General features: G+C 41.7%; 2 protein-coding genes across 2 annotated transcripts; both read left to right on the plus strand.

Annotated features, from left to right (window-relative positions):
* The first annotated feature begins 21,405 nt into the window (after positions 1-21,405).
* Positions 21,406-24,050, plus strand: LOC103420604 (G-type lectin S-receptor-like serine/threonine-protein kinase LECRK3). The gene has a single exon (XM_008358661.3). The coding sequence runs from the start codon at positions 21,491-21,493 to the stop codon at positions 23,891-23,893; it is 2,403 nt and encodes an 800-aa protein (XP_008356883.2). The 5' UTR covers positions 21,406-21,490; the 3' UTR covers positions 23,894-24,050.
* An 8,848-nt stretch (positions 24,051-32,898) lies between these two features.
* On the plus strand, positions 32,899-44,735 carry LOC108174629 (DEAD-box ATP-dependent RNA helicase 20-like). The gene is made up of 14 exons (XM_029087893.2): positions 32,899-32,966; positions 33,071-33,363; positions 33,469-33,648; positions 33,765-33,917; positions 34,150-34,328; positions 34,501-34,593; positions 34,792-34,877; positions 34,958-35,190; positions 35,533-35,751; positions 43,418-43,470; positions 43,711-43,803; positions 43,940-44,183; positions 44,287-44,359; positions 44,510-44,735. The coding sequence occupies exons 1-14, from the start codon at positions 32,914-32,916 to the stop codon at positions 44,550-44,552; spliced, it is 1,995 nt and encodes a 664-aa protein (XP_028943726.1). The 5' UTR covers positions 32,899-32,913; the 3' UTR covers positions 44,553-44,735.
* Positions 44,736-72,089: the final 27,354 nt, after the last annotated feature.

The following is a 72,089-nucleotide window of genomic DNA, read 5'->3' on the forward strand; positions in this document are numbered from 1 at the left end:
ACCTACAACAGGGGGAACATGAAGCCTTCCTCTTCTACTGGTATAACAAATTTATTTGTTGTACCAAGTCCAACAAATGCTTGGTCAAGAACATGTCGGTGGCCGAAGCTCTAGCTAGTGGTCACACCCTGGCACTCAGTCCAACCATTCTTACCCATCTCCTGCGCTGTTTCGCTGAGATGGCCCTTCACAAGATTGACCCACACCAGAGTGGTTCCCTCTGGGTATTCCAGCTCTAGCTGCAGGTCTATTTTGTCACCCTTCGGCCAGAGCTTACCAGCTTCTCACTTACTGAAACGCTCGGTCTTCAGGTGGCCCCTCAACCAGTACCTCCTCACCAAGCTAAAGACGTGTTCATATACTTCTTTAGCCTTGATGCTCTTTCCGACGACGAATTCTTGATATGCCGTCGTTAAGAATATCCTTTATCGATCAAACTCGCCACATCAGCATGGAGTGCGGATGCTGATGCTAATCTTCGTCAATCCTGATGGTCGTTTGTGTTTACCCGCGACCTTCCTCTTGGGTGTGACATGCACTGAGCAAGTTGGGAAGTATATCACCCATAATTCACTGCTCGGCAACTCGGCTATTTTCAGGGTTACCCGGTGCCTCTTCTTACCTCTCGCTCCCTGCTGAGTCGAGAACTCCTATATGGCTCTTCAGACAATGAGTGCAAGGATGCCAAGAAGGAGTTTCAAGAACGGTGCCAAAAATTCCGCCTTCAACCAATCGTTCCGGAATCTCTTAGTACTGACACTTTCGGTGATTGGTGGGAAGAGTATACCCAAAGCTTTTTTGGTACTCCGGTCGAAGACGTTCTGAACAAGATCTTCGGCGGTCGACCCAATAAGACTTCTACCCCTCAATCTCAAGGTAACGGTCTATTTCTACCTTCTTCCTTCGACTTTAAACTCTACTAATTTGCTCTTGCTTTCTCAGGTGGTCGGTCGCTAAAAAAAACAGAAGTGGTCGTTGCGGCTGCGGCCGAGAAAAAATTGACCATTTCCAAAAGGGCTAAAACTACCGCACAGGCCTTACTGAGCAAACGGTATTCGACCCTTCTCACCCTGTAAAACGGGTCAAGAAGCTGGCGAGGAAAGGAGAACGAGGGATTCATATTATCTCCAATCAAACTACGGGAGCGATGACTTCTAGTGTTTCCCTTTCTACCCATGTCGTCCAAGATTCGACAGAAAAAAGGCCAATTCCGGCAAAAGAAACAGCCCATGTACGGTCGTTTCCTCATGTCGCTGGACCAGTTGTTGCTCCACTGGTCGAGGTGCCTGCAACCTCGGAGCCAGCTGCTGCGCTTGTCTTGGAAGGGGCGGTCATCTCGGTCGAAAAAATATTTCCTGAAAATCCAAAACCCAAGGTAGTCGTTCTAGAATATAGCGCTTGTCCAAGTGGGCCCTTCTGCGACCGATCGTGGCAAACGACCTGCCGTAGAGCCAAAAGCGACGGGGGAAACACTCGTTCATCTGCAGGATCAGGACCTCAACATTCCTTCCCAAGAAGCCACTTCAACCTTCGTAAGTACCCCTACTGCCTTTCTTTGGTTAATTTTCTGCCTTAAATCTCTAAACCAGGAAGATATTGAATGTCAGGTGCCTACCCATTCTTTTCATCCTACATTCTACGCGTCGAAGGGTGTTATCTATATTTCTTGGCCGCCTCCGTGGCCATCAAACGTAGATAACCTCTATCGGCCGCGTGAACTAAAAAGCAGTCTAAGGCACTGGGCTCGGCCATTAAATTCTTTAGGTTCGAGCAACGAACCCGAAGATATGGCTAAAGTCTCCTCTTGGCAGGTTTAAAACAAAAAATTTATTGCTATATTCTTTCATAATTTCCTTGTACTTAACATGATTTTTGTGTGCAGCCTTCATGGGAAGTCGAATTTAATGCTCTCTTATCGAGCACTTCTGGAGCGGTTGGTCATTCGGCCGCTACGACTGCACCTGTCGATTCAGCTGATCTGGTTCAGCTACAAGAAGTTTTATCTCTCTCGGCGTCATAAGTCCTTGAGCGCAAAGGGCTCGATTCGTTAGGTGCATGCCTAAATGATCTCGGAGCAGATGGTCAAATGAGCGCCGAGGCTGTCGTTCAGGCGTCGTCCGCCTTGGAGCGAGTTCGGGAATCCTTCAATATTTTCGAGAACGCTCTTCGAGCTGATGATGACTTGAAAATTGCACTGGCCGTTCTGGAAACTCTTCATCTGAAGATCGATGCCTTAAAGACGAAAGGGGAGGCCTTGGTCGACCTCGACCGTCAAATGGCCGAACTGGCAAAACGAAGGTCGGCCCTTGTTTCTGAGCTTGCGACTTTGAGTCAGGCGGGAAATCTTGTCTAACTAAATTTGCGGTGAACGCAAGGCGAGTCGAACAACTGAAGTTGGATAAGAAAAACAGGCAGGCCGAGGTCATAATGGGCGAGGTGAGGTGGCTGGAGCTGAAGGCACTTATTGGAACTCTTCTTCCTTCATTGCCTTAGAATAATTTGATTGTAAACCATCTTATTAATGAAATGAAACAAGCTTTTACTCTTGCATCTCCCATGTGATTGGGTAGTATTTTTTTAAGAACTTTCCATTAATTGGTAATTTATGAATAATACCGGTTCGATCTCTAAGATGGTATGCCCCCTTACCGAGAACTTTATAGACGACAAATGGTCTTTCCCAATTCGGCGACCATTTGCCGAACCTGGGGTCTTTAAGTCCCATGAGTAACATAGTTTGCCAAACTAACTCTCCTTCGCCGAATGTTTTTTGTTTGACTATTTGATTATAAGCTTGCTCGGTAATTTTCTTTTGTGCCACTAGAAGATTGTAAGCGTCAAGCCAATCTTCTTCCAAATCTTCTAACTCTTGTAACATGGCCTGATTATATTCGGCATTGGACAAACTACTTTGCTCGATCGCACGTAAAGAATTTACACTTAGCTCGACTGGTAACATCGCGTCATGTCCATAGGTTAACGCATATGGGGTGGTCCTCGTTGCCGACCGGGGTGAAGTTCGGTATGCCTATAAGGCTTCATTCAATTTTAAATGCCACATGCTAGGTCTTTCTTTTATCATTTTCTCGAGAATACCGATCAAAACCTTATTACTTGTTTCGGCTTGTCTATTCGCTTGTGGATAGTATGGTGTGGACTGCTCGAGTTGAATTCTTAAGCTCGCCGTATACTCTTTGAACATTTTGGCTGTGAAGACTGTGCCATTATCAGTTATGATCGTTTCTGGCATGCCGAACCTGGTCACAATATGTTCCCCCACAAAATCGCAAACCTCCTTGGATGTTAATTCGGCGTATGATTTTGCTTCGACCCACTTAGTGAAATAATCTGTTGCCACGAGTATCCATGCATGTTTCGCTGCTCCAGAAGATGGTGTGATTTTGCTGATCACGTCCATTGCCCATCTTTTGAACGGCCAAGGTTTGGTGACCGAATGAAATAATTTGGCCGGGGACCTTTGGTGACTGATCACGTCCATTGCCCATCCTTTGACACTGGAAGCATCTTCGTGCATACTCGATATAATCTTTCAATATGCTTGGCCAAAAGTAACCATGTCGATGAAATAGCTAACGCATCTTGCGTCCTGATTGATGGGCTCCACAAATTCCTTCGTGTACCTCTGTGATTGCTTGGGCGACTTCTTGTGGACCGAGGCATAATAGTAATAAACCGTCCTCACCTTTTGGATACACTCGTTCTGGTACGAGACGTAGTTTGTGGTGTGGACCCTTGTCTTTCGGTTGTGTTTGCCTCTGGGATCATCAAGGTATTGCATAATTAGCCTTTTCCAGTCGTTTGGTAGCGTCTTGACCGTGCAAACATCTATAGGATCCTCCTGTTCCAATAACGAAGGTAAGGACATTACCCGTGTATGGATGACTTGGTCGCGCTGAAGGACTTGTTGATTAACCAAAGCTAGATATGATTGCCGTAAAACGGGTATCATCGGTCCACTCTTGCCCCCCATGAGTTGTGCTCCGAATGCTATCTGAGCGAGTTCGTCTGCGACGATGTTTTGTCCATGGGAAATATGTTTGAACGTGATACCGTCGAACGACTCGGCCAAGTAATTGGCCACCATGTGATAGGGTGCCAGAGTGCAACTTATACATTGAAAAGTGCCATTGAGTTGGTTGATCACAAGCTCTGAATCGCCAAAAATGAGGACACGAGCAGCGCACAAATTATGAAGCACGCTTAGGCCGATAACAAGGGCTTCGTACTCGACTTGATTGTTGATACAATCGAAATCCAACTTAAGGGAAAAGAACCAACGGTGTTGATGTGGAGACTGGAGGACGATTCCCACGCCGGCCGATGTCGACGTGCTGGAACCATTGAAATACATCGTCCAATAATTGTCACGTGCTTCTATCATTCCAATTTCAACATCATTGCCCCCGAACCCATAAAGAGAAGGGTGATGGGCTAAGAAATCAGCAAGCACTTGTCCTTTGACGGCTTTTGTGGGACGTACTGCAAACTAAACTCTGATAGTGCCAGTATCCATTTCCCGATTCGGCCTTTGACTATTGGCTGAGTAAGTATATATCGCATGACATCTGTTTGGGCGATGACCTGCGTAACTGATAGGAGCATGTAGTGTCGGAGTTTGGAGGCGGCGAAGAACAAAGCCAAGCAAAGCTTCTCGACGGGTGAATAATTGATCTCTAGAGTAGTGAGGTTTCGGCTGAGATAGAAAATAGCTTGTTCTCGCCCAGTATCGGTATCTTGCGCGATGAAGTAACTGATGGATTCATCGGCTGCAGAAATGTAAAGCTTAAGGGGTTTATCACGTCGGGGCAGTACGAGAACAGGTGGAGTTGCGAGAGCAACCTTGATTTGTGTGAAAGCCGCTCGATGTTCTTCACACCACTCAAACTTGTCTGAGTCATTGAGTTTCAATAGTGTAGAGAATGCCGTTATTTTGCCAGTGGAATTAGCCATGAATCTACGAAGAAAATTTATTTTCCCGAGCAAGGACTGGAGTTGTTTTTTGGTCATCGATGATGGGGCGTTAATAATCGCGCGAGCTTTGTTCGCGTCGACCTCAATGCCACGATGGTGGACAAGAAAACCTAAGAAATTACCGGTCGACTCACCAAAGACGCATTTGGCCGTGTTCATCTTAAGGTTGTGTCGTCGCATGCGAAGGAAAGCTTACCGAAGATCATCAATATGCATTCGGTAACTTTTCGATTTGACCACGACGTCATCAATATACACTTCTATGGTAGTGCTGATTAGGTCATGAAAAATGGTATTCATCGCGCGTGGGTAAGTGGCACCAGCGTTCTTTGGACCTAATGGCATGACGACCCACTCGTAGGTTCTGAGTGCCCCCTTGCAGCGGAAATCAGTTTTATGAACATCGGCCTCGGTAATAAATATCTAGTTATAATCGGTATGTCCATCCATGAATGACAGCATGTCATGATTAGCCGCGATGTCGATAAGCAAATCTGAAATTGGCATGGGATATGCATCATTGGGTGTTGCCAGATTCAAATTTCAAAAATCAATGCAAATGCGTAAGGCCCCATTTTTCTTGAGTACGGGTACGATATTCGCCAACCACTCGACGTATCGAGTGGTTCGGATAAACCCGACATTTAATAGTTGAACAATTTCATCTTTTATGCCGAGTTGTACTTCGGTAGAGAATCGGCGAAGAGGTTGTCGAACAGGCTTGCAACTAGGTTTGATACGTAATTCATGTTCGACAAGGGTCCGTTTGAGACCCGGCATTTCATGATAACTCCAAGCAAAACAATCTTTAAACTTGTGAAGCAATTGATGGAGTTCAACTTTCATGGCATGGGGCAATAACGCACTAATAAAAAGCGGCCGAGGATCATCAGCCGTTCCAACATTTATTTCCTCTAGAGGATCCTTTACTTGGGGTCGACTGTCGTCGAGCTCGGTTGGTGCAACCTAAACTTTATCCAATGATAATATCGGGCCATTACCGTCTTCGACCAAAAATTTGATTAAGTTGATGCCCGAATGCAGGTGCTTAGAAATAGCATACCAATGGGCCAGCAGGCGTTCCATCATGGATGAAACTGCGGCCCGACGCCTCTCGTTTTTTATGTCAATCATCAATGGTGGGGAGTAAATTGGCCAAACCGAGTCTCGCCGAATCCTGGTGAACAATCTCGGCACCTACCTCGATGGCTTTTTGGATTGTTCCCTACCGAGCAAAACATTATATTCGGTTTTGGAGTGGACAATAAAAAATTTGATCATGTGATTGCAACATGCGATGTTTACCTCTAAAGGGAATACCCCTTTTGTCTAAGACTTGTCACCAACAAAGTTACTCATGGTTATTTCTGAAGTAATGAGTTCGTCGGTGGATCGTCGTAATGTTTTCATGACGGATACAAGCATGATGTTGACCGTTGCTCCGCAATCAACAAAAATTTTGGAGATTGGGTAGCCTTCAATATGGGCCGTGACATACAACGGTTTTAAATGCTGAAGATTAGTCGAGGAAGAACGGGGAAACAAGATATCTAAGGCTGTTTTAAGTTTATCGTCGTCGTTTGGTGACTCATCCTCTGTCGTAGTGATGAAATCAACTTGTGTTGCTTCCTCGGCGACCACATCGCCATTCAAGGAAATTGGTTGGTGTGTAGTCAGCTGAAATTCGGCCGGTAGAACATGGACCATGTTGATTTCCATATTTTTAAGAACTGAAGGGCCCATTGAATCCTGATCGTCATCTTCCAGAGTTGTGAGGACTATATCATTATGTGTCGGAGCATTCGCGGCCAGCTCGCTGTGTATCTCAACATATTTAGGCGTTTACGCCATACAATCTGGCGATGTATCCTGTTGACTGTCGTCTTCGGGCTTGCATGCATCTGGTGTCGGACTCTGCTCCTACCGTATTTTGTGAGCTTGTTCTTCATAGGCGATCCAGGCATTCCTGGTGTCCAGGTAAGCGTCCAGTCGTGCCACACGCTCTGTCTCATCGACCGTTAAGCCGAACAAGGAGACGACCAAAAAAACTTCGAAATGATACCGAAGGTGTTGAAGGTCTTCAAGAGAAAAATGAAGTTCGGCTGTGTCAATATCCGTGTATGGGTCGACCTCGAAACCGAGAACCTTAGCTTCTCGAATGTGCTGGAATCTGGCTTTCACTGCTGGATCAGTGGTTTTTTGGATAATCTGCTCTGCATCAGGGCAAGTTAATGCGAGGTCAAGAGCTTCTTGGCAAGCCTTCGGCAACCCATATAAGTCGTTAGCGGAATATTTCTTGTGAAATTCTTTTATATATTCCAATGATTCATCGAGGAATGGAGGGTGCAGATTCCGTCGAACTTTGATTAGAGGTTTTTTCAACGGTAACGGAGGCAGTTGGCTTTTGGCCTTTTTCTTAAATTGCTCAAAACGAGCTTTCATTTCCCTGGGTCGAAGAAGAAGTTTGATGCGCTTCTCGGCTACTTCAATGGTAGTTTCGAAGTCCCGATTGGTTCCCTTCTGCCCTTGTAATTCAGCCATGATTGTTGGGGTTGGACGATCATCTCCGCTTCCTACCGTCTCTTTCGGCTGCCATTTAGTGGTCGAGACAGGCTGGGCAGCTTGTCGTCGAGCCAAGCAATCTATACGCTCGCATCAACATTTCTGAGATTTGGATACCGCGGTATACATGTCGGTAGGAGAATTGTAGCTGTACCAATGTTGGTCACGTGGTTCAGGTGGCCTTAAGGTTTTTTGATTTGCTGATGAGCTCGAACTACTAGAATTGCGGGAATAATAGTCCTCGTTGTAAAACGGTGTGTCGAAATCAAGGCGTCGTCTGACTGATGTAGGTCCATCTGTCTGTTTCCTTGGGCCGAGCCTGTCGAATACTTTCTGGCGCTGACCTTCACTAGGTTCCTTTGAAGGTTTTTCTGTAGTTGCCGATTGATGTTGTGATGTCGGCATCTGCATCGGAGACAGTTTCCCCTTGGGCTCGGTTAATACAACGCGTGCCTTACAATTGTTACACAGAACTATCGGCCCGCCATTTCCATCTTCGCTAGAGTCTAACATGAACTCGACTATGGTAGGTCCTGAGAGTTCGGTGGGTGGTGCATTAGAAAGCAAGTCGATCTTGAGTCGAGGTTGGGAACCTTTCTTTAGGATCTGTGGTACTATTGGCCCGCCATTTTCTTCGTCGTTATAGTTCGACATTGGTTCAATTATGGCCGGTCCTAATAGCTCGGTAGGTGGTGCGTTGGAAATAGATCGATCTTGAGTCGAGGCTGGGAGCTTTGCTTTCGAATGTGTTGTACTAGGGTAAATTCAACCTTCTCTTTTCCTTTGTTCTTGGGCAAACGGGCGTCTACCATGCCGACTGTCGCTGAAGGGAATGGATCTGTATCAACCGTCATGCGTTTTTTAGGAAACTTTAGCTTGCCTTTGTCAATCCAGCTCTGGATATCATCATGAAATATGACACAATTGTTTGTTGCATGCTTTGTCGAGTTATGGTATTTGCAATATGTCTTTCCTTTAAGTTTTTCGGCCTTGGGAATATTATGCCCTAGCCGAAGTTTAATGATTTTCGCTTATAGAAATTGATCAAAAATTGCTTCGGCCTTTGTGATATCAAAGGTATAAACTTTTGATGTTTTTACTGTTTCTTCAGTGGGCGAGCAGGTTTTGACTTCTTTGGAATTAATTTAAGTCAATGCCTTACACATGTATGGTTTATCTATTACTATCTCGGCCACGTCCACGCTGACGTACTGAGATTCCTTGCCTTCGGTCGACGCGTAATTGACCGTAGGTTTTTTGTAAATCGTCCCTCGAGATGGGGGTTTCGACATCTTTTCTTCTCGGAGCAAATAGTCATATTGCTCGACATTCTGGGCAAATTCATACATATCCCGAAAGTTTGCCCCCAGAAATTTCTTTTTGTATTCTACATTGAGTCCGTTCAAAGCAAGTCTAACGAACTCAACTTCAGGGAGAGGTACTCGGCACCAATTCCTGGCCGATTTAAATCTGGTAAGATAATCCATTGGTGACTCATCAGATGCTTGAGCCATCCTTGCCAACGAAGAAATTGACATTTCCATCCTTGGCCGATAAAACTGCTCGTGAAATCTCTCGACCAATTCCTCCCAGCTTTGGATGGAATTGGGTGGAAGGTTGATATACCAGGAAAATGCTGAACCTGTTAATGAAAAATTGAACAGTCGCAGCTTGTGAAAATCACTGTTGACATCTCCGCATTGCGCGGTGAAACGGGCCACATGTTCTAACGAGGATAAAGACGATTCTCCAACGAAAAGACTAAAATCTGGAATTTTGAAACCTTTAGGATATTCGAACCGTTCCACGTAAGCTGGATATGGATGGATGAATTTAGGGAACTTCGACCCCTTTTTCATGGCCGAATCAATCATCTCCTGGACCTCAGTTATATTGACGGACGTTACTTCTACTTTCTAGTCAGGTCCATCTGTCCTGCTACTCAATCCTCAATTTTTTTCTAAGTCAATTGGCTTGAGCAGAGTAGGAATTGGCTCGGCCTGTATTACTGGCAACAGATTATTCCTTGGTGGCAAGTGCCGGAAAGATCGAATGACCTGTCGTCTCAGACCTTGCTAACCAGTATTTCAAGCAATCTGTTTTGTACCTCACTGTTACTGCGTATCACATCGTGCAGTTTATCGATTCCTCGACTAAACGTCTGTTCAACCGCCCTAGACTGTTCATCAAGTCGTCTTTGAAGAAACGATCTTGTTGGTGGATCAGAGCCTTCACCACCATCCTCATCACAGTCCTCCACTATCCCTTCATTGAGGACACATGTGTTCTTGTTAGGGATTTCTAGACTGCAAAGCTGACCACTGAGACCAATTTCCTTTTCTCGGCGAGTCGCGCTTGTGGACTCAGGTGTCACGGCACTAAGGGGATTTTGTACCTGTGATACACTTTGTTCTATGTTTTGAATTGGCAATTCGGTTGTTGATTTTCCCATAGTTGTTTTCTTTTTAATCGATCGTGTTTCAATTGGCATAAACTTTGTAGTTTAGCACTGGGTCCCACTGGGCGTGCCAAAATGTTGTCCCTAAAAACTACCAAGCCTACGTGGCACGCAGGCCGAGTACGTCCTTCGGTTGGATGCGGGGCGTGCCAACTCGTCGGCCGAGCTCGGCCAAGGAGTAAAATTTGTTAATGTTGCGTTGGGTGATCGGCTGACTTTTGCGTCTTGCGATAACGACCGAGGAAGGAACACGTCTCGGCCTCTTGGGTTCTCGAACCTGAAGACAATGCTACTATTTTTACAAAGTTCACAAATCATCACCGTCGGATTCGGTCACAGTGATGGTATTCGTCAGAGTAAACTCACGCCGAATCGACACCAAAGTGTAAGGGCACAAATACTCAAAACGGATATATGTCTTAACAATAAACGTGGTTCAGCTGTCGGAATGCTGAACTCTAAATCCTATTTGAGAGTATCCAATCATAAACTAACTCGGCATGCAATGTGCAAAGCCTAATAAACTGTAACACCTTACTTCGTCGAGAAGGCTAATGAGATGACCTCGATCAATAAGGATTCGGAAACCCTTCTCGACCGAGACTTGGATAGATAACCAGTCACCCTCGCCGCAATGTTATCTATACCAACTGAAAATGCTGCAAGACCGGCTGGTTCTACGATGACAGTGTTATCTATGCCAACTGAAGATATCACCAATTGCCTTCACAGTGTTGTTTATCCAAACTAAAGGTGTGTCGGCGAAAAAGAAAAGGAAAAAAAGTCTTAAGGTTGTTGAGAGAATTTGCGCAGGGCAATTGTGTGTTGAATTGGAAGGGGTTTGAATGATGCACAACCTCTTCTATTTATAGCACCAGGCACTTTCTAGACCGAGTTAAAACCCTACTCGGATTAGGATTTCTTCTTCTCATCAAACACCATCTCGACCAGTCCTATTTTCACTATGACTTTGAACCTAGTCCTTTATCAAACCAGATTCACTTCTTATTCATATCTTGCCGAGACTCCTTATTGCGCCAGGATTCAATTACTCGTCTCGTAGCATGACTTGACCGACCTAGATTAGGAAGCCCATGAACTAAATGATCCACAGTAACCTTTTTGTACGACCTTCCGGGCTGAGAATACATCTTGGCCCAAACCAATATTTTGGGCCCAAACAGTTACATAAATTAATTTGAGAGCATTTGGTTTTCTTTTTCTTGGTCGAATTTTCTAGAATTTGTAAGCAATATTTGTTGATGTGTTAGGTTGTGGGTGAGCGAGGTGACCTAACTGATAATGGATAAAGGAGGCAGATTCTTTGCCCTCCTATTTTCCGTGCCCTCCTGTTTTGTATGGTCACGGTTAAGCCATATCAACATTTTATATTATTTTTTATAGAGATAATAAGACAAAAATGAATAGTAATATAAAATATTGACGTGGCTTAACCGTGATCACACAAACAGGAGGCACATGAAATGAAAGGACAGAAAATCTGCCTCCATAAATGCCTTGACAAACCACAAACGCCATTATTATATCACCCCACAAAAATGGGTCCGCTTTGGAAAAAAGTATGACACGTTATCAAATTATTAAATGTTGGTTGAAGGTAATGTGACACGTTATCAAATTATTAAATGGTTGTTGAAGGTGAGTGATATTGACAGAGGACGATCACTAATATGAGCTGGTTTTCGGGGTAAAAGAGAAAAAATCCAAAAAATTAAAGAATAATTTATATGGAACAAATTTATCATCACGTAACATTTTAAATGTAATAATGCAATGTTATATAAAGAAAAATTTACGCATAATTTATATAATTAGACCGAAACATTATGGTAGCGATAAACTTGTTCTTTCTCAAAAAGTTGAGGTGAGGGCCAAGTCCCTCCTTTTATTCTTGACTAAAGAAAGAGAATTTATTATGGCTGGTGGTGGAGGGCTCATTTGAATGGCAGTTGGAGTTTGGGCATCTGTCAGTAAGGAGAAATTTTTATTTGTGATGGGAACACTCGTGGTATACCAAGTGTTTTTATGTAAGTGGTGAAATTTTTTATTTTTTAAGGTATTAACATTTTAACACACATATTCCACCATTTATATAACGACACGTAATGTACCATTTTGTGTGACGATCACACTGAAAGATACTCCCTCATATAGTGTTGTGTCCGACAAATTATCCAATATTTCGGTAATTATCACTCTCAACAGGAAGATCCTACCAAATTGTGGTGCATTTTATTTTGGAATGTGCTATTCAAAACACCCACTTTTCACGAGTAAATTATAGTAATAGTCTTTTAATTTTAATTAAATTGGAATAATAGTTTATTAAACTCCGCCTATGTCTTACATGGCCGGTCCCAAGCCCGGATAAAGGAGGAGGGGGAGGGCGTCAGGTAGTCGACAGCCGGCACTCCATGATCACGTCGAATCCTTATGAAAATGAATCCAGAACAAAATAGCGCTAAAGCTAGGGCGTCACCCGTAAGTGGCGCGCTGTGCGGCCCGAGCACAGTGATAAGTGAGCAAGGGTCGCTGTATCTCCATCGGCACCCGGATGCAGTGTTAAATGAGCAAGGGGGCCATAGAAACTTCTTTTCGAACGACTCCACTCAAAGTTGTTTGGGAGCATATGCTCCTATCAACTTTACCCGGGACACACAAAAGAAGTACTTTGATCCTATTAGACGGGGGAGGGTGAAGAAGCTAGGACAGAAGGGTAGAGTTCAAGAGAGCAAAATGCGTTTAGGAACGTGGAATATAGGAACCTTAACGGGAAAATCTATGGAAGTAGTGGAAGTTATGGTGAGGAGAAGGATAAATATTATGTGCCTACAAGAAACTAAGTGGGTTGGTAGTAAGGCAAAGGATCTAGAAAACTCAGGGTTTAAACTTTGGTATTCGGGCACACATAGAACGAGAAACGGTGTTGGCATCATCGTGGACAAGACCTTGGTACAAGATGTTGTAGATGTCAAGAGGGTAGGAGATAGAATCATGGCAATCAAGATTGTAATAGGACAAGAACTTATCAATGTGATTAGTGCGTACGCACCTCAAGTAGGGTTGGATACGAGGTCGAAGGAGAAATTTTGGGAAGATCTTGGAGACTTGGTGCAAGGAATTGCTCAGACGGAGAAGTTATTTATAGGAGGAGATTTAAATGGACACGTGGGCAGGGAGACAGGCAACTATGGAGGTTTTCATGGTGGCCATGGTTTTGGGGAGAGAAACGAGGATGGGGAAGCTATCTTGGATTTTGCAATGGCATTTGATCTCTTCTTAGCCAACACCTTCTTTAAGAAGAGAGAAGAACATGTGATCACCTACAAGAGTGGGTTGTCAAAAACACAAATAGATTTTCTTCTAATGAGGAAAGGGGATCGTATAACTTGTAAGGATTGCAAAGTTATACCAGGAGAGAGCGTGGCTAATCAACATCGCTTGTTGGTGATGGATGTACATATCAAAAGAGTGAGACAAAAGAACAAGACTTGGAAGTGCCCAAGGACTAGATGGTGGAATCTAAAAAAAGAAAAACAAGCCATTTTCAAAGAGAAAGTAATCACCCAGTGTGTGTGGGATAGAGAGGGGGAAGCTAGCCAAATGTGGGATTCCATGGCTAGTTGTATCCGAAAAGTAGCAAAAGAGGTATTAGGAGAGTCCAAGGGCTTTGCCCCACACCAAAAGGAATCTTGGTGGTGGAATGAGGAGGTACAAACAAAGGTGAAGGCTAAGAAGGAATGTTGTAAAGCCTTATACAAGGATAGGACTGATGAAAATGGTGAAAGGTATAGAAAAGCGAAGCAAGAGGCGAAGAAAGCTGTGAGAGAAGCTAAGTTAGCGGCTTACGACGATATGTATAAACGACTAGATACCAAAGAAGGAGAGTTGGATATCTATAAACTAGCTAGAGCAAGGGAAAAGAAGACAAGGGACCTAAACCAAGTGAGGTGCATCAAGGATGAGGATGGAAAAGTTCTTGCTACAGAGAATGCGGTTAAAGACAGATGGAGAGGTTATTTTCATAATCTTTTCAATGAAGGACATGAAAGGAGTGCTTCTTTAGGGGAGTTGAGTAACTCAGAAGAGTGTAGAAACTACTCTTTTTATCGTCGAATCCGGAAGGAAGAAGTGGTTGTAGCTTTGAAGAAGATGAAGCAAAGAAAAGCAATAGGCCCAGACGAGATACCAATCGAAGTGTGGAAAGTTTTGGGAGAGACAGGTATAACATGGCTCACTGACCTTTTCAATAGGATTTTGAAAACGAAGAAGATGCCAAATGAGTGGCGAACAAGCACTTTAGTGCCTATCTACAAGAATAAGGGCGACGTACAAAATTGCATGAACTATAGGGGTATTAAGCTAATGAGTCATACAATGAAGCTTTGGGAGAGAGTCATTGAGCATAGATTGAGGCAAGAGACACGGGTTTCGGACAACCAATTCGGGTTCATGCCAGGGCGCTCAACCATGGAGGCAATCTATCTCTTACGAAGATTGATGGAAAGATATAGAGATGGGAAAAAGGATTTACACATGGTCTTTATAGATTTGGAGAAAGCGTACGATAGGGTCCCAAGAGACATTCTTTGGAGGATTTTAGAGAAGAAAGGAGTACGAGTAGCATATATCCAAGCTATAAAGGATATGTATGAAGGAGCAAAGACTGCCGTAAGAACTCATGAAGGACAAACTGAAAGCTTTCCCATAACTGTAGGATTACATCAAGGCTCATCCTTAAGTCCTTACCTTTTTGCGTTGGTAATGGATGAGTTAACAGGACATATTCAAGATGATATTCCTTGGTGTATGCTTTTCGCAGACGATATAGTGTTGATAGATGAAACTCAGGAAGGGGTAAATGCAAAGCTTAACCTTTGGAAAGAAGTGTTGGAATCTAAAGGTCTTCGCCTAAGCCGATCAAAGACAGAATATATGGAGTGCAAGTTCAGTGCAAATGGAGGCCAAAACGAGTTAGGGGTGAGGATCGGTGATCAAGAAATACCAAAGAGCGATCGTTTTCGTTACCTAGGATCTATCTTGCAAAAGAACGGAGAATTAGATGGAGATCTCAACCATAGAATACAAGCTGGATGGATGAAGTGGAAGAGTGCATCCGGCGTGTTGTGTGACCGCCGTATGCCACTGAAGCTCAAGGGAAAATTTTATAGGACGGCAATAAGGCCGGCGATGCTGTATGGCACAGAATGTTGGGCGGTGAAGCATCAACACGTACACAAAATGGGTGTAGCGGAGATGAGGATGCTTCGTTGGATGTGTGGGCACACGAGAAAGGATAAGATTAGGAATGAGGATATCCGGGGTAAAGTAGGAGTAGCCGAAATTGAAGGAAAGATGAGAGAAAATCGGTTACGGTGGTTTGGACACGTGCAAAGAAGGCCTACTGACGCTCCGATTAGAAGATGCGACTATGGGACAGAGGTTCAGGGCCGAAGGGGTAGAGGAAGACCTAAGAAAACTTTGGAAGAGACTCTAAGAAAAGACTTACAGTACTTGGATCTAATGAAGGACATGACACAGGACCGAGCACAATGGCGTTCTAAGATTCATGTAGCCGATCCCACTCAGTGACTTGGATTTTCCAAGTCTCCAACCGAGAAGTTTTCCTCACTCAGGAAATTAAGGGAACACTACCTCAACCTACATGCTCCACTCACAAAGCTCCAACAAAAGAAAATTCAAAGAACTTAGAGAAGAAGGCTTTGGTGTATTTAACACAATACGTTGAAATGAAGGAAAGCTTATTTATTGATATCCCCGATAAGCTACAAATATGTACATATACATGAGTCAAAATAAACAAACAAGAGAGAGCCTTCACAAAGGTTGCTTAGGAGAAGTCGCAGCAGTCGGTAGAGCCCCAGAAAGAGAAGGCACCGGAGGGGGATCATTCGGAGCCTCAGTACTGGACAGAACCCTAGAAGGAGGAGGCATCAGAGGTTGATCATTTGGAGCTTCATTACGCGGTACAGCCCCAGAAGACGAAGGCAATAAATGCCTTTGGAACAAACCCACAAATCTTTGATGATCGAGTAAAACCTGACCATCAGATTCCTTCATCTGGTCCAGCTTCCTCTTCATGTTTGTAGCATAGTCATGTGCGAGACGGTGCAACTGTTTATTCTCATGCTTGAGCCCTCTAATCTCCTGTTTGAGACTCATCACTTCAGCCGCCAATGATTCAACTTGGCGGGTTCGAGCAAATAGGCGTTGGGCCATATTAGACACAGAACCTGCACACTGAACACTGAGAGCCAGAGAATCCTTAACAGCTAACTCATCAGATCGTTTGGAAAGTAGTCTGTTATCTTTGGGAGTGAGAAGGTTCCTGGCCACCACCGCAGCGGTCATATCATTCTTCATAACGGAATCCCCAACGGTAAGAGGACCAGTAGGGGAGACGAAGGATGGGCGCCATATGTTGTCTGGAGAAGGCGGGGCTGCCTCTTCAACAAGGTTCAAGTCAAAACGACGGTCGGAGGGGCCAGACATTTTCAAAGGTGTTGAAGAGAGAAGAGGTCGAACAAATCAAGATCTTAGAAGTGTAAGAATGGAGCTTCTACTGGTGGAGATTCAAGTGTGCTTTGGAACTTAATGCCAGCCCGTATAAAAATCTGCACTCGACGGAGCTTCAGAAATCGAAGAGGCGCCTGCTCAGAAATCGAAGAGGCGTTTGCTTTCTCAAAAGCTGGGCTGCTCAGAGACCACGAGGGTCGATCTCAGAAATCGAAGAGGCGTCTGCTTTCTCAAAAGTTGGGCTGCTCAAAGACCACGAAGGCCGATCTCAGAAATCGAAGAGGCGCTTGCTTTCTCAAAAGTTGGGCTGCTCAGAGACCACGAGGGCCGATCTCAGAAATCGAAGAGGCACCTACTTTTCCAGCCTTGGCAGCACCTGTCACACGCACACTCAGCTTTGCGGAAATTATGGGCATTCTGTCGAAGACTTCTGGTGAAGTAGAAAGCACATGAGTCTTACTGTTCAATCACCCACTTCCCACACGCAATAGTAGCTCATGTGTATCACAGATAACTTTGCCAAAGTTCTCTGCCAAAGTTGAGCACGTGAAGCTTGCAGCTTCCACTACATCGCTCTGACCAAGACGGGTAAAAGAATAGCAAAGAAACAGCACTAACAAAGTTTAGACACATAAATTTTGAAGGTCTAGCTACCCCATATTATTACCCACAAGGGTAAAGGAACAGTATCACTGCTGGATAATTGGAAAGTCCCTGTGTGTCAACCTCTGTGCTTTGTGGCAAGGTAGACTAGCAAACATGCCCAACCTTTACTCACATTCGAGAAAACACTCCCAACAAGATTGCTTGCTCCAAAATCGAAGAGGCACCGTCCTCCGAATCTCGAGAGCCAGACTCCCAACATGACTACTTTCTCAAAAATCGAAGAGAGGGTAAAGGAACAGTACCATTGCTGGATAATTGGAAAGTCCCTGTGTGTCAACCTCTGTGCTTCGTGGCAAGGTAGACTAGCAAACATGCCCAACCTTTACTCACATTCGAGAAAACACTCCCAACAAGATTGTTTGCTCCAAAATCGAAGAGGCACCGCCCTCCGAATCTCGAGAGCCAGACTCCCAACATGATTACCTTCTCAAAAATCGAAGAGACACCGCTCTCCGAATCTCGAGAGCCAGACCCCCAGCAGGATTGCTTTCTCAAAAATCGAAGAGACATCGTTCTCCGAATCTCGAGAGCCAGATCCCTGATAGGATTGCTTGTTCGAAAACCGAAGAGGCAACACTTTCCCAACTACAAGAGCCGGATCTCCTTGGATAAAGCTGTCTGTAATCTTCACACGCAACATCAGCTTTCCACATACCACAGACCACTTTTTCAAAGTGCTCTGACAGGGTAAAGGAATAGCATTACTACTTGTTGTTAAGGAGACTCCTATATATGTCAACCTCCATCCCCAACGGACAGACAGACCTGCAAAAATGCTCAACCCTTCCTCATATATGAGAGGGCACTCTCAACGAAGCCTTTCGAAATATTCAGCTTTCTTTCCCCCCGATAATACCTCTGCAAACAAGTTATACTAGAGCAAGAATATCTCATATCATCAGGGTTAAAAGCAAGAGTATCCCATATCATGCTTTTTCCCTGTCTTTTCCTTTGGCCTTGTTCTTACCTGCAAGACAAGGAGAAAGAGAGCAATCAGTCAGCACTTGGAATCAAGCTTCCAGCCAGGAACTGACTGCCTGGAACTTACTTACCTGGCATTGCTCTCGAGTACTCATCTTCAACATCTTATGCTTCCAGGGAAGATACCGCATCTGCCTGAGGAACAGATAGGGCAAGTGAGAAGGATACAAGGAAGCATGTGGAGACAAGCGTAACAGCACACGTGCCGATACATCCATTACTCTGTCAAAGCAAAAGTATCCCATATCAGTAGGGTCGAACGTACTCTAGATTTGATGGACTTGTTTTGACCCTCAAATTCTTCAGTCGGCCTTATACTCTGGAGGAAACCAGAAAACCCTCCAGCTCAGTTCAAGAATAAGCCTGTGGAAAGTTACTTCTTCAAAAGCAAAAGTATCCCATATCATCTCTTCTCATTTTTCTTCTCTTTATCCTTCATGCTGCCTGCAAGATAGGGATAATGTGAACAATCAGCCGGAGCTCTGATTGCTTACCTTGTCTGTCACCTCTTTCAGCAAATCCCCTAGCTCGGCAACTTGAGGGACTCCTACTACATGGTTTGTATCGCGCTTGACCAAGCCTGAAACTACAAGTAAGCTTCAAGTGAAATTGATACATTACCTTGTGCATCTCCACCAGTTAAAGATACCACCCCTGGATGGAGGAAGAGTACTTCCAGAGAAGATGCCACATCTACCTGTGAGACAGATAAGGCAAGTCAAGACGATACCACATTCCGATACTTAGAAGTTTCGTGATTACGAGATCATTATCCCACAATATTTCCTAATGTCATTTGTACTAAATCATTCACCTGTACTCACTAAAGGAAAGCTTGAACCTATGTACTTGTGTAAACCCTTCACAATTAATGAGAACTCCTCTATTCCGTGGACGTAGCCAATCTGGGTGAACCACGTACATCTTGTGTTTGCTTTCCTATCTATATCCATTTATATACTTATCCACACTAATGATCGGAGCAATCTAGCGAAGATCACAAAAAGCGACCGTTTTCGCTACCTAGGATATATCGTGCAAGAGAACGAAGAATTAGAGAGATCTCAACCATAGAATAGAAGTTGGATAGATGAAGTGTAAGAGTGCATCCGGCGGGTTGTGTAACCGTCGTAGGCCACTGAAGCTCAAGGGAAAATTTTATAGGACGGCAATAAGGCCAGCGATGTTGTATGGCACAGAATGTTGGGCGGTGAAGCATCAACACGTACACAAAATGGGTGTGGCGGAGACGAGGATGCTTCGTGGGATGTGTGGGCACACAAGAAATGATAAGATTGGAAATGAGGATATTCGAGGTAAAGTAGGAGTGGCCGAAATTGAAGGAAAGATGAGAGAAAATCGGTTCCGGTGATTTGGACATGTGCAAAGAAGGCCTACTGACGCTCCGGTTCGAAGATGTGACTATGGGACAGAGGTTCAGGGCCAAAGGGGTAGAGGAAGACCTAGGAAAACTTTGGAAGAGACTCTAAGAAAAGACTTAGAGTACTTGGTTCTAACGGAGGACATGACACAAAACCGAGCGCAATGGCGTTCTAGGATTCATATAGCCGACCCCACTTAGTGGGAAAAGGCTTTGTTGTTGTTGTTGTTGTTGTTGGAATAATAGTTTATTAACTAAAAATCTATTATAATTGATCCCTCAATTTTAATCTAACTAGAGAAATGACCTCTCAATTTTAACGGGACACTTACAATCGATGGTGAGTTTATGCTCAATGGCAAGCGAATGCGGTACACTGAATCTGCTGGTACTGGAGTTTATACTCGATTACTCCATCTCCCGCAGTAGGCTAAATCGAAACATTGGAACGGATTGGGAGAAAGGAGAGGGAGAAGGGAGAGACAAGAGAGAATTGAATTGAGAGAGATTTTTTATTTTTTTTAATATCTAATTAATTTTTTTATTCAGTTGGGCAAGAGAGTATATCATGTATCTTCCACATCGCAGTTAACAGATAAATTGACAGAATTTTTAATGGATGTTTGACATTACAATAAATTCGTAAATTAAGGTATGATATTGTAATGTTTAAAACATGATGTATGAAATTGTTAGACGACACATAATTAAAGTAGTTTTGTGCAATTTATCACTATTAATTAATTTGTTTTATAGTGTCACAGTGTGGAAGGCCAACTTTTTTCAAATCCATAACATACTATTCATTCAAAAAAAATTTAATAGTGTCTTGAACTTTCAACCATGCATCTCGCGGAATATTCAGAGTAAAAGAATAATTTTACATGCCATGCAGAAATTGTGATATTCACACCTCATTTTACTTCTCACATATTTTTTCAATTTTCAACCGTCGGATCAGATGAATTGAAGAAAATCAACAGACATAAATTAGCAAGAGGTGTGTAAAAAGTAAAATGGAGTGTGTGGATAGCGCACCTCATTGAACAAAGTACATGAAGCTTGACTGAGCCAAAGAAGACAGTTTCCAAGTAATGCCAGCGAAATTGAATCATTCACGAAATGAGCTCATTGTTGACCTTGTTGTGGTTTGATCCTCTTATTTAATCCGAAGAAATAATACAATTAATACATTGCAACTTGCACTGTGCAAGTAATAATACAACTAATACAAGAAGATGTGCACGAAAATTGTAAATGTTTGAGAATGATTTGCACATACAACTAATACAAGAAGATGTGCACGAAAATTGTAAATGTTTGAGAATGATTTGCACATTGATAGGAAGGAGAAAATTTTCAATGTACATCAAGTGTCATAATACAAATGGTCAAAAAAAAAAAATTCAAGTATCTAACCACTTGTATTTTGACACTTGATGTATTGGGTCGTGTTCCTGGCACAATGAAAAATCTTTCGATGGGAAAAGAAACCTTACATGGGCTTAAAAATAAGTTGGTCTTTCCCCATATTATCAATTGATTTTATGATGAAATTTCAATATTTCTCAATAAATTTTACCAATCTTTCAGTCCTTGTACCTTGATGTATAAGTCATTTTTTTACCATTATTTCACGCCACAACTTTCCATTTTCCCAAAAAATCGAAAACAGAAGTAAACGATTGTGGGACAAATCTAGAGGTAGGTTACTTACCTACACTTTGGTGAAAAAAGTTTGAATCTCGCTATTTTCTTTTCCTAAAACAAAAATGTGGAATTTTTTTTTATTTCATGTTTGATCCAGCAGTTTAAGTTTTTTATTTCATACTTGAAGAGGATGAAATAAAACATTGCAATTGATTGAAACAGAGTCCCTCTGTAATTTTGCCATGGCTTGGCCACTGATAAATCGTCTCTTCTTCCTTTTAATGTTTCTACCATTTTCCACCCTAGCTCAAACTTCCAAAAACATTTCTTTAGGCTCGTCCCTCACTGCACTGAAAGATGGTAACCCGTCCTGGCCATCACCATCTGGTGAATTTGCTTTCGGCTTTCGAGAAGTAGCAAAAGATGGGTTCCTACTAGCCATTTGGTTCGATGAGATACCAAATAAAACTATTGTCTGGTCAGCCAATCGGGATAATCTAGTGCCAAAGGGATCCAAAGTGGAGCTTACGGTCGATGGAGAGTTTATTCTCAATGATGCAACTGGCAAGCGAATATGGTACACTCAATCTGCCGGTAGTGGAGTTGCTTATGCATCCATGCTAGACACCGGAAATTTTGTGCTGGCGAATCGAAGTTCATCCTATGTGTGGGAAAGCTTTAGTCATCCAACCGATACAATTCTACCCTCACAAACTCTAAATCAGAATGGCATACTCTATGCGCGCTACACGGCAACAAATTACTCGACTGGTAGATTCCTGTTTTCGCTACAACCTGATGGGAATCTTGTACTTGCGACTACAAAGTTCCCACAAAATGCGCCCAATGAAGCGTATTGGTTGGTGCGAAATCCAAATACTGGATTTCGATTCATCTTCAACGAGTCTGGCTTTATGTACGTCACATCCAAGAACGGAAGCTTACTCAGTACCATACCATCCACTATGGTTTCAACGCAAGATTTCTACCAGAGAGCAACACTAGAGTATAATGGAGTATTTAGGCACTATGTTTACCCGAAAAGCAATAGCTCGAGCTCTGGAAGATGGAATATGGCTTGGTCCACTTCCTCATACGAACCTCCAAACATCTGCATGTCGATTTTGGAATCTAGCGGCGGTGGTGCATGTGGCTTTAACGGCTTATGTAAGCTTGAAGATCAAGGACCGACTTGCCAGTGCCCAAATGGTTACTCCTTTATTGATCCAAATGATGAGCTCAGAGGATGTAAGCCAGACTTTGTTCCACAAAGTTGTGGTGAAGACTCGAAGGAGGAAACAGATCCTTTCGATATTCAAGAGCTGCAAAACGCAGATTATTACGGCGGAGATTACGCGGATTTTAGGGAGGTATCTGAGGATTGGTGCAGACAGAATTGCCTAGATGATTGTTTTTGTGGCGTGGCTTTGTTCAGAACCGGACAATGTGTTAAGAAGAGACTCCCTTTCCCGAATGGGAGGATTCATCCCAATCTTACTGGAAAACTTCTGATAAAAGTTGGGAAACGAAATCCGAATGTGAAATCAGGTGGATGTGCCAACACAGAAAAGAAAGACCATAAAACTTTGATCCTTTTCGGATCAGTCATCCTGAGTGGCTCTGGGGTTCTAAACTTCCTCCTACCATTGATTACATATTTGGTTGTCTCGCGATCCTATTCGAGAAAAGCGAAGGTGAGTCAAACTCATCCAGTCATCTCTGGTATGAATTTGAAGCATTTCACTTATGAGGAGCTAAACAACGCTACGAACCAATTCAAGGAAGAACTAGGACGCGGTGCTTCTGCAATAGTTTTCAAAGGAGTTCTAGCCTCAGATAATGGGAAGAGCGTTGCTGTCAAAAGCTTAGACACTAGGGTCGGAGAAAATGATTTGGAATTCAAAGCGGAAGTAAGTGCTATTGGCAGAACAAACCACAGAAATTTAGTCCAGCTACTTGGATTTTGTTACGAGGGAGAGCACCGAATTCTTGTGTATGAGTTTATGAGCAACGGATCTTTAGCAGGTGTCCTCTTTGGAGAGTCGATGCCAAACTGGTACCAAAGGAGGCAAATCGCCTTGGAAATTGCAAGAGGGCTGTTGTATTTGCATGAGGAAAGTAGCAGCCAAATCATACATTGCGACATCAAGCCTCAAAACATTCTTCTTGATGAAAATCTCACTGCAAGAATTTCTGACTTTGGTTTAGCAAAGCTTTTGAGAATCGACCAGACTCTAACCATGACCGGAATCAGGGGAACAAAAGGTTATGTGGCCCCTGAATGGTTCAAAAGGTTGCCTATCACGGCCAAGGTTGATATTTACAGCTACGGAATTCTGTTGTTAGAGATAATTTTCTGCAGGAAGCATTTCGAGGCAGCGGCTGAGGATGAAGGTCCAACGATATTAGCTGATTGGGCCTACGATTGCTATAAGCAGAATAAGCTGCACCAGCTATTCAAGAATAACGATGAGGCAATGCATGACATGAAGATGGTGGAGAAGTATGTGCTGATTGCAATATGGTGCATTCAGGAGGATCCATCGCTTAGACCTAACATGAAGAAAGTCACATTGATGCTCGAAGGAACCGTCGAAGTCTCAGCTCCACCCGATCCATCTTCTTTCATAAGTTCAATACTTTAAGTTCTTCCAATAATAATCCCATTTCTTATGTATATCAAAAGTTTTGTGTATTTTTCATTTTCAAGTACTCTTTGCTCTTAACGTACTGTATGGTATTGAATGTACATAATTCTCTTAAAATGTCCGAATAAATAGAGGAATTATCAGTTGTATAAAACATGGTCCGTCGTTTTCTATGTCTAAATAAATAGAGGAATTATCAATGGAGGAACCTTAACTATTTTCATGGTATAAGAGTAGGTTGGCCTACGTGTGAAGTTTAACGGCTACACGTGCTCCGCTGCACCTAATTTGTGTTGTCCACGTTTTTGGCTTGAAAATTCGTCACACGTGAGGTGACATGTGAGGTTGTGAAGGTTAAGGAGTCATATCAGTGAAATGAGGCTTATAAGAGGTTGACATGAATCGTTAGATACATGAGATACTGCTACTTCAGTTTCGCAGCTTATCTGAATTTTATTTACCCGGTGCACCATTTTCACAGTGCAGTAGTAGTTTTATAGGTTGATAGGAATCGTTAGATATGTGGGAGGTAGCTGTGTTAGTGTTGAGCATCTAGAGTGACTAGGTTCCTTGCCTTTATTTACCTTTCATTTTAGTACTTCACTTTGCAAGCCTACGGGCAATAAATAGATTAAATATCACTTAAAACTATAATATCTTTCCTAATCGCTGAAAGAATAATCTACAGCACGGCAACTACAGAGACTTCTAGTGATTAAATTAGAAGTCAGGTCGAAGATATGAGTCATGGTTTACTGACTCTGGGACAACAGGCCAAGTATTTTTCAGGTTTTATATTTGGGAGGACAAGTATTTTTCAGGTTTCTAATTGGGAGGACGGCAAGTCTCTTTTCAATCTTTATATATTTGGAAATCACTTGGAAACTTTCTTCCTGGAATGGTTCACGTTTTTATGAGTAATGCTACACTTAGGGCTGGAAAAAATTCCCGAAAATCCCGAACCAAACCAACAAAATCCCGATCCCAAACCAAAAAAAATCTCAAACCAAAATTCCCAAAATTTTTAGGATGAAATACCGAACTGATCCTAAAATTTCGGTATGGGATTCAGTATTGTCTACTCAATCTTTCGGTAATCCCATACCGAACCAAAAATAAATAATATATTATTATTATTATTATTATACATTTGAATGGTTGACAAGTACTAGTTGCAATATAAGTCTACAGGTAGTAATCATAGCCCTTTATCGCCTTGCGTGTACAAATCTCCCATTAATGTGTCTATTTCTTCAACACGAAATCAAAAAAATTGTATTGTTAGTTTTCAAACATATTAGGTTTTTTTATGCACAAAACCGGAGGGTCTTGGAACAACGTAAATCAGACCGTGAATCTGTAAGAAAGTAAAGAACACAAGATGTATCGTGGTTCACCCCAATGTTTGGGTTACGTCCACACTGATATTGTATTTCTCTATTTGTGAGAGGATGAGAGGGTGAGAGCTTCTGAGGGTGAGAGAGCTCTTCCCATGACCTAAGAATTGGCCTTTTTTAATGAGGAGAGTGAGAGGTCCTTTTATAGAATAAGGGTTCATCACTTATTACATAGTTGCCCCTCCATTTATAGCATAATGACATTTGAGTCCCCCGAGTATTTATACGAGGTCTAAATACGGATGCCCTAAGTATGGTACAAACAGTAGTCCCCCAAGTCTTCAGTCAAGAGAGTCTTTTGGCTGGAGACTTGAAATTCAGTCCATGTGTGGGCCGAAGTAACTAGATGTCGTCTAGAACAAAATACTCGATGTGAGGCGGTGCTCAATGTGAAATGATGTTCAACTAGAAGTAGCACATGTTGCGAGGCTGCTTGGCTTATGCCTTATGTTGCCTTGGTTGGCTCAGCTTGTGGCGTTGAAGGTGAAGAGGTCATTTTTATAGAATAAGGGCTCGCTCCTCAATACATAATTGATGGGCTAGAGTTGATGCTCGCGGCGAGACGGTTGCTCAGTTGGCGGCGATGCTTTCTAATGATGGTGAGGGAGTCCCTTTTATAGAATAAGGGGTCGCTCCTCAATACATGAATAATGGGCTAGAGTTGATGCTCGCGGCGAGGCGGTTGCTCAGCTGGCGACAATGCTCTCTAATGATGGTGAGGGGGTCCCTTTTATAAAATAAGGGCTCGCTCCTCAATACATGAATAATGGGCTAGAGTTGATGCTCGCAGCGAGGCGGTTGCTCAGCTGGCGGCGATGCTCTCTAATGATGGTGAGGGGGTCCCTTTTATAGAATAAGGGATCGCTCCTCAATACATGAATAATGGGTGCTCTCTAATGAAAGTGAGGGAATCCCTTTTATAAAATAAGGGTTCGCTCCTCAATACATAAATAATGGGCTAAGTCCCCCAAGTATTTTTTATGATGCCCAGTTGAGGCCTAATATATGGTACATAATGTAGTCCCCCAAGTCTTCAGTCAATAGAGTCTGTTGGCTGGAAACTTCAAATTGAATCCATGTATGGGCCGAAGTGGCGGTTGTTCGAAGGCGGTATTTGTATACCCTGCACTGAAGCTTTGTAGGTGAAGCATTGCAAGTGAAGCTTTTGAAGCTGATTGACATGAGTGATGTTCATGGATGTTGACATGAGTGATGTTCATGGATGTTAACATGAGTGATGCTCATGAATGTTGACATGAATGATGCTCATAAATGTTAACATGAATGATGGTCATGAATGTTTATGTATGATTGATATGAGTTATGCTCATGAATGTTTATGTATGATTGACATGAGTGATGCTCATGTATAATTTTGGAATAGTGGACGTACTTTTGATCACCTGGTTGGTGGTAATAGCGGCAGGCTGCCGAATAATTTTTTGTAGCACTGGACGTACTTTTGATCACCTGGGCCTTCGCCCTCCACATAACATTCCAGCCCATTACTTTGGGCTTGCCCTTTTTTTTTTACCTTCTGATGGGGTTATACAGATGTCTCCGAAAGATAAGAAAAATAAACCACATCATTCAAAAATAAGAAAAGTAAATCACATCTTTCTGGTGGGGTGTTTATTCCTTACTTTTGCAGTGTCCTCATGTGCCTCCCTTTTGCTTTCTGCTTTTTCTCAGTTTTTTCTGCTTTGCTTTTGCTTTTGCTTTTCTTCTTTTCTCTTTTCTGCTGCACCTCTCTTTGTCTCTCCACCTCCAGACATACTCACATGTAGTTGCTTTTGCTTTCTCTTTTCACTTTCTTTTTCTTTTTCTGCTTAGGCTCAGTGGACGAAAACAGGCATATTCTGATCCCTTTTCCGGCAAGCCCACTTGACAGCGGATTCAATGGCAGCCAGGCAAATTGTTTGAGCTCCAAACAAACATGTGAAGGTTTTTGCCACCATCAGCCCCAATGGGTTTCTTCTCGGCCCTGGCAGCGGGTCCAGTCACCGGAGAGAAGATAATTACCAAAATTTAAATGCTCATTCTTCCTTTCAGAGCTAGTCTCCATTGTAAAAGTGCTTATCCTGAGCCCAAATAGTATAGTTCACATTGCTGGTCCATATTCTTGTTCATTGCAGTTTCACCTTCAGCTTTCTCATCATCTGTCATATCTCTCGAGGATCCACTAGTTGCTTGCCTTACTGGGATCGCAGATCTATATTGCGTTGCAGGTAACGAAAGTGAATCATACCCAGCTCATTTCGAAGGGGCTTGAGATATGAGTTGTGAAGTACTAGAAGCGTGTGATCCGCTGTCAGTTAACGTAACAGGTTCTTGAGCGTTCACCAACTATCCATTTACCTACGACAGAGCCAAGGTAGCGCAGGCGAGATCAAGCTTGGTCTTCAAGAACGTCTGGTACTCCTCGGAATCGACGACGACATTAGGCGGTCGCAGGTTAAACGCCGCCGTATTATTGTTGCAATGAGTTGAGTTGGATTGGGGTGGGGGTGCTGGGAATTGACCATCTTGATCTCTTTGACGTCGTCTTGGTCGGGATCATGAGCTGAAGAAGAAGAAGAAGGATGCGGAGGTGGCGGCGTCAGTGAGGAGGATGACGACGAGTGGGGATAAGCTTCTTAATCTGAGGGTACTAAGAGGATCTGACAGAGCCTAGGAGCGTGAGGCTCGTCCGTGGAGGACCTGTCTGCAGCTCCCCGGTTTCGCCATCGGGACCCCTTTTGAACTGCATGAAATCCGTAATTGAATTGTTCTGCAAAAACTGGTCGGCGGAGCCATTCTCAATTGGGCTGAGGGAGGAAAAACCGAAAACCTTGAAAGGAATGAGCTTTGAGGGTCTGGAGAATCTGAGGGTCCATTTGGAGGATTCGAAGGGTCTGGCTTTGAAGCTGGAGGAGGTGGATTTACATCGAAATGAGTGGAGAGAGAAGCTGAGACCATGCTTGCTTTCTCCACAGAGAAAGAGATGAGAGAGAGGTTCTGTCTCGGTGGATTTGCAGATCTGGGTCCTTATCTCCCTAAATATCTGGGTCCTCCTCTGCCATTCTATAGGTGTTTGGTTTCTTGGATTTTGCAGATTCACAGCAGAGGTGAGAAAATGAAAGAGAACCGACATAGTTTTTTGTGTCGTTTCCCACAGACGACGCCAAATGTTAATGCACAAAATCGGAGGGGTCTTGGAACAACATAAATCTGACCGTGAATCTACAAGAAAGTAAAGAACACAAGATGTATTGTGGTTCACCCCAATGTTTGGGCCACTGATATTGTATTTCTCTATTTGTGAGAGGATGAGAGGGTGAGAGCTTCTGAGGGTGAGAGAGCTCTTCCCATGACCTAAGAATTGGCCTTTTTTAATAAGGAGAGTGAATGGTCTTTTTATAGAATAAGGGCTCCTCCTTTATTACATATTTGCCCCTCTATTTATTGCATAATGACATTTGAGTCCTCCGAGTATTTATACGAGGTCTAAATACGAAGGCCCTAAGTATGGTACAAACAAGGTTTGTAACTTATTTTTTTGCTTTTGGGTTTGTTACTTGTTTTATTTTGGTTGCATGTTAATTTAACTTGGTATGAATGATTGCTATTTCAATTTGTATGAAATTTGGGAATATCAAATCATCCCGAAATACCGAAAATATTTCGAGAATCCCGAAAATTGAGAATACCAAAATTTTGGTTTGGTATTGGTCTTCAAATTTTCATCTCGAAAAATTTCGATTTGGGATTCGGGATCCCATTTTCAATTTAGGATCCCATACCAAATCACCCCTAGCTATACTTACCATATTTTTCATATTACATTTGTACCACCTCTCTCATAGAGATAGAGCCTATCAACACATGTGGTCTCATCTCTATGAGTAATGGTACACTTACCACCTAATTGTACCATCACTCTTTAATAGAGGTAGGGTCTGCCAACGCATATGGATTCTATCTCTATTAGATGAATTTTCAAGCCTAACATGTCAACAACACAATAGGATGACTTGAAGCACGTGTGACCGTTTGACTTCACACGTGAGACAACATGCTCTGATACCATGAAGAAAATTAAGGTTACATCATAAAATCAATTGACAATATGAAAAGTAACTCAACCTACTTATAAGCCTATGCAAGGTTCCTACTCCTATCAATGTGAGATTCATTCTCCACTTCCCATACTAGAATTTTTATTATCTAACAGTTAAGGCTTTAATGTCGGAAGTTGCACCAGCTTTAGTATACTCTTGTCGGATTTGATGAACCCGTTCAGTGGTTGGAGCTAAAAACAATACTATTGGGCCATCTCCAGGTGCTGGAGAAAAAATTTAAAATGGAAAACTTATTCGATTAATATGTAACCAAATATATATGATTCAAATCAAAGAGATAGGATTTGATTATATCAAGGATAACTAACATATATAATATTCACATAACTGGCTGGGAGTTTACATGGACAATTGCAGGCATCAGATACTCTAGCGTCTTCCGTACCCTGGTTGAGCAATACCAATGAGATAACGGCCCTCCAAAGCCATTGGCCATGCTTAAGCTTGAATTGGTGTAGGCCTTACAAATCCAGCTTAAATTCTTCTATATCAAGAGAAATCATTCTATAAATATATATAGATAACTTCCAACAAAGAATAACCATCACATATATGATATTATGTAATATATTATAACAAATAAGGTTTTTTTAGCCAAAATGGTTCATGAGATTTTACTAAATCCTCACTTTAGTCCCTGAGATTTGAAATCAATAGAAGTGGTCCCTGAAATTGTCAACCATCAATTATTTTGGTCATTCGGTGAAAAATTATGTTAAATAAGGATCCAAATAACAAAATTACCCTCAATATAATAAACAATAGGCCAAAATGATTTGACAAAAATTGAGGGTATTTTTGTTATTTTATCCTTATTTTATGAAGATTTTTCAAAAAGGGACCACAATGATTGATTGTGGACAAACTCATTAACGAATTCTATTGATTTCAAATCTTAAAGATCAAAGTGAGCAATTATACAAATCTCATGATCATTTTGGCTGAAAAACCTAACAAATAATAAAGAAGAGAAGAAGAAAAGTACGTACTTGGAAACGGAGTACGACCGAAAGTCCTGGTGGGTTTTGGAACTTTACGACTCAAGGGTGTTTGGAACTTTAAATTGGAGAAAGGAGAAGAATGTGCTTCCTCCAGTTGAGCATATCAAAAGACGTAAGTAATTCAGATGCCCGTATAACTTGAAAGTGATGCCGCAAGGGTGGGGCTTGGAGAAGATGAAACTTAAAGGAGATTGAGAACAGTAGGAGAGTTTAGTGAAAAGAGAGAAGTTTTGATTTGTAGTAGGTAAATTTGGATGCCCATATAATTTGAAAGTGATGCCTATTATTTTCTTCATTATGTTGGACCGCTAAGAAATTGTGGCAGATTTGCCATATAAATTTTTGTAACTTTGATGGCACCTCAAGCTTCCAAATTTCAGCCCAAGGCTTTTGATTTTCTCTAAGACCATCTCCAACCCTGGGCTAAAAGCCAAATTACCCCCCCCAAACACTGTCCAACCCATGCTAAAATTTTAGGCTAAATGCCAAATGCTATTTCTGGGCCAAATACCCCCCAGCTTTCCCCCCGGGCTAAATGCGAAATGTTTATCGGAATTGAAATTTTTTTAGATTAAAATGTTCATAAAATTAATTTACAATAATCTACATATTTATTTTTTTTTTAAATTGATTTAAGAAAAAAATTTAGGCTAATTTCATTCTTTAATAATTCCGGGCTAAAATTTTAGGGTAGAAGGGTTGGAGCAGAAAAGATGTTTCTGGGCTAAAAGCTAAATTTTCCAGGCTAAAAAATTTGGCTTTTAGCCCAAAGGTTGGAGATGGTCTAAAAGAGCTTGTTTAGAGAGGCCGTTCAAGGCAGAAGAATGTTAGGCAATCTCTATTGGAGATGACTAAAAGGCCATAGACTATTCTTTAGCCCGATTTGTTAAAAAACTCAACTTTAATAGAGGGTTGGGTCCAAAACAAGTGGAACACATCAGGCCAAATGATAACCTTTTGGCAATCTGGCTGGCTACTTCTAGCCCCCTTACCAGCCCGTTTGTTGGGGCCCAATCTGTCACCTTTAGACCATCTCCAATCTTTGGGCTAAAAGCCAAATTTTTTAGCCCGAAAAATTTGACTTTTAGCTCAGAAACATCTTTTCTGCTCCAACCCTTCTGTCCTAAAATTTTAGCCCGGAATTATTAAAGAATAAACTTAGGCTAATTTTTTTCTTAAATCAATTTTTAAAAATAAATAAATAAATATGTAGATTATTGTAAATTAATTTTATGAACATTTTAATCTAAAAAAATTTAAATTCCGATAAACATTTGGCATTTAGCCCGGGGGAAAGCTGGGGGGTATTTGGCCCAGAAATAACATTTGGCATTTAGCCTAAAATTTTAACATGGGTTGGAGAGTGTTTGGGGGGGGGGTAATTTGGCTTTTAGCCCAAGTTTGGAGATGGTCTTAGCCTGCTAACATCAGCAGCAGCGAATAACTAACTTCAGCTTGCTGTTTAATTTTTTTTTTCAGACGAAATTAAAAAAAAAATTAATTTTTTTCCTATAAATACCTATGACATTTCTACACTATTTCTCACATTCTTTTTACCCGTACATACTATTTTACCTCATTTTATTCAAAACTTTCACATTCTGTTCACCTCAAACACTCTTTTCATACAATTTTTAATGTCTAAGTTGTTAACATGCAAGTAATATTAAAATATTTAACAAAATATGTAACAATACAAACATGAAATTTAAACAATATGTAACAATACCAACATGTAACAGTACCAATAAGTTAAAGAACAAACTTAAAAATATTAAATTATTGAGGGGCTATGTTTAGCCTCTTTCGGTTGGAGATGGTATATAAATATACTTTGGCACTGTTCATTTAAAAATAATATTTTGTAGGGCTATAATTGTAAACGTGGCTATACTTAGCCCTTTCGGTTGAAGATGTCCTTAAAAAGAAAAATGAAGTCCTTTGCCATACGGGTAAGATGACTTAGATTGTGATATATCAATAGAGGATGCAATATTTTTCCTCCGCTGTATTTTTCTCATCAGAATAAAAGATAAAAAGGTAAGTGTAGGTGTGAGAACGATTAACTTGTTGAACACCGTGTTTTACAATAGTTGTATATATGGGTGTAAGCATCATTTTATTTTAGGGAACTTTAACGATTAGGGTTTAGGGTTTTACTTTATTCTTTATTTTATCCTTATCGTTAAAACTTAAAGTTTTCAAACCCTTTTCATTAATTTTCCTTTTATTTTATAGAGAATTGAAGAGTTAGATGTTTTCCAAAATAAAATAACAATTACAGGGGTTCGATCATGTGCCAGGTCCAAATGATGAGCCTAAATAGAACTAGACCGAATTAATTGATGGGCCCGATCCAAATAGATCCAGAACAACCGCGATCAGATCCTAAATCGAAACCGAAACAAAATTCTACACGGTTATTTAATTCGCTCATCGTGGTGGTGATTGGTACCAAAATTTCGAAACCCTACCTTAAGCCATAAGGTATCTCGAATATGGTGAAGCGCTCCAATGACCCCAATGGGAAGCGTTCTCGGACAAGAAGAAGGTGACTCTCTCTATCTCTCTCGCATGGGCAATTGGATGTGAATTTAAACTTGCTAAAATTTGGGATTGAAGAAAAACCTAATAATTTTGTGTTGTTTGTTTCAGACTCAGTGGGTTGAATGCTGTTGGTGATGGTGATGGTGATGGTGATGCTGCTCAAGGCACCTCAAAAGTTAGGAATGGGCGAGTGCAATTGGGCACCTCAAAATTTGCTACTCTTCTTCGAGTCAAGGAGTCTACAAGGCAACGGAAGCCGAAGCGGAGGGAAATTACTACCTCCGTAGAGGTCCAAGAGTGTAGGCACCGGGTCAAAGAGTATAGGCAGCTAAGGGGAATTACTGTTTCAAGCCGCAATGTTCCAAAACCCATCAGGACTTTGGGTCGCACTCCGTTTCCGGGTACCTACTTTTTACTTTTTTTGTTTTCTCCTTCTTCTTGTTGTATTATGTGTTGGAAGCTAGCTACATGCATATATCTATTGAAATGATTTCTCTTGATCGTAGAATATGTTAAGGATGAATTTTCAAAAGCTGGATTCGTCAGGCCTACACCAATTCAAGCTCAAGCATGGCCAGTGGCTTTGGAGGGCCGTGATCTCATTGGAATTGCTCCACCAGGATCCGGGAAGACGCTAGCGTATCTATTGCCTGCAATTGTCCATGTAAAATCCCAGAAAAGACTATGTGAGTATTTTATATGTTAGTTATCCTTAAGATGATCAAATCCTGGCTCTTTGAATCCTATATATTTGGTTTATATTTATCGGGATTAAGTTTTCCATTTTACAATTTTTCTTCAGCTTGTGGAGATGGCCCAATAGTATTGATTTTAGCTCCAACCTGTGAGCGCGCTCGTCAAATCCAACAAGAGTGTACTAAATTTGCTGCAGCACACATTTTCGCCTTACTCGGCGGTGAACTGGATTGTTATAAAAATTCTCTTGTGGCATGTGGTAGGTGGTGGTGCTGGTGATGAACTACGTTTGACATTGTATTCTTATTATTGTGCTACTGCTATGCTATTTCATTTATCGGATATTATCTACCTTGATATTCTGTTGTAGGCATTGGTTATAGTAACATGACTCATAATCGATTTTGTGTAGGCCGGTGACTTTAAGGAGGACTTCTTGTTTGAGTATATAGTTATTCTTCTTATTGATTGCAATTAATATTTTGGCTCAGGAGTTGGAATTTTAATTGACACACCTGAGGCCGTGCTTCATGCGTTAGAGTCATGTCATACAAACTTGCAAAGGGTCACATACCTTGTGGTGGATGGTGCTGATTGGATGCTAGCAGAAGAAGGCGTAGCAGAAGAAGGCGAGGACTGTAAGTCTCTAGTACAAGAAGTTCTTTCTCAGGTTTGAGATATTACTCCTACTTGGCTCTTCATACTTGCGGTGTTATTTCTTAAATGTTGAACTCTTTAGCATTTTTAAATCCCCTCACTCACACCCACACAATGTGTGTGTGTGTTTATATCTCAGAGTTTATATTCGGTTGAAAATTGTATTTTGGGTTTTCTGTATACAGATTCCCCCAGACTGTCAAAAATTGTTCTGGGGTAGTAGCTGGCCGGAGGAGGCTGATGAACTTGCCAGGCCATTCCTTCGCGATGCAATCAAAGTAATAGATCTCTTACTCTTTGTTTTTTGTTTTTTTTTTTTGGCATCACTTAGTCATTTTTAATTGTTGTAACAGGATATTATTAGTAGTCACAAAATGTCTTCTATCTTGGGATGGCAATAGTTAGTGCTCTTGACATATTTTTTGGGTTGTAATACTCAATACTTGTTATGAAATTTATCTTTGGATGTTGAACAGGTTGAAATAGGTTCTCCAGTTCTGAAAGCTACACATCCAATAGTCCAAATTGTTGACATCGTTGCTGAAGATCAGAAATATGACAAGTTGGGAACATTCTAATGGTTGATCTTGTGCAGTTAGTTTGAGGTTATATCTACATTTGTGATTTGTTTCAAATTTTCAGATTGGTAGGCTTGCTAGGTGATATCGCAGATGGCAGCAGAATACTGATATTCATGAATATAAAGAATGGATGTGAATCATGTAGTCTCCTCTCTCAGAAGCTTTCCAATGAAGGTTACGCAGTCTCGGTTCATGAAAACGTAAGTCAATCGGAAAGGGTCCAAATTATCTCTGGGTTAAAAGGTGGCTATGTCCCCATAATGATTGCAACTGATGTTGCTGCTTGTGATCCAGGTATCAATAGAATTTCTTTTAGTTTATGAAATGCTTGAAAGAAGTTTTTTCGCTTGTGCTTAAAGAGTTGCATCTCTTTTTACTATTATAATTTTATTATTGCTATTATAATATTATTTAGAAAGAAATATCTTCTTCAATCTCCTCACAGTTGAAAGCTTTATTTAATTTACTAGTCGACATCCCCCTTGCCAAAATCTTGCCCTTTTAGTAACCTAGGGTTTGTTTGGTTACTGTGGGAGTGTAGGTTTGTCAACCTGGCAATTTTTGTTGAGTGCATTTAACCCGTGAACTGGCCCGAAGCCTTGTTTCTAATCACTTTGTTTCATGCTTAATTTGCAGTTCTGAAGAATGTGAAATATGTTATCAATTACGACTTTCCGGGATCCATTGATGATTATGTTTACCGCATTATCCTTGCTGAGCCAAAAGGAACAGCATACACGTTCTTTACAACTGCTAATGCTAGGTGCGCAAAGGAACTTACCATCTTACTCGAGGAAGCTGGACAGAAGGTTAGTCCTGAATTGGAAGCACTGGCGCGTGATGTACGATATCCAGGTGAGTAACTTTAAACACTGGATTAAATAATGTTGTATACTATGCACACGTGATGCTAGACCTTTCAGGTCGTTGGTATGGAATGTTGGATGTCTTTTTTGATGAAAAGAGCACATTGTCACGTCCTAACTTCTCCCTGTGTACCAGCTGCTGTCGTATGATTTCGTAGGGTTTTATATAAATATTCGAGCTTTGATCTGATTACTTATCTGGCCGCCATTCATTCTTTTAAGCCTAAAACTAGTTTTGCTCCCCTACTTCAAATATTGACCTGACGAAGTTCACAGTTTATTCTTCTGTGTGGTCTATGGTTTGCGTATGATGCGAATGTATGGTTACTCTTTGACCTCCAGTTATTTATATTTTTTTTTTGGGTATGAAAGTACTATTGCCGGTCCCAAGCCCGGATAAAGGAGGAGGGGGAGGGCGTCAGGTAGTCGACAGCCGGCACTCCATGACCACGTCGAATCCTTATGAAAATGAATCCATAACAAAATCGCGCTAAAGCTAGGGCGTCACCCGTAAGTGGCGCGCTGTGTGGCCCGAGCATAGTGATAAGTGAGCAAGGGTCGCTGTATCTCCATCGGCACCTGGATGCAGTGTTAAATGAGCAAGGGGGCCGTAGAAACTTCTTTTCGAACGACTCCACTCAAAGTTGTTTGGGAGCATATGCTCCTATCAACTTTACACGGGACACACAAAAGAAGTACTTTGATCCTATTAGACGGGGGAGGGTGAAGAAGCTAGGACAGAAGGGTAGAGTTCAAGAGAGCAAAATGCGTTTAGGAACGTGGAATATAGGAACCTTAACGGGAAAATCTATGGAAGTAGTGGAAGTTATGGTGAGGAGAAGGATAAATATTATGTGCCTACAAGAAACTAAGTGGGTTGGTAGCAAGGCAAAGGATCTAGAAAACTCAGGGTTTAAACTTTGGTATTCGGGCACAAATAGAACGAGAAACGGTGTTGGCATCATCGTGGACAAGACCTTGACACAAGATGTTGTAGATGTCAAGAGGGTAGGAGATAGAATCATGGCAATCAAGATTGTAATAGGACAAGAACTTATCAATGTGATTAGTGCGTACGCACCTCAAGTATGGTTGGATACGAGTTCGAAGGAGAAATTTTGGGAAGACCTTGGAGACTTGGTGCAAGGAATTGCTCAGACGGAGAAGTTATTTATAGGAGGAGATTTAAATGGACACATGGGCAGGGAGACAGGCAACTATGGAGGTTTTCATGGTGGCCATGGTTTTGGGGAGAGAAACGAGGATGGGGAAGCTATCTTGGATTTTGCAATGGCATATGATCTCTTCTTAGCCAACACCTTCTTTAAGAAGAGAGAAGAACATGTGATCACCTACAAGAGTGGGTCGTCAAAAACACAAATAGATTTTCTTCTAATGAGGAAAGGGGATCGTATAACTTGTAAGGATTGCAAAGTTATACCAGGAGAGAGCGTGGCTAATCAACATCGCTTGTTGGTGATGGATGTACATATCAAAAGAGTGAGGCAAAAGAACAAGACTTGGAAGTGCCCAAGGACTAGATGGTGGAATCTAAAAGAAGAAAAACAAGCCATTTTCAAAGAGAAGGTAATCACCCAATGTGTGTGGGATAGAGAGGGGGAAGCTAGCCAAATGTGGGATTCCATGGCTAGTTGTATCCGAAAAGTAGCAAAAGAGGTATTAGGAGAGTCCAAGGGCTTTGCCCCACACCAAAAGGAATCTTGGTGGTGGAATGAGGAGGTACAAACAAAGGTGAAGGCTAAGAAGGAATGTTGTAAAGCCTTATACAAGGAGAGGACCGATGAAAATGGTGAAAGGTATAGAAAAGCGAAGCAAGAGGCGAAGAAAGCTGTCAGAGAAGCTAAGTTAGCGGCTTACGACGATATGTATAAACGACTAGATACCAAAGAATGAGAGTTGGATATCTATAAACTAGCTAGAGCAAGGGAAAAGAAGACAAGGGACCTAAACCAAGTGAGGTGCATCAAGGATGAGGATGGAAAGGTTCTTGCTATAGAGAACGCGGTTAAAGATAGATGGAGAGGTTATTTTCATAATCTTTTCAATGAAGGACATGAAAGGAGTTCTTCTTTAGGGGAGTTGAGTAACTCAAAAGAGTGTAGAAACTACTCTTTTTATCGTCGAATCCGGAAGGAAGAAGTGGTTGTAGCTTTGAAGAAGATGAAGCATAGAAAAGCAATAGGCCCAGACGATATACCAATCGAAGTGTGGAAAGTTTTGGGAGATACATGTATAACATGGCTCACTGACCTTTTCAATAGGATTTTGAAAACGAAGAAGATGCCAAATGAGTGGCGAACGAGCACTTTGGTGCCTATCTACAAGAATAAGGGCGACGTACAAAATTGCATGAACTATAGGGGTATTAAGTTAATGAGTCATACAATGAAGCTCTGGGAGAGAGTCATTGAGCATAGATTGAGGCAAGAGACACGGGTTTCGGACAACCAATTCGGGTTCATGCCAGGGCGCTCAACCATGGAGGCAATCTATCTCTTACGAAGATTGATGGAAAGATATAGAGATGGGAAAAAGGATTTACACATGGTCTTTATAGATTTGGAAAAAGCGTATGATAGGGTCCCAAGAGACATTCTTTGGAGGATTTTAGAGAAGAAAGGAGTACGAGTAGCTATATCCAAGCTATAAAGGATATGTATGAAGGAGCAAAGACTGCCGTAAGAACTCATGAAGGACAAACCGAAAGCTTTCCCATAACTGTAGGATTACATCAAGGCTCATCCTTAAGTCCTTACCTTTTTGCGTTGGTAATGGATGAGTTAACAGGACATATTCAAGATGATATTCCTTGGTGTATGCTTTTCGCAGATGATATAGTGTTGATAGATGAAACTCAGGAAGGGGTAAATGCAAAGCTTAACCTTTGGAGAGAAGTGTTGGAATCTAAAGGTCTTCGCCTAAGCCGATCAAAGACAGAATATATGGAGTGCAAGTTCAGTGCAAATGGAGGCCAAAACGAGTTAGGGGTGAGGATCGGAGATCAAGAAATACCAAAGAGCGACCGTTTTCGTTACCTAGGATCTATCTTGCAAAAGAACGGAGAATTAGATGGAGATCTCAACCATAGAATACAAGCTGGATGGATGAAGTGGAAGAGTGCATCTGGCGTGTTGTGTGACCGCCGTATGCCACTGAAGCTCAAGGGAAAATTTTATAGGACGGCAATAAGGCCGGCGATGCTGTATGGCACAGAATGTTGGGCGGTGAAGCATCAACACGTACACAAAATGGGTGTAGCGGAGATGAGGATGCTTCGTTGGATGTGTGGGCACACGAGAAAGGATAAGATTAGGAATGAGGATATCCAGGGTAAAGTAGGAGTAGCCGAAATTGAAGGAAAAATGAGAGAAAATCGGTTACGGTGGTTTGGACATGTGCAAAGAAGGCCTACTGACGCTCCGATTAGAAGATGCGACTATGGGACAGAGGTTCAGGGCCGAAGGGGTAGAGGAAGACCTAGGAAAACTTTGGAAGAGACTCTAAGAAAAGACTTAGAGTACTTGGATCTAACGAAGGACATGACACAGGACCGAGCACAATGGCGTTCTAAGATTCATATAGCCGATCCCATTCAGTGACTTGGATTTTCCAAGTCTCCAACCGAGAAGTTTTCCTCACTCGGAAAATTAAGGGAACACTACCCCAACCTACATGCTCCACTCAGAAAGCTTCAACATACAAGCTTCAACAAAAGAAAATTCAAAGAACTTAGCGAAGAAGGCTTTGGTGTATTTAACACAATACGTTGAAATGAAGGAAAGCTTATTTATTGATATCCCCGATAAGCTACAAATATGTACATATACATGAGTCAAAATAAACAAACAAGATGGAGCCTTCACAAAGGTTGCTTAGGAGAAGTCTCAGCAGTCGGTAGAGCCCCAGAAAGAGAAGGCATCGGAGGGGGATCATTCGGAGCCTCAGTACTGGACAGAACCCTAGAAGGAGGAGGCATCAGAGGTTGATCATTTGGAGCTTCATTACGCGGTACAGCCCCAGAAGACGAAGGCAATAAATGCCCTTGGAACAAACCCACAAATCTCTGATGATCAAGTAAAACCTGACCATCAGTTTCCTTCATCTGGTCAAGCTTCCTCTTCATGTTTGTAGCATAGTCATGTGCGAGCCGGTGCAACTGTTTATTCTCATGCTTTAGCCCTCTAATCTCCTGTTTGAGACTCATCACTTCGGCCGCCAATGATTCAACTTGGCGGGTTCGAGCAAATAGGCGTTGGGCCATATTAGACACAGAACCTGCACACTGAACACTGAGAGCCAGCGAATCCTTAACAGCTAACTCATCAGACCGTTTGGAAAGTTGTCTGTTATCTTTGGGAGTGAGAAGGTTCCTGGCCACCACCGCAGCGGTCATATCATTCTTCATCACAGAATCCCCAACGGTAAGAGGACCAGTAGAGGAGACGAAGGATGGGCGCCATATGTTGTCTGGAGAAGGCGGGGCTGCCTCTTCAACAAGGTTCAAGTCAAAACGACGGTCGGAGGGGCCAGACATTTTCAAAGGTGTTGAAGAGAGAAGAGGTCGGACAAATCAAGATCTTAGAAGTGCAAGAATAGAGCTTCTACTGGTGGAGATTCAAGTGTGCTTTGGAACTTAATGCCAGCCCCTATAAAAAGCTGCACTCGACGGAGCTTCAGACATCGAAGATGCGCCTGCTTAGAAATCGAAGAGGCGTTTGCTCTCAAAAGCTGGACTGCTTAGAGACCACGAGGGTTGATCTCATAAATCGAAGAGGTGTTTGCTTTCTCAAAAGTTGGGATGCTCAAAGACCACGAAAGCCGATCTCAGAAATCGAAGAGGCGCTCGCTTTCTCAAAAGCTGGGCTCCTCAGAGACCACGAGGGCCGATCTCAGAAATCGAAGAGGCACCTACTTTTCTAGCCTTGTCAGCACCTGTCACACGCACACTCAGCTTTGCGGAAATTATGGGCATTCTGTCGAAGACTTCTGGTGAAGTAGAAAGCACATGAATCTTACTGTTCAATCACCCATTTCCCACACGCAACAATAGCTCATGGGTACCACAGATAACTTTGCCAAAGTCTCTGCCAAAGTTGAGCATGTGAAGCTTGCAGCTCTCACTACATCGCTCTGACCAAGAAAGGTAAAAGAATAGCAAAGAAACAGCACTAACAAAGTTTAGACACATAAATTTTGAAGGTCTAGCTACCATATTATTACCCATAAGGGTAAAGGAACAGTACCACTGCTGGATAATTGGAAAGTCCCTGTGTGTCAACCTCCGTGCTTCGTGGCAAGGTAGACTAGCAAACATGCCCAACCTTTACTCACATCCGAGAAAACACTCCCAACAAGATTGCTTGCTCCAAAATCGAAGAGGCACCGCCCTCCGAATCTCGAGAGCCAGACTCCCAACATGATTACTTTCTCAAAAATCGAAGAGACACTGCTCCCCGAATCTCGAGAGCTAGACCCCCAACATGATTGCTTTCTCAAAAATCGAAGAAGCATTGTTCTCCGAATCTCGAGAGCCAGTTACCACATACCACTTTTTCAAAGTGCTATGACAGAGTTAAAACATGTGAAGCTGGCAGCTCCCACTACCGTGCTATGACCAAGCAGGGTAAAGGAATAGCATTACTACTTGTTGTTAGGGAGACTCCTATATATGTCGACCTCCATCCCCAACGGACAGGCAGACCTGCAAAAATGCTCAACCCTTCCTTATATCTGAGAGGGCACTCCCAACGAAGCCTTTCGAAATATTCAGTTTTCTTTCCCCCCGATAATACCTCTGCAAACAAGCTATACTAGGGCAAGAATATCTCATATCATCAGGGTTAAAAGCAAGAGTATCCCATATCATGCTTTTTCCCTGTCTTTTCCTTTGGCCTTGTTTTTACCTGCAAGACAAGGAGAAAGAAAGCAATCAGTCAGCACTTGAAATCAAGTTCCCAGCCAGGAACTGACTGCCTGGAACCCCTTACCTGATTACTTACCTGGCATTGCTCTCGAGTACTCATCTTCAACATCTTATGTTTCCAGGGAAGATACCGCATCTGCTTGAGGAACAGATAGGGCAAGTGCGAAGGATACAAGGAAGCATGTGGAGACAAGCGTAACAGCACACGTGCCGATACATCCATTACTCTGTCAAAAGCAAAAGTATCCCATATCAGCAGGGTGGAACGTACTCTAGATTTGATGGACTTGTTTTGACCCTCAAATTATTCAGTCGGCCTTATACTCTGGAGGAAACCAGAAAACCCTCTAGCTCAGTTCAAGAATAAGCCTATGGAAAGTTACTTCTTCAAAAGCAAAAGTATCCCATATCATCTCTTCTCATTTTTCTTCTCTTTATCCTTCATGCTGCTGCAAGATGGGGAGAAGGTGAACAATCAGCCGGAGCTCTGATTGCTTACCTTGTCTGTCACCTCTTTCAGCAGATCCCCTAGCTCGGCGACTTGGGGGACTCCTACTACATGGTTTGTATCGCGCTTGACCAAGCCTGAAACTACATGTAAGCTTCAAGTGAAATTGATACATTACCTTGTGCATCTCCATCAGTTAAAGATACCACCCCTGGATGGAGGAAGAGTACTTCCAGAGAAGCTGCCACATCTACCTATGAGACAGATAAGGCAAGTCAAGATGATACCACACTCCGATACTTAGAAGTTTCGTGATTACGAGATCATTCTCCCACAATATTTCCTAATGTCATTTGTACTCTAATGTCATTTGTACTAAATCATTCACTTGTACTCACTAAAGGAGAGCTTGAACCTATGTACTTGTGTAAACCCTTTACAATTAATGAGAACTCTTCTATTCCGTGGACGTAGCCAATTTGGGTGAACCACGTACATCTTGTGTTTGCTTTCCTATCTCTATCCATTTATATACTTATCCACACTAATGACCGGAGCAATCTAGCGAAGATCACAAAAAGCGACCGTTTTCGCTACCTAGGATCTATCTTGCAAGAGAACGGAGAATTAGATGGAGATCTCAACCATAGAATACGAGCTGGATGGATGAAGTGTAAGAGTGCATCCGGCGTGTTGTGTGACCGTAGTAAGCCACTGAAGCTCAAGGGAAAATTTTATAGGACGGCAATAAGGCCAGCGATGTTGTATGGCACAGAATGTTGGGCGGTGAAACATCAACACGTACACAAAATGGGTGTAGCGGAGATGAGGATGCTTCGTGGGATGTGTGGGCACACGAGAAATGATAAGATTGAGAATGAGGATATCCGAGGTAAAGTAGGAGTAGCCGAAATTGAAGGAAAGATGAGAGAAAATCGGTTCCGGTGATTTGGACATGTGCAAAGAAGGCCGACTGACTCTCCGGTTCGAAGATGTGACTACGGGACAGAGGTTCAGGGCCGAAGGGGTAGAGGAAGACCTAGGAAAACTTTGGAAGAGACTCTAAGAAAAGGCTTAGAGTACTTGGATCTAACGGAGGACATGACACAAAACCGAGCGCAATGGCGTTCTAGGATTCATCTAGCCAACCCCACTTAGTGGGAAAAGGCTTTGTTGTTGTTGTTGTTGTTGTTGTATGAAAGTACTATTGGAATTCACTTCTTTTTTGGATTTATGATATGGCTGCCAACTGATGTCTTCCAGCTAGCTGCAGGGCTGGAATGCCTCTCGGAATAGGAAGCAATTTGATTGGGAAGGTATATAAGAATGTGTGTGCGCTACTGCGCTTCAGCTTTAGTACCTAACTTTGCATTTGCATATAAGACCACTAGATAAGGGCGTGCACCATCTGTTTATTACCCTTTCTTTGTGGCAAATAGAATTCAAAATTCAACCGCTGCTGTCATACACATGTAGTGCACAACACATTTGCATATAGGACCAAAATTAAGGGTTGTATACTGCTAAATTTGTTCCTCTTGCCTTTATTTAAACAGGGTACAGTCGGGTATTACGCTACAATATATCGGCATTGTCCCGAGATGAAAAGTTATGCCACTTTCACTGTGAACACAGTCAACAAAAAAAAGGTTAAAACTGATAAACTCAGATTCGAATTTGTAAAAGCTGATGGTCTACTTCTTACGTTAGCATGTTCTGTTTTACCGAGTAATCTTTAATGGCGTACTTGTCTAAGTATAATGTTCTGCATGGCTTCCTTTTTAGAAACTTCAACTGCATTTTGTGAGACTGGTGGAGGCATACGAATACTTTTCCTGCCTTCCTATTAGAGTAATTTATCTAACTATTGAGGCCGTTGATGGCCCGGCTTGTGAAATGAATGCTTATGGAGCAATAGTTGTGAAATGGGGGATTACTCGGGAAGTGAAAACCGTATATTTTGGTAGTGTTAAACCCAGTGGTCGTATGTCAGCACTTTTCGACATCAGAAAGAAAATTGGTTACAGAGGTAACCATCTGTCTGAAGCAGTCAAAAACACATATGGCTGTCTGAACTTTGGAATTCAGTGATAGATGGGGTTCTTAATTATCGTGCATTTCACTTGTCCCAGTCTATAATATCTGGCCAGAAAGCAGCAGAAAGCTTGACGAGTTCCCTAGTCTCGCTGACGATGACTATATGAGGTAAATTTGATGTTTTATTATGTTTGGGATTTTATTTCTGAAACTTTATTTGCAGCAAAGAAACCCTAAAAACAGGGACTTGCGTGTCAATTCCATACCCTAAACTTGAGTGCATTGATGGATATATTTCATAACTTAAATTGGTTACAGGCAAAGAAAAAGAAAAGGAGCCCGCCGCGTGGCTACTGCTTAGGGCATACTCGGAATGGATGGAGTATATTTTGAACAATACGGTTGTGTTTGGATTTACTTGGTTTGGGGGGCACGTCCTACATTCCTGTAATCTGTTGGTGAAAGTCACACTTACTTTGTTAAGTTTACGTGCGGAATTTTTTGTATAAATTTGCAGAAATTAGTCAGGAAATTTCCATATTAATTGCAGGCTTAATTATCCTCAAGAGAAATCGACGAAGATGAACACGCCATTAACAAGCAATGATTTCGCACAATCTTTTGGATGCCTGATTGACACACACAACACTAGTCAGACAATCACTAACACAAACTGATGAGGTTTCTACCTCTACCACCTTAATGGTTTTGAGTCCTTGGTGATAAGCAAAGTTGTGTATTACTTCGATTTACGTGATATGTATTTTGTCACTGAAATTTAGAATTCAGTAGAGGATCCGACATTAAACCCAATAGAGCTTGTTTCCCGTTTCTTTTTCTTCGAAATTCCCATTCTGCTGCATCTCCATAGCTACCTCACAACCAAAAATTTACTGAGTGGTAGACCCAAAATGACCTTAGTTTCTTCCAGCTGAAACAGTTGTTGCATGGGAACTTCAGGATTCACAGTTTGAACTCTAAATGTCCTTAGGATTGGTAGCCAAGGATCATCTCACACTCGCACCATCTCTCCAATGCAAACCAGCCTTCAAAACTTGTCGTGCTTGTATAATACCCTTTCAACCCCACGACGATTTCCTCCTAAACTAACATTCATAAATTCCGTATTCGGGAAGTAATTATCTTTTTACACTCGAGCCAGCAGTGAATCAGGACATTTAATCAAATCTCCATCCAAGTTTAGCAACCAAGGCAAGATTAAAATGCATGATATATTGGAATCCCAATCCCTATGGTTGAAAAGGTTGCCTACCACGGCCAAGGTTGATATTTACAGCTACGGGATTTTGTTGTTAGAGATTATTTTCTGCAGGAAGCATTCGAGGCAGCGGCAGAGGATGAAGGTCAAATGATACGAGTTGATTGGGTGTACGATTGTTAAAAGCAGAATAAGTTGCATCAGCTATGCAAGAATAACGATGAGGCAATGCTTGACATGAAGATGGTGGAGAAGTATGTGATGATAGCAATTTGGTGCATTCAGAAGGATCCATCGTTTAGACCTACCATGAAGACAGTCACATTGATGCTCGAAGGAGCCGTTGAAGTCTCAGCTCCACCCGGTCCATCTTCTTTCATAAGTTCAATACTTTTAAGTTCTTCCAATTATAATCCATTTCTTATGTATATCAGAAGTTTCTGTATTTTGATTTCAAATACTCTTCAGCTCTTAATGTACTATGTAGTATTGAGTGTACGATAATTCTCTTAAAATGTCTGAATAAATAGAGGAATTATCAATGGTATAAAACCTGGTCTGTCATTTTCCATGTCCGAATAAATAGAGGAATTATCAATTGGAGGAACCTTAACGATCTTCATGGTATCAGAGTAGGTTGGCCTACGTGTAAAGCCTAAGGGATGCATGTGCTCGACGGCACCTAATTTGTGTTGTCCACATTTATGGCTTGAAAATTCGTCATACGTGAGGTGACGTGTGAGATAGTGAAGGTAAAAGAGTCTCGTATCGGTGAAATGTAGTTTAAAAGAGGTTGACATGAATCGTTAGATACATGGGATACTACTACTTCAGTTTCGCAGCTTATCCGAGTTTTATTTACCCGGTGCACCATTCTCACAGTGCAGTACTAGTTTTATAGGTTGACAGGAATCGTTAGATATGTGGGGCTTCAATTGTAGTTGTGTTAGCGTTGTGCATCTATAGTGACTAGGTTCCTTGCCTTTATTTACCTTTCATTTCAGTACTTCACTTTGCAAGTAGAGTGACTAGGTTCCTTGCCTATATTCAACTTTCTAGACAGGAAAGTAAAGAAAATTTATAAATTTCCCAAGCATGTTTTCACTTTTGTTGTTGTGTTGCTTTAAAGGAAATTAACTTGGATGGCAAATGTATGCTATTGAATGCGCAAATATGATGGAATATCAACGGTCTTGTACAATTATTTTTTCAACAAAAATTATGAATGACGATCTGAATTATGAACTACAAAGTTCAAGATTTTGAGTTTTCGATGATCAAATAACAAAGAAACAACCACTTAAACTATTGAACTAAAAAATGACGACGGATTAGGTGGAACTGAGACTTCAACAGTTCCTTCAAGCATCTGTGTGACTTTCTTCATCGTCGGTCTCAGCGACGGGTCCTCCTGAATGCACCACATTGCGATCATCACGTAGTTCTCCATCATCTTGACGTGTTCCATCGCTTCGTCGTCCTTCTCCAATAGCAAAGGCAGCTCCTTTTGCATATAGCAATCATATGCGCAATAAGCTAGTATCAGCTGATCTACATCATCCGTATGTTCTTCAAAATTCTTCCTGCAACAAATAATTTCTAGTAACAAAATGCCATAGCTGTAAACATCCACCTTCACTGTGATAGGCATGTTTTTGAACCATTCAGGGGCTACATAACCTTTGGTTCCCCTGATTTGAGTAGTAGTTCGAGTTTGGTCCGTTCCCAAAAGCTTGGCCAATCCAAAGTCAGAATTTTTTGCAGTGAAAGAGTCGTCTAGAAGAATGTTTTGAGGCTTAATGTCACAATGTATGATTTGGCTTAATGTTTTGAGCGCTATTAAACATTATATTTTAGTGTATATAATTTCTTTTTAAATAAGAATTTCTTTCCCGTTGTTGATGAGTCACCTATTCTATTACATAGGTCATCAAACACCTTTTTTTTTTTCAAAAATTCAAAATCAGCCTTTAACCCCAAGTATTTCCCAAGGCCGCACTTTGCTTATATTCCCAGAATAACAGAGAGCTTCTTTTATTTAGCCACATGTACATTTATGGAGAACTGACATTTTTTTGTTGCTTTGTCACAAATATATATGATATATTTCTAATTTTCGACAAGTTCATTAATAAACTTTTAAGAAACATTTTATTCTGCTAATAATAACTTTAACTCAATCGATTCTTAACCAAATTCGACCCATAATATATCAAAATGAAGATAAGAAAGTGTTGAACAAGATTATACCTATTTGGAAACTCAATGATTGCTGGAGATGGCCTGAAAGGTGATTGGTCCACGGGAAAACTGGAAAACTCGCCAGAAACTGGGTAAACTTTAAACGTTCATAACTTCTGCAATACTCAACCAAATCGAGTGATTCAAAACGAAAATCATACTTCTCGACGAGAAGAAGATAATGGTATCTTTCTTGACTGCTAAATCGCCATGGTTTGGCCAAAAAACTACTCGAAAGTGGCTTACTCGAAAATGGTTAGCCACTTTCGAGCCGTTGTGCGACCAAACCACGGCGAGTTAGCCTGCGAAAAGGGTACCATTCTCTTTGTCTCGTCAAAAAATAAGGGTGCGTGACTTTGTGGCACCCCCAAGAATTTGTACATTTTTGTTAATTTTTCTTTTATTTCTCTTACCACTACAACAACTAGCATATTCATGTTCTTCAAAGTATATTTTTCCGTGCAAAATTTATTATAATTCGTATTTAAACACTTGTAATCAACAATTTAAAACCAAAGTTTAATGACATTTGAACCCTTTTTTTTTAATTTTTCTTTTATCTAAATCTAAACTACATATTAATAGAACCCTATTTGTCAACCAAAAGAGGGTGAAACACTATTTAGCAAAACAAACTTTTGCCACTTTTTGTTTAACCCTTACCTACATGTGATTTTTAAAGATATACACTAAATATACATTTTAACATCTCTATATTTTTCACTTATTTTTTTATCTTTTCGGGTTAAATATTATACTAAATATACATTTGTTGCTCAATAAATCGTAGATCTGCTTCCAAAGACATTATAGAGGTTTCCTCAATGCTCATGGAAAATATCTTGAGAAAATAAAAAATTTGTATTTTTTACAAAAAACGTGAATCTCACGGTTTTCAGTATGATTTGCAAATTCGTACATAAATCACCGTTCAATCTATTTATTTTCACCTTCGCCTCATTGTGAAGTTTTGAAAATTAAGGTGAGACTTTCCGTTGAGATTCTTGAGTGTATTACCCCATTTGACAATATTCTGGGCCTCACTACTATGTTTTCCACTTTTTTTTTAGTTTTCGGCTTAAATATTCTACTAAATATACATTTGTTGCTCAATAAACTGTAAAATTGCTTCCAAATTCCTTAAAAAGTTAAACTTAATGCTTAGGAAAAATATTTTGCAAAAATAAAAAACTTGCATTTTTTTTCAAAACACATGGGTGTGAGGGCTTGACGCATGCAAAACGAGGCAAACCATGGCATGCGAAACAAGACAGGCTCTGCTCATAGAAAACGGGGTGTGTTTCTGGCATGCAAAACGAGGTGATCTTCGCGCACAAAAAACAACACTGGATACGCCGCACAAATCGAAGCTAGCCATGTGCATGGAAAACGAAGTTGGCTCTGTGCACGCCAAAACGACGCGGGCTCCATAGACGCAAAAATAGGCGTGCTTCTGGCACGTAAAACGATGTGGACACCTCACATGCAGAACAAGGCGAACCCAAGCACACAAGACGAAGGGGTTCTGGGCACGCAGAATGAGGCAAACTCCCGAGTACTAAGAAAATGAGTCGGACTCCACGCACGGAATAATATATTTTGAAGAACATTAATATGATAGTTTATTGCATAGTTATAAAAGAAATAAAAGAAAAAAGTATAAAAATGATTCAACTTCTTGATGGTAACTTTCTGGCACCTCAAGAATGTATACATTTTTGTTAATTTTTCTTTTATTTCAGCTAATTGCGTCTTTTTCTGCGGCTTGTGCGGCTGCACATGATTTCATTTTGCGGGATTACCTTGATCCCAGAATCAGGTGGGTTAGATTTTAGTTCACCTCAGGAGCTGCGATCTAGGAAACCTTCCACGTCAAAGAGTCAAATTAAAACTTGTAAAAACATACAAAGTACATTTGCCTTTTCGACTTCATAGTTGATGACGATTTCTTCCTTCATTATACTTTTTCATCAACAGAAAAGATAAAAGGGTAAGTGCAGGTGTACGTGTGAGAAAGATTAACTTAATAACACCCTAGTAAGTGTTTTACGATAATTATATACATATGAGTATAAGTGTTGTTGATGCACAAAATCAGTGAGGACTTTGGTACAACAAAAAGTGTCAAGTTTGTGACATTCGCTAGATTGCTCCGGTTATTAGTGTGGATAAGTATGTAAATGAATAGAGACATGGAAGCAAACAGAAGATGTACGTTCACCCAGATTGGCTACGTCCACGGAGTAGAGGAGTTCTCATTAATTGTGAAGGGTTTACATAAGTACATAGGTTCAAGCTCTCCTTTAGTGAGTATTAGTGAATTATTTAGTACAAATGACATTAGAAAATATTGTGGGACAATGATCTCGTTTTATAGAAGAGAGTTTCTAGCTTTGTTCTGACATTGACACGTGTCGTGTTGTGATTGGCTTCTGATGTTGACATGTGTCGTGCTATGATTGGCTTCTGATGTCGACACGCGTCGCGCTGTGATTGGCCTCCTGGTTGGAGGGAAACTCTTCTGGGTCCTTGACGGTATAACGTTAACCGATACTTGGTAGTTTCAGGATTGGTCAAGTATGGTACAAACAGTGCTCCTCTAAGTTCCCGAGTGAGGGAAGCTCCTCGGTTGGGGACTTGTAAGATCCAAGTCGTTGAGTAATCACGAAACTTCTAAGTACCGAAGTGTGGTATCGTTTTCACTTGCCTTATCTGTCTCTTAAGTAGATGTGGCATCTTCTCTGGAAGTACTTTTCCTCCATCCAGGGGTGGTATCTTTAACCGGTGGAGATGCACAAGGTAATGTATCAATTTCACTTGAAGCTTACTTGTAGTTTCAAGCTTGGTCAAGCGCGATACAAACCATGTAGTAGGAGTCCCCCAAGTCGCCGAGCTAGGAGATCTGCTGAAAAAGGTGACAGACAAGGTAAGCAATCAGAGTTCAAAGCAATCAGTCCCAGATCAGAAGTTTGATTTCGAGTTTCGGCTGATTGTTCTCATTCTCCCTATCGTGCAGGCAACAAGAAGGATAAAGAGAAGAAAAAGGAGAAGAGATGATATAAGATACTTTTGCTTTTGAAGAAGTAACTTTCCATAGGCTTATTTCTGGTTTCCTCCAGAGTATAAGGCCGACTCAAGAATTTGATGGTCAAAACAAGTCCATCAAATCTAGAGTACGTTCGACCCTGATGATATGCGATACTTTTGCTATTGACAAAGTAGTGGATATGGCATGGCGAGGCTGTGCTATTTGGCGACGGTGTCAGCGAAAGGTTGTTGAAGTTTCTCGAGCTATTCGGATAGGGCAACGATGTCGAGCCTGGATTTGACTTAGACTCCTCCATCTGGATTATGTGGTTCTGCAGGGAGGGCGTCGTGCTATAGTGATCTGTTCCAGCTCATCGTTGAACCTTTTGCTTCAATCTTTTGCATCGCAGAAGCGGTGCGCAACCTTTGCCTTTGAATGGTCCTTCAGAGTACTACTTCTCAGCGACTCATCCATGCTTAGCAGCTTCAGTGTAAAGAGCCAATATTGTATCAACTGTTCTGAGGTATTTGCCGAAGTGATTCGTGACCTTGACAACAGTTGAGGATGAGTACTCGAGAGCAATGTTAGGCAAGCAACCATGCAAAGATTACGGGCAATCAGTTCCAAATCAGAAGTTTGATTTCAGGTTCCGACTAATTGCGTTCTTTCTCCTTGTCCTACAGGTAAGAGCAAGGGCAAAGGAAAAGACAGGGAAAAAGCATGATATGGGATACTCTTACTTTTAACCCTGATGATATGAGATACTCTTGCTCTGGTGTGGCTTGTCTGCAGAGGTATTATCGGGGGGAAAATAAGCTGAGTATTTTGAGAGACTGCTGAAATTGCCCTCTCGGATGTGAAGAAAAGTTGAGTATTTTTTTTTATTTGCAGGTCTGCCTGGCTATGGAGGATGGAGGTCGACATATACAGAAATTGTCCCAACAGCAAGTAGTAACGTTGTTCCTTTACCCTTCTCGGTAGCAATGTAGTGGGAGCTGCAAAATTCACGTGTTTTAACTTTGTCAGAGCACTTTGAAAAAGTGGTCTATGGTATCTGGAAAGCTGATATTGCGTGTGAAGATTGCGGACAAATTTTATCCAGGGAAATCTGGCTCTCAAAGTTCGGAGAGTGGTGCCTCTTCGGTTTTCGAGAAAGAAGATATGTTAAAGATCTGGCTTTCGAAATTCGGAGAGTGTTGCCTCTTCGATTTTTGAACAAGCAATCTTATTTGACACACATAGGGACTTTCCAGTTATTAAGCAGTGGTGTTGTTCCTTTACCCTTGTGGGTAATAGTAAGGTAGCTGGACCTTCAAATTTTATGTGTCTAAACTTTGTCAGAGATCTTTGGCAAAGTTATCTGGGGTACCCGAGAAGTTGATGTTGTGTGTCGAGATTGTCAACAGATTTTACTCAAGAAAATCCACTTCTCGAAATCTGGAGAGTGGTGTCTCTTCGATTTTTGAACAAACGGCCTTGTTGCCCTTTCTTTTATAGGGGCACCAATTGTGTGCAAGAAGTACGTTCAGAGAGTTATTGCTTGTAGGAATTTTCCCCTTATTTTTGTACTTCAGAGATTTATTGGACCTCATTTCTCCTTCATCGTTTCTGAAAATGTCTGACCCATCCGACCGTCATTTTGACTTGAACTTTGGTGAAGAGGCAGCCATACCTCCTCAAGACAACATATGGCGCCCATCCTTCTTATCCCATACTCCTCTTACTGTTGGGGACTCTATGATGAAGAATGATATGACCGCTGCGGTGGTGGCCAGGAACCTTCTCACTCCCAAAGACAACAGACTACTTTCCAAACTGTCTGATGAGTTGGTTGTTAAGGATTCTCTAGCTCTCAGTGTTTAGTGTGCAAGTTTTGTGTCTAATATGGCCCAACGTCTATTTGCTCGAACCCGCAAAGTTGAATCATTGGCGACTGAAGTGATAAGTCTCAAACAGGATATTAGAGGGCTCAAGCATGAGAATAAACAGTTGCACAGGCTCGCACATGACTATGCTACAAACATGAAGAGGAAGCTCGACCAGCTGCAGGAATCTGATGGTCAGCTTTTACTTGATCATCAGAGGTTAGCGAGTTTGTTCCAAATGCATTTATTGCCTTCGTCTTTTAGGCCTGTACTGCGTAATGAAGCTCTAAATGATCAACCTTCAGTGCCTCCTCCTTCTGGGGTTCTACCCCGTACTGAGACTCCGAATGATCACCCTCTGGTGCCTCCTATTTTTGGGGCTCTGCCGACTGCTGAGACTTCTCCTGAGCAACCTTTGTGAAGGCTCCATCTTGTTTGTTTATTTTGATTCATGTAAATGTACATATTTGTAACTTATCGAAGATATCAATAAATAAGAATTGCTTCATTTCAACGTATTGTGTTAAATACACCAAAGCTTTCTTCACTAAGTTCTTTGAATTTTTTCTTTTGTTGAAACTTGTATGTTGAAGTTTTGTGAGTGAAGCATGTAGGTTGAGGTAGTGTTCCCTTAATTTCCCGAGTGAGGAAAACTTCTCAGTTGGAGACTTGAAAAATCCGAGTCACTGAGTAGTCGTGAACCTTCCAAGTACCGAGGTGTAGTAGCATATGGTAGGAGTCCCCCAAGTCTCCGGTCGAGGGAGTTGACGAAGGAGGTGTCTTGCTAGTAGCCAAATTTCCAAAGTAACAAAACTTCACCGTTTTCCTTTCTAAGTGGTAGCCCAAAACTCCTCATTCATATATATTTGTTATGAAAGTTGTTAGGCCCAAAGAAGATGAGGCCTAGGCCCTTTTTTTCTTTTTTTTTAATTTTCAATTTTTTTTTTTTGAATTTTCAAATTTTCAAATTTTTTAATTTTCAAATTTCCGAAAAAAAAATTATATATATATATTTTAAAGCTTTGTAGGTGAAGCTTTGGTGTTGAAGCTTTGTAGGTGAAGCTTTGAGGTTGAAGCTTTGTTGGGTACCATGAATTGATTTTGCTTCACACTATCTTGATCAAGAGTGTGTGAAGCTTTTGGCATTTGTAGTTGAAGCTTTGGTGTTGAAGCTTTGTAGGTGAAGCTTTTGTGTTGAAGCTTTGTAGGTGAAGCTTTGGAGTTGAAGCTTTTGTAGGTGAAGCTTTGAAGTTGAAGCTTTGTGGGTGAAGATTTGGAGTTGAAGCTTGTGTAGGTGAAGCTTTGGAGTTGAAGCTTTGTAGGTGAAGCTTTTGTGTTGAAGCTTTGTAGGTGAAGCTTTTGTGTTGAAGCTTTGTAGGTGAAGCTTTGGAGTTGAAGCTTTTGTAGGTGAAGCTTTGGAGGTGAAGCTTTGTAGGTGAAGCTTTTGTGTTGAAGCTTTGTAGGTGAAGCTTTTGTGTTGAAGCTTTGTAGGTGAAGCTTTGGAGTTGAAGCTTTTGTAGGTGAAGCTTTGGAGTTAAATCTTTTTAATGTGAAGCTTTGGAGTTGAAGCTTTTCTAGGTGAAGATTTGGAGTTGTAGCTTTGTGGGTGAAGCTTTGGAGTTGAAGCTTTTGTAGGTGAAGCTTTGGAGTTGAAGCTTTGTAGGTGAAGCTTTTGTGTTGAAGCTTTGTAGGTGAAGCTTTGGAGTTGAAGCTTTGGAGTTGAAGCTTTTGTAGGTGAAGCTTTGTAGGTAAAGCTTTTGTGTTGAAGCTTTGTAGGTGAAGCTTTTGTGTTGAAGCTTTGTAGGTGAAGCTTTGGAGTTGAAGCTTTTGTAGGTGAAGCTTTGGAGTTGAAGCTTTTGAAGGTGAAGCTTTGGAGTTGAAGCTTTTGTAGGTGAAGATTTGGAGTTGTAGCTTTGTGGGTGAAGCTTTGGAGTTGAAGCTTTTGTAGGTGAAGCTTTGGAGTTGAAGCTTTGTAGGTGAAGCTTTGTGTTGAAGCTTTGTAGGTGAAGCGTTGGAGTTGAAACTTTGGAGTTGAAGCTTTTGTAGGTGAAGCTTTGTAGGTGAAGCTTTGTAGGTAAAGCTTTTGTGTTGAAGCTTTGTAGGTGAAGCTTTGGAGTTGAAGCTTTATAGGTGAAGCTTTGGAGTTGAAGTTTTGTAGGTGAAGCTTTGGAGTTGAAGCTTTGTAGGTGAAGCTTTGGAGTTGAAGTTTTGTAGGTGAAGCTTTGGTGTTGAAGTTTTGTAGGTGAAGCTTTGGAGTTGAAGCTTTGTAAGTGAAGCTTTGGAGTTGAAGCTTTGTTGGTGAAGTTTTGGTGTTAAAGCTTTGTAGGTGAAGCTTTAGTGTTGAAGCTTTGTAGGTGAAACTTTTGTTGGCACCATAAATTGATTTTGCTTCAAACTATCTTGATCAAGAGTGTGTGAAGCTTTTGAGGATTGTAGTTGCCCTCCATTGATGAAGCTTTCTTGACACCATAAATTAATTTTGCTTCACACTATCTTGATTAAGAGTGTGTGAAGCTTTTGAGATTTGTAGTTGTCCTCCATTGATGAAGCTTTGTTGGCACTATAAATTGATTTTGCTTCACATTATCTTGATCAAGACTGTGTGAAGCTTTTGAGATTTGTAGTTGCTCTCCATTGATGAAGCTTTGTCTACACCATAAATTGATTTTGCTTCACACTATCTTGATCAAGAGTGTGTGAAGCTTTTGAGAATTGTGGTTGTCCTCCACTGATGAAGCTTTTGATTTCAACCATAAATTGGTTTTACTTCACACTATCTTGATCAAGAGTGTGTTTGTTTTTTTTTTGGGAAAACTGGAAATTTGAAAATGTAGGAGAGACAACAAATACAAGTCACACCTTGTAGTAGTCGAAGGTTTGGATGAACCATATAAATTGAATTTGCTTCGAGCAGTCTTGATAAAGAATGTGTGAAGCTTTTTACGAGTTGTAGTGTTTGCATTGTTACAAAGGAGAAATGTCTGAAGCAGATGCAAGAGGGCTGAATAGCTTGATCTTCGTATACCATGCACTGAAGTTGTTGTTGGTTTGCAATAAGACTTTGTTGGTGGCTATAACTTTTGTTGGGCATAAGTGTTCCCCTAGTTGAGTTGTAAAGCTTGAGGGTTTTTGATTATTTGTGAATGCTAGGAGTTCACATGTACAAGTTGTACCACTCGTCTTCTAGTTGGTGGAATGAATGGTGATTTTCTTTCATCACCTGGTTGGTGGTACGAATGTGAGTTCCTTCATCACATTTCATCACCTGGTTTGTGGCATGAAGATCAATTCCTTCTTCACCTAGTTGGTGATAAGAGTGGCAAGTTGCCAAATAATATTAGAGTAGGGGTTGTACATTTCATCACCTGGTTGGTGGCACAAAAGTGAGTTCCTTCTTCACCTGGTTGGTGATAAGAGTGGCAAGTTGCCAAATAATATTATAGTACGGGTTATACATTTCATCACCTAGTTGGTAGCACAAAGGTGAATTCCTTCTTCACTTGGTTGGTGATAAGAGTGGCAAGTTGCCAAATAATATTAGAGTACGGGTTGTACATTTCATCACCTGGTTGGTGGCACGAAAGTAAGTTCCTTCATCACCTAGTTGGTGAGAATAAGGGCAAGGTGCCGAGACACATTGTAGCAAATGTCGAATGACACAAAGTATGTTGAATCCTTTTGAAGCACAGTTGGGTTATGTATGAATGTGTTGGAATATATGATTGAACGAATATACTGTGAAGCTGTTCTTTTATTTGTATAGTCTTGTTGACATATACTTAGACTTTGTTTCATGTTGGAAGCATTCATGTTGAAGCTTTGAACCCGAGTGTTTCATTGCTAGGAATGTAAGAAGATTGGGACCGAGTTGTCTAAATCACCTCTTTATTGAATTCATGTCAAATGGTCTTCATTACATAGGATGCCGAACGACTGAAGCTTAACACTTGTACAATGTGAGTTTACTTGTAATAGTACTTCAAGTGATCAGCGTTCCATGGATGGCCAAGGGTCTTGCCATTAGAGCTTCTAAACTTGTAGGAGCCAAGGAGACTGATGCCAACAACTTCAAACAGTCCATCCTAGTTTGGACTAAGTGTTCCTTCACTCAGGACTCTGTCGCAGAGTAATCTTTTCTTCAATACCCAGTCCCCTACTTGGAAAGAATAAGGTTTAACCCTTGAGTCATAGTAGTTGGAGATGCGCTGCTTGTAGGCGACATTCCTCAAGTGAGCCTGGATGTCTTTTGAAGTTACCGGTTCCTTCATGTCGATGATTGTTTGGATCTTCTCAGGATTAGCTTCAATGCCTCGTTGGCTAATCATGAAGCCTAAGAATTTGCCGAAACCTACGTCAAAGACACATTTGTTGAGGTACAACCTCATTCGATACCTCTTCAGAATGGTGAAAGTTTTAGATAGGTTGGTGATGTCTTGGTCAGCATGTTTGCTCTTGACTAGCATATCATCAACGTAAACTTCCATGCTCTTCCCAATCTATTTAGCGAACATTGAATTGACTAGTCTCTGATAAGTTACCCCTGCATTCTTTAGGCCGAATGGTATGACTTTATAGCAATATAGTCCCCTATCAGTAGTGAAGGCTGTGTGTTCTCGGTCCGGAGGGTTCATGAGGATTTGGTTGTATCCTGAGTTAGCATCCATGAAGCTCAGGAGTTCACACCCTGCTATAGAGTCTATAAGTCTGTCAATGAGAGGAAGAAGAAAGCTATCATTCAGGCATCCGTTGTTTAGGTCGGTGTAGTCGACACACATTCTCCACAAGACCTTTTGGAGCATGAGACTTTCATTGGTCGGATTCTTCTTAACAAGAACAACATTTGCTACCCACGTTGGATAATTGACTTCGCGGACGAAGCCTATGCCTTTGAGTTTTTCAACTTCTGCCTTCATTGCCTCATACCGTTCAGCGTCATAAGATCTTCGCTTCTGTCTCACTGCTTGGTCTTTGGGTCAATACTTAAGCGATGACAGATGATATCGGGAGAGATGTTTGGCATGTCCTCGTATGACCAGGCGAAGACCTCAGTGTTCTTTTGCAAAAAAAAAGATCAATGCCAACCGAATGGGTGGTGACAAGGTGGTGCCAATCTTCACCATGCGATCTGGATAATTTTTTGAGATAGAAACCTTCTCCAGCTCTTCAGCGGGTTGTGCTTGCTGGGTGAAAGAATCATCTCGAGGATCGTCGGGTTAACTGTTGCCACCGTGAAGATCCAAGTTGGCTTCATTCGGGCTGGTATTTATGACTTGGTCATGTATAGAAAAGGTTTCCTTGGGCACATGTAGGTGTTGTTGCTTGACCGAATTGTTGTAACATGATCATGCACTAAGTTGATCTCCTCTGATGTAACCATTGCCATAAGGGGTTGGAAATTTCATCAACAACATATGTGTGGATACCATGGCCTTGAGATCATTGATGCATGTGCGTCCAAAGATGACATTGTATGCCGTTGGGCAATCAACCACCAGGAAGTTAGTGGTAATGGTAGCTGTGTAAGGGCCTGTACCAATGGTGAAAGGTAAGTGTATGCTCCCTAAAGGTTGCACGATATCACCGGAAAAGCTTATCAAAGAAGAAATCGAGCGATCGAGCAAGTGTTCAGCTACATTAAGTGCCTTGAAAGCTTCAGCAAACATGATATTGACCGAAGCCCCTGTGTCTACCGGGATTCGTCGTACTTCAAAGTTGGCTATGTGCGCCTCCACGATCAGTGGGTCGTTGTAAGGGTAGATGATACCTCTTTCTTCCTCAGGGTAGAAACATATTGGATCCCAGTTAGGCTTTTGATACTTGCCTCTCATGATGTCTTCCAAGTGAAACACTTGGTAGCCAGACCTTAAAGCTTGTTCGCTATTTTTCATGGCCCTATTGGAAGATTCAGATATGGGTGTGCCGCCGCTTATGGAATAAATCACATTCACTTAGCATTGGTTACGATTATCCCTTGAAGGGTGAAGAAGGAATTGATCAATTTTTCCTTCATGTGCCAAAGCTTCAATATGATCACGAAGGGTGATACACTTCTCGCCGTCATGGCCGTTATACTCGTGGTAGCAGTAAAACGTGCCCGTGTTCTTCATGGGCTTGTAACCCGACTACTTCGGCATTGGCTTCAGTATCAGGTGTGCTATGCTGGGGTAAATGGCCACGCATGTGGCGTTCAAATGTGTGTATGTCTCATACCTCGGGGTAGGGCCTGTCCTGACACGTGCTTGGCCCACTGTGTTGACTGCCTGAGGGCGGGCATTATCGTGGCGATACCATTGGTTATTGCGATAGTGTCCCTTACTCCTTTTACTAAAATGAGACTTGTGAGGATGGAAAACTTTCCTTTTGCCCTGAGATTGATATGTCTGTTGACTTAGTGAAGTATTAAGTAAAGTAGGGGGAGACACCGCTGCCGTTTGGAAGGTTGATGTCTTCTCATTTGGTTGGATCTGGCTTCCACTCTCTACTTGCTGATAAGGGGTGGCAGTGGAGGGTTTCCCTTGATATGTCCTTGCCTCGGCAGAGGCATGGTTGTAAGCATGTACCATCACCTCAGAGTAAGTCTTCCAAGTGTTGGCATTGATCATGTACTTGAAGAAACAATCACGTAGGTGTGCCGTGAAGGCCTTGAGGGCGGTCTTGTCATCTGCCTCAGCGGAGTGAGAGTACTCATGGCTGAAGCGACCGGCATACTCTCGTAGTGACTCGTCCAACTTTTGGCGATAAGTGTACAAGTCATCCGCAGAGTGTAAGCGATCGGTCTGGAAAATGTGTTGAAAAACAAACAGTTTCCTCAATTCCTTAAATGAGTCTACCGTCTTAGGTGGAAGACGGCAATACCAGTTTAGAGCTCTGCCAGAGAGGGTGTAGGGGAAGAGAAGACATTGCTCTTCGTCGTTGTGCATCCGGTATGCCATGGTGGACTCAAAGAGGTTAAGGTGTTCAATCGGGTCCTCATTTCCAGTATAGAGTTGCAAACCAAGCTTTTGCTTTGTCTTTGCTTGGAGGGGGTGTCGAGGATCCTCCTTATAAGAGGGCCAGGCCTAGGTTGGTTCCAATCAGGTATCTCAGCTTGTCGTTCGGCCTTTAACTTGTTTACTTCCTTAAGGAGCTGTAAGACAAGAGGGTCCTGAGTAGAGTCATGTACCACTGGAGCTTTCTTTCGTAAATCTCCATCTCCTCTTGGAAGTAGGAAGGTTTGATCAAGAGCATGTGATTTTTCTCCGGACTCGCCGTACTGACTTCCAAGGTATGTCTGTTGGAACATCTTTGAGTCCCTTATACCTTCGTGTTTCTCTAGGACTTGTTGCCTCTTCCCCAAATTGGTAACCGGCCTGGGACATGGGAGGTGACCGAGTCTTTTAGAGACCCTTAGGTCATTGATCTTCGAGCTTACATGGATGAGATTGTCTCGATGTTGCTATAGGAAGTCTCGACAGTCGCGAAAGACGGCTTTCGATCATTCCACTCCTTCTGTAAGGAGGTGTCTTCCTTCACTCCTCCTGCTTCAGGTTGAAGCAGCTGGGTTGATAAAAGTCTCATGTTGGTCGCCATTTCGATGAGTAGCTTGCTCCTCAACAAGAATACCCATGTTGAGGGCAAATGATCCTCCGTGTTGGGGGGCACCCAATTGATGGTTGACTTCCACAAGGGTGATGAGCTCCTGTGTTTTAGTATATCTAGCCTCGTGGAGCATCTCGAAGACCTTCTCATACTATTATTGGATGATCTCATTCTTCATCGTTATCTTGTTGTTCTGAGCCTCCAGCTCATCGACTTTAGCCTGAAAAGCAAACTTCTTTTGTTCCTTCTTTCGTTGCTTTGCACCAGGTGCGAGAGGGGTGTTGTTCTGCGTGTTATGGCTTCCTTCGCTCCCCATGTTGGAGAGAGATGCTTGGTCAAAAGAGAGTGTACGAATGGTGGAAACCAGCTTGACAAAGCTGAAAAGAGTAGGAATAAGTGCGATTCCCACAGAGGATGCCAAATGTTGATGCACAAAATCAATGAGGACTTTGGTATAACAGAAAGTGTCAAGTTTGTGACCTTCGCTAGATTGTTCCGGTCACTAGTGTGGATAAGTATGTAAATGGATAGAGACATGGAAGCAAACATAAGATGTATGTGGTTCACCCAGATTGGCTACGTCCACGAAGTAGATGAGTTCTCATTAATTGTGAAGGGTTTACACAAGTACATAGGTTCAAGCTCTCCTTTAGTGAGTACTAGTGAATGATTTAGTACAAATGATATTAGGAAATATTGTGGGAGAATGATCTTCTTTTATAGAAGATAGTTTCTAGCTTTGTTCTGACATTGACACGTGTCGTGTTGTGATTGGCTTTTGATGTTGACACGTGTCGCGCTATGATTGGCTTCTGATGTCGACACGTATCGCGCTGTGATTGGCCTCCTGGTTGGAGGGAAACTCTTATGGGTCCTTGACGGTATAACGTTGACCGATGCTCGGTAGTTTCGGGATTGGTCAAGTATGGTACAAACAAGTGTTATTTTATTTTATAGAAAATCGAAGACATAAGTGTAAAACAAAAAAACATTCTGAAGAAAATTATAGGGGTCGGTCCTGGGCCAAGTCCAAATGATGAGCCTAAATAAAACTATACCGAATATAATGATGGGCCTGATCCAAAATATAACTAGACCGGCCGTGATCAAAACCTAAATGAAAAGGAAAACAAAATACTCCCTGGAATAAAGATGTAGAAGGAAGTCCCACTTAAGGGCCTATGGCCATGGAATATATGTAAACTTGGTGTTGCAATAGGATGGTTTACTCAAATATAAGTCCCAGTTTACCTCTAGCAAGGTCGTCTGTATTCATTTTGATCTAAGGACATAGAAATGGATGCTAATGAACAATAACTATAACATGAGTTTATCTCAAGATAGACTAAAAGTTGCTTATCCAAAACACCACGAACACGACTAGGAGTGAAAACTTCAACTGTCCATTCCAGACCAAAGTAGAACGAAAAATGCGCAAAATAAAAAGGGCTTACTTTTAAACTTCACTTTTATTACTCTAGGTGATTTTGACATGACCGGGAGATTCATATTTTTCTACCCAATTTCGCATTTCTACTTTGTCTTTCAACGTGACTACAAAGGGGCCCACCCTTATCATGATCCCTTCATCATAGTGCACGTAACTAAGTAAGTCTAGCATGATAGCGTGAGTTTAAACTCCGTCGGTGACTAATTTAATATCTAATCTAACAAAATATATCGTTTGACAAAAAAAAAAAAAAAAAAAAAGCCTAGCAAGAGCCTTTTTGCTCCATAACCATGGTGTATGCTTACCATACACCATATTAATTGACACAGGTCCTTTAACCTAACTCTAGTTAATTTTCACAAAATGTTACTTTTTCAATTTTGAAAAAAAAAAAAACCAAGATTAAGTAAAAGGACACGCGTCAATTGATTATGTGTAGTATGAGCATACATCATAGTTCTCTCAGAGCATATTCAAATGAGATGTCAAAATCCTAGTTGGAATGCCACTATGCATATTTGACATCAAAAGTCTCTCCAACCGAAGTGTTATTTGTTGATTGGATTTGAAAGTTTTGTGATTTGAAGTCAAATTTGACATCAATGTTAAATTTATTTTTAATTCATTTTAATAGTGGGCCTCTTATTCCATTAATATTCCAACCAATAAAAATGTTGTTTCAACATTTTTTTAATAGTTAAAACCATTTAAAGTTCTACTTAAATAATAAAATAAATTTGACAATTCAATTGAAGAAGTACAAAATTTAACATAAGACTTTAAATTACCACATCAGCCATCAATTGTAATTTGAATCTTAAATTCGACATTTCATTTGCAAATGCTTTCAGATATCTTATTGAACTAGGTGGCTAATTGGGAGCCAGATGGCACGTAACTACCCAAGTCAACTGTGCTGAGTCCTCTCACAAACGACTTGAAAAAGGTTCAATCATGGCAGATATTACGGTTGGAGATTTGCCATTTTGAGTCATGGATGCTGTCTTTTTAAATCTTAATACGCATGCAGGCCAATTACTTGGAAGCTGCCTTCTTTGAATGCTTCAAAGAGATGAGACATCAATCCTGCTCTTGACTAGTTCTAAATTCAAGTCTTTCCTCCCGTCCCTGGCCTACAATAAGCATTCTTTTCTACCCCTCTTTTTGGGTTGAAGCCCTAAGTTGTCCAATCTTGACTTAGAAGCTCTATACAACTACTATTTTTGTAAAATTTAGTGTGAGAATGTGAGGACAAAATTCCTCGGTGAGGGACTAAGTCATGCAAGAGTTTATAAGGAGTTGGACCTCTTCTCATATTGTTTATTGGTTTTATGATGGAATCCAATTTTTTCATAGTATCATAGCAGGTTAGCTCGCTTACGTATGAAGCCCAACGACACACGTGTTCCACGTCACGTAATTTGTGTTATCCACATGTTAGATTTGAAAATTTATCACACATATGTGTGAATATGAGGACAAAATCTTACATCGGTGAAGGATCAAACTATGCAATTGCTTATAACGAGTTAAGCTATTTTTCATATTACTAATTGATTTATGGTAAAACTCAAATTCCTTCATTTAGAAATGACAGCTTATAGTCATACCCAACAATTATCTCTGCCCGCCCAGCACTTCCATGAAAAAGAACCTTTCAATATCGTAGATCCTTTGAATTAGACCGAAAAAAAAAAAAAAAAATTTAATGAGAAGTTTTCGGTACTGTTTACTTTAACGAAAAACCACATTTTTACACTAAAAATTAAATTTTGGTATTATTCACTTTACCTTTTATTTTGTCTTAAAATTCGAAATTTTCAATTTTTTTTATTAGTTTTCTTAAAAAAGAAACCACAATTCGATGCACCATTCCCACAGTGTCGTGGGCTGTGGCCTTTCAATAAAATATATAAACAAAGTACCTAATAAACAATGCCCATAGGCTCACACAGTGAAGTACTGAAATGACAGGTAAATAACGGCAAGGAACCTAGTCACTCTAGATGCTCAACCCTAACACAACTACACTTGGGAAAATTTTTAGTTGTGATGGAAATACGGATGGTACATCACGTGTTTTCATGCAAGTGATGGAAAATTTTAATTTTTAAGTTATTAACCTTTTAACACACATAACCCACCATTTATATAGAGACACGTGATGTACCATTTCGTGTGACGGGAACACTGAAAAATCTCTCCTACACTTGAAGTCCCACGTAGCTAATGATACCTGAAACCAGTAAAACCGGTACTAAACCGTGGGAATAGTGCACCAGGCCAATAAAACTCGGATAAACTTAAAGGGTGTGTTTGTTGCACCGGATTGTCTCGGACTGGACTAGCTGCAGGGACTAAGCTGGACTGGCTTAGACTAGACTAAACAGGACTAACTTAGTGAAGCGTTTAGTGCAGTGTCGGACTAAAAAGCAGGATAAAGAAAAAAAATAACCGATGATGTATAACAAAATATTAATGTTATTTGCTTCAATCCAACAAAAAGTAGCAGATCCACAATAAAAAAAAATCGAGGAACAATTCAATAAATAAATGTTAATGTTATTTGCTTCAATCCAACAAATAAATGGAGGAACAAAGCTAAACATAAGCAATTCTTGGAAACGAAATTGAGTAAACAAAGAAACAATTCCAGAAAATATAACAGTTGACTCTGAGCCACTTATCCTTTACATTCTCAATTCTTGTAATTAAATTTCAACTACTCACTATAGACTAAAACTAAGATACAACAACAAAGCCTTTCCCACTAAGTGGGGTCGGCTATATGAATCCTAGAACGCCATTGCGCTCGGTTTTGTGTCATGTCCTCCGTTAGATCCAAGTACTCTAAGTCTTTTCTTAGAGTCTCTTCCAAAGTTTTCCTAGGTCTTCCTCTACCCCTTCGGCCCTGAACCTCTGTCCCGTAGTCACATCTTCGAACCGGAGCGTCAGTCGGCCTTCTTTGCACATGTCCAAATCACCAGAGCCGATTTTCTCTCATCTTTCCTACAATTTCGGCTACTCCTACTTTACCTCGGATATCCTCATTCCCAATCTTATCCTTTCTCGTGTGCCCACACATCCCACGAAGCATCCTCATCTCCGCTACACCCATTTTGTGTACGTGTTGATGCTTCACCACCCAACATTCTCTGCCATACAACATCGCTGGCCTTATTGCCGTCCTATAAAATTTTCCCTTGAGCTTCAGTGGCCTACGACGGTCACACAACACGCCGGATGCACTCTTTCCATCCAGCTCGTATTCTATGGTTGAGATCTCCATCTAATTCTCCGTTCTCTTGCAAGATAGATCCTAGGTAACGAAAACGGTCGCTTTTTGTGATCTTCGCTAGATTGCTCCGGTCATTAGTGTGGATAAGTATATAAATGGATAGAGATAGGAAAGCAAACACAAGATGTACGTGGTTCACCCAGATTGGCTACGTCCACGGAATAGAAGAGTTCTCATTAATTGTGAAGGGTTTACACAAGTACATAGGTTCAAGCTCTCCTTTAGTGAGTACGAGTGAATGATTTAGTACAAATGACATTAGGAAATATTGTGGGAGAATGATCTCGTAATCACGAAACTTCTAAGTATCGGAGTGTGGTGTCGTCTTGACTTGCCTTATCTGTCTCATAGGTAGATGTGGCATCTTCTCTGGAAGTACTCTTCCTCCATCCAGGGGTGGTATCTTTAACTGGTGGAGATGCACAAGGTAATGTATCAATTTCACTTGAAGCTTACTTGTAGTTTCAGGCTTGGTCAAGCGCGATACAAACCATGTAGTAGGAGTCCCCCAAGTCGCCGAGCTAGGGGGTCTGCTGAAAGAGGTGACAGACAAGGTAAGCAATCGGAGCTCCGACTGATTGTTCACCTTCTCCCCATCTTGCAGCAGCATGAAGGATAAAGAGAAGAAAAATGAGAAGAGATGATATGAGATACTTTTGCTTTTGAAGAAGTAACTTTCCACAGGCTTATTCTTGAACTGAGCTGGAGGGTTTTCTGGTTTCCTCCAGAGTATAAGGCCGACTGAAGAATTTGAGGGTCAAAACAAGTCCATCAAATCTAGAGTACGTTCCACCCTGCTGATATGGGATACTTTTGCTTTTGACAGAGTAATGGATGTATCGGCACGTGTGCTGTTACGCTTGTCTCCACATGCTTCCTTGTATCCTTCGCACTTGCCCTATCTGTTCCTCAAGCAGATGCGGAATCTTCCCTGGAGACATAAGATGTTGAAGATGAGTACTCGAGAGCAATGCCAGGTAAGTAATCAGGTAAGGGGTTCCAGGCAGTCAGTTCCTGGCTGGAAGCTTGATTCCAAGTGCTGACTGATTGCTCTCTTTCTCCTTGTCTTGCAGGTAAAAACAAGGCCAAAAGAAAAAACAGGGAAAAAGCATGATATGGGATACTCTTGCTTTTAACCCTGATGATATGAGATATTCTTGCTCTAGTATAGCTTGTTTGCAGAGGTATTATCGGGGGGAAAGAAAGCTGAATATTTCGAAAGGCTTTGTTGGGAGTGCCCTCTCAGATATGATGAAGGGTTGAGCATTTTTGCAGGTCTGCCTGTCCGTTGGGGATGGAGGTCAACATATATAGGAGTCTCCCTAACAACAAGTAGTAATGCTATTCCTTTACCCTGCTTAGTCATAGCACGGTAGTGGGAGCTGCCAGTTTCACATGTTTTAACTTTGTCAGAGCACTTTGAAAAAGTGGTCTGTGGTATCTGGCTCTCGAGATTCGGAGAACGATGCCTCTTCGATTTTTGAGAAAGCAATCATGCTGGGGGTCTGACTCTCGAGATTCGGAGAGCCGTGTCTCTTCGATTTTTGAGGAAGTAATCATGTTGGGAGTCTGGCTCTCGAGATTCGGAGGGCGGTGCCTCTTCGATTTTGGAGCAAGCAATCTTGTTGGGAGTGTTGTCTCGAATGTGAGTAAAGGTTGGACATGTTTGCTAGTCTACCTTGCCACGAAGCACAAAGGTTGACACACAGGGACTTTCCAATTATCCAGCAATGGTACTGTTCCTTTACCCTCTCTTCGATTTTGAGAAAGTAGTCATGTTGGGAGTCTGGCTCTCGAGATTCGGAGGACGGTGCCTCTTCGATTTTGGAGCAAGCAATCTTGTTGGGACTGTTTTCTCGAATGTGAGTAAAGGTTGGGCATGTTTGCTAGTCTACCTTGCCACGAAGCACAGAGGTTGACACACAGGGACTTTCCAATTATCCAGCAGTGGTACTGTTCCTTTACCCTTGTGGGTAATAATATGGTAGCTAGACCTTCTAAATTTATGTGTCTAAACTTTGTTAGTGCTGTTTCTTTGCTATTCTTTTACCTTTCTTGGTCAGAGCGATGTAGTGGGAGCTGCAAGCTTCACGTGCTCAACTTTGGCAGAGAACTTTGGCAAAGTGATATGTGGTACCCATGAGTTATTGTTGCGTGTGGGAAATGGGTGATTGAACAGTAAGATTCATGTGCTTTCTACTTCACCAGAAGTCTTCGATAGAATGCCCATAATTTCTGCAAAGCTGAGTGTGCGTGTGACAGGTGCTGACAAGGCTAGAAAAGTAGGTGCCTCTTCGATTTCTGAGATCGGCCCTCGTGGTCTCTGAGCAGCCCAGCTTTTGAGAAAGCGAGCGCCTCTTCGATTGATTCGGAGAACGGTGCCTCACCGATTTTTGAGAAATCAATCATGCTGGGGGTCTGGCTCTCGAGATTCCGGGAGCAGTGTCTCTTCGATTTTTGAGAAAGTAATCATGTTGGGAGAGTGGCTCTCGAGATTCGGAGGGCGGTGCCTCTTCGATTTTGGAGCAAGCAATCTTGTTGGGAGTGTTTTCTCGAATGTGAGTAAAGGTTGGGCATGTTTGCTAGTCTACCTTGCCACGAAGCACAGAGGTTGACACACAGGGACTTTCCAATTATCCAGCAATGGTACTGTTCCTTTACCCTCTCTTCGATTTTTAAGAAAGTAGTCATGTTGGGAGTCTGGCTCTTTAGATTCGGAGGACGGTGCCTCTTCGATTTTGGAGCAAGCAATCTTGTTGGGACTGTTTTCTCGAATGTTGGTAAAGGTTGGGCATGTTTGCTAGTCTACCTTGCCACGAAGCACAAAGGTTGACATACATGGACTTTCCAATTATCCAGCAGTGGTACTGTTCCTTTACCCTTGTGGGTAATAATATGGTAGCTAGACCTTCAAAATTTATGGGTCTAAACTTTGTTAGTGCTGTTTCTTTGCTATTCTTTTACCCTTCTTGGTCAGAGCGATGTAGTGGGAGCTGCAAGCTTCACGTGCTCAACTTTGGCAGAGAACTTTGGCAAAGTTATCTGTGGTACCCATGAGCTATTGTTGCGTGTGGGAAGTGGGTGATTGAACAGTAAGATTCATGTGTTTTCTACTTCCCCAGAAGTCTTTGACAGAATGCCCATAATTTCCGCAAAGCTGAGTGTGCGTGTGACAGGTGCTGACAAGGCTGGAAAAGTAGGTGCCTCTTCGATTTCTGAGATCGGCCCTCGTGGTCTCTAGGGAGCCCAGCTTTTGAGAAAGCGAGCGCCTCTTCGATTTCTGAGATCGGCCTTCGTGGTCTTTGAGCAGCCCAACTTTTGAGAAAGCAAACGGCTCTTCGATTTCTGAGATCAACCCTCGTGATCTTTAAGCAGCCCAACTTTTGAGAAAGCAAACGCCTCTTCGATTTCTGAGCAGGCGCCTCTTTGATTTCTGAAGCTCCGTCGAGTGCAGATTTTTATAGGGGCTGGCATTAAGTTCCAAAGCACACTTGAATCTCCACCAGTAGAAGCTTCATTCTTGCACTTCTAAGATCTTGATTTGTCCGACCTCTTCTCTCTTCAACACCTTTGAAAATGTCTGGCCCCTCCGACCGTCGTTTTGACTTGAACCTTGTTGAAGAGGCAGCCCCGCCTTCTCCAGACAACATATGGCGCCCATCCTTCGTCTCCCCAACTGGTCCTCTTACCGTTGGGGATTCCGTGATGAAGAATGATATGACCGCTGCGGTGGTGGCCAGGAACCTTCTCACTCCCAAAGATAACAGACTACTTTCCAAACGGTCTGATGAGTTAGCTGTTAAGGATTCGCTGGCTCTCAGTGTTCAGTGTGCAGGTTCTGTGTCTAATATGGCCCAACGCCTATTTGCTCGAACCCGCCAAGTTGAATCATTGGCGGCTGAAGTGATGAGTCTCAAACAGGAGATTAGAGGGCTCAAGCATGAGAATAAACAGTTGCACCGGCTCGCACATGACTATGCTACAAACATGAAGAGGAAGCTTGACCAGATGAAGGAAACTGATGGTCAGGTTTTACTTGACCATCAGAGATTTGTGGGTTTATTCCAAAGGCATTTATTGCCTTCGTCTTCTGGGGCTGTACCGCGTAATGAAGCTCCAAATGATCAACCTCTGATGCCTCCTCCTTCTAGGGTTCTGTCTAGTACTGAGGCTCCAAATGATCCCCCTCCGGTGCCTTCTCTTTCTGGGGCTCTACCGACTGCTGAGACTTCTCCTAAGCAACCTTTGTGAAGGCTCCCTCTTGTGTGTTTATTTTGACTCATGTATATGTACATATTTGTAGCTTATCGGGGATATCAATAAATAAGCTTTCCTTCATTTCAACGTATTGTGTTAAATACACCAAAGCCTTCTTCGCTAAGTTCTTTGAATTTTCTTTTGTTGAAGCTTGTATGTTGAAGCTTTCTGAGTGGAGCATGTAGGTTGGGGTAGTGTTCCCTTAATTTCCCGAGTGAGGAAAACTTCTTGGTTGGAGACTTGGAAAATCCAAGTCACTGAGTGGGATCGGCTATATGAATCTTAGAACGCCATTGTGCTCGATCCTGTGTCATGTCCTTCGTTAGATCCAAGTACTCTAAGTCTTTTCTTAGAGTCTCTTCCAAAGTTTTCCTAGGTCTTCCTCTACCCCTTCGGCCCTGAACCTCTGTCCCATAGTCGCATCTTCTAATCGGAGCGTCAGTAGGCCTTCTTTGCACATGTCCAAACCACCGTAACCGATTTTCTCTCATCTTTCCTTCAATTTCGGCTACTCCTACTTTACCCCGGATATCCTCATTCCTAATCTTATCCTTTCTCGTGTGCCCACACATCCAACGGAGCATCCTCATCTCCGCTACACCCATTTTGTGTACGTGTTGATGTTTCACCGCCCAACATTCTGTGCCATACAGCATCGCCGGCCTTATTGCCGTCCTATAAAATTTTCCCTTGAGCTTCAGTGGCATACGGCGGTCACACAACACGCCGGATGCACTCTTCCACTTCATCCATCCAGCTTGTATTCTATGGTTGAGATCTCCATCTAATTCTCCGTTCTTTTGCAAGATAGATCCTAGGTGCATTCCTCTTCGACGCCGGCGCCGCACGAGACCGACGACAAAACCAAACCAGTTCTACTTATCCAAACTTGTTCTTTCTTGTTCTAGTTCTTCTCCAAGGTTGTTCTTTACCTAAAGTCCTTCTCCCAACGACCAACAACCGTTGCCAACGGCTGTTAATGTCAGTGGAGCAATAGTTGCGGTAAGAAAAAAAGAAATTAGTAAGAAATCCCCAAGAGACATTCCATGTTAAATAGGAAAATCCCCATGAATTATATGATCACACATAATAGCATTACTTGGTTAGAGGTGGGGTGGAGCTTCCAGATTTTCTGTGTGGGTTTCAGACATGGGACTCTGATAATCAAGAGACAATTCTATGAAAGCCGATCCATTTCCTTAGCGACCTCTTTTGCATATAGTATATCTCATTATGAAGGTTCAAACTCATTGCTAGATACCTCAACATCCTGAATAAACATGACCGCATTGCTTAAACACCTAAAACTCATCTTAATTGCAAGGGCTATGAAGAAAACATAGCAGAATAACACATACAAAATATAAAATGTTACCTGGCTAATAAAGTACTCTGCAAAGGACAAGGGTGGCTTTATTGAGCAATATCATGTTTTGCACCATCCAAAGTGTTCTTGAGCAACATTGCCACCGTCATTGGTCCGACGCCACCAGGAACAAGAGTTACCCATCCGGCTACCTTACATGCTTCCTAGAAATCTACATCTCCAACCAATCTATAGCCCGACTTTCTACTCGGGTCGTCTATAGCATTTGTGCTGACAACAATGACAGCAGCACCTGGTTTTACACAACTACCCTTGATCTGAAATTCAACAAGGAAATATAATAACAAAAATGATAGTAAACAGATTTCATTGAGTTAAAACATAAACAATAATCGCCACGAGACGAAGACAAGGAAAGTACAGAACCGACGCAATGCTATCTGCACCAGCAGATGTCAGTTATTCAATTTAAGCAACAATAAAGCCTAGTGAAAGCTTATAAATTTCTAATGCATTGTCTTACAACTCCAAAGTGAACGATGGAATGTCCTTTTTCCTTCACTTGGGATGAATGGAACCAAACAACTAGTCCTATTATTCTAACTAGAACGAAACTAAGTACTAGATTTTTTCATGGAAAGCCAAAAAATACGAGATAAGATAACACATGCATGTCATAAGACGATGTTACGACATACCAATGAACTATAATCTATGAATTGCCTACCATCATTGCTTGTCCTACTGCAGCAATAATAATGTCCGCTTCGCGAATGAAACTCTCTGGATCAGGTGTGCGGGAATGGACTACGTTAACAGTAGCATCTGCTTTCAAAAGCAGCAATGAAACTGGTAATCCAACAATGTTACTTCTGCCAACAATCACTGCCTTCTTTCCCTTTATGCTTATCCCACTCCGTGACATAAGTTCAAGACAGCCCTGCAGAAAAAAACCATTAAAACAAAACTATAACCTGTACATGAATGGCTTTCGCGATTTTATGTAAATATTGCTTGGACAATAAGTTCTTTCCACCATTTAATTTCCATAACTTTCTATGCAACTAAACACAAAATAAACATGACAGAAAAAACATACAGATTAAGCAGCAAACTTACTCGAATTGATAGGCATAACCGACGAGATCGATGTTGGGAATAACAACAGGGCCTCTCGAAAGACATGCACGGAACGATTTTCTCAGAAGAAGACGATTGTTCTTTGCAGGATCAAATATTCTCCTAAAACAATATGATTGATTTGTGGATCAAATTAATACCCAGAAATCAATCAAAACCTAGAAATCCCATAAATAAATCAAAATGCAGAAATCCCACAAGTAAATCAAAACCCATAATCGATTAAACCCAGAAATCGTTCAAAACCCACTAACAATTTCACGAATCTTCATAACAAAATCGAAGAAAACGAAGAAGAGGAAGTGGAAGAGGAAGCCCTGAGAGACTTATGAGGACGCAGCGTTGGTCGTGGAATGGTCCGACAAGGTTATGGAGCAGAGCGGGACGACGAGAGAGATGACGGTCTTACTAGTCCACTGGTATTCGGGGGGTCTCGCTAAGACGATCTAGCGATCCCCTTAGTCGAGGCAAGTGAAAGGTAATCCCACTAAAGTT

This window comes from Malus domestica, chromosome 11 (genome assembly GCF_042453785.1).
Source record: "Malus domestica chromosome 11, GDT2T_hap1".
Lineage (NCBI taxonomy): Eukaryota > Viridiplantae > Streptophyta > Magnoliopsida > Rosales > Rosaceae > Malus > Malus domestica.

Coding starts and splice junctions, on each gene's coding strand:
- LOC103420604 (XM_008358661.3), top strand. CDS start 21,491: ATGGCTTGGCCACTGATAAATCGTCTCTTCTTCCTTTTAATGTTTCTA.
- LOC108174629 (XM_029087893.2), top strand. CDS start 32,914: ATGGTGAAGCGCTCCAATGACCCCAATGGGAAGCGTTCTCGGACAAGA. Junction 34,878..34,957: donor GAAGATCAGAAATATGACAA/GTTGGGAACATT, acceptor TCAAATTTTCAG/ATTGGTAGGCTTGCTAGGTG. Junction 44,184..44,286: donor AAAGAAAATTGGTTACAGAG/GTAACCATCTGT, acceptor CACTTGTCCCAG/TCTATAATATCTGGCCAGAA.